General features: G+C 41.5%; 1 protein-coding gene across 1 annotated transcript; it reads right to left on the bottom strand.

Moving 5' to 3' along the window:
* Positions 1 to 40,979: 40,979 nt before the first annotated feature.
* On the bottom strand, positions 40,980 to 48,490 carry LOC120520254 (E3 ubiquitin/ISG15 ligase TRIM25-like; the record flags this gene model as incomplete). Its single annotated transcript, XM_039742768.1, has 4 exons — positions 47,958 to 48,490; positions 46,714 to 46,735; positions 45,884 to 45,979; positions 40,980 to 41,207 (listed from the first exon to the last, which is right to left on the bottom strand). Coding segments are annotated over exons 1-4 (858 nt in total), but the record flags the coding sequence as incomplete, so codon positions are not given.
* Positions 48,491 to 72,089: the final 23,599 nt, after the last annotated feature.

Below are 72,089 nucleotides of genomic sequence, written 5' to 3'. Positions count from 1 at the left end.
AGTTTGGTTTTCCTAAGTAGTTGTCTGGCACTCTCACAGCTCCTCTGTGTGAGACGTCGTCTGAAACTGATCTTAAGTCTACTAGCTTTCTTACTGAATTTATGGTGAGATCTCACAACATGAAGCCAAGCCTTCTCCTCTCACAGTTAAGTGGGATGCCAACTCCTGAATTCACCCCCGGCTTTATCTTAATTCACGAGTCACAGCCAGAAGTTCTAGACTTGAGCAGTAAAAATTGACTTGAAATAATACCAGGTGGAGGTGACGCTTGTCCAGATTTGTCAGTCCATGGAGAGCCCTCCGTCACATCAAACATTTAGTTTGGTTTTGTACTTTCCTTCTAACTGATTCTTTCTCTCTATTAGCCTTCTCATGGACGTGGAGTTGTTCTGGGAGCTAAGTGTCTCTAGGAATTCACATTTACTGGGTTATCTTTTAGTAGCAAAAAAATGTGTCTGCTTGATGTCCTCCTTCAGCACCCCATAAGACTTGAGTAGGGGGTCTCTACTTGTCTTGCTTTCAATATCAAGTCAGGACTGGATTGAGACCCCTGGCCTGCCTAACTCCATTACAGGGGTCTCACCTCTGCCATCAGGCACTATGTCACCCTTGAGCAGAAGAGATCATTTAGCCTTTGTGATGCACAGCAATAAGGTATCTTACCATAGGGCAAGATAATCCCAGGGGCAGACTAGAGTCTCTAGGCTTATGTAAGAAGCAGAAAGGATTAGAGTGACTTATGTTGTAGGTGTCTTGATGAATAGAAACTAACCTTTCATTACATTCCTGCCATGCTGTCCATCGCTGAGTTTTGGCTCCTTCTTCAGTCACAAAGTGATAAAAGAGTGAGTATACTGAGCACTGCGCGGCTGCATGGGTTGATCACCTGACTAGATGACACAAAACTGCTGGCGAGGAGTCCTGGTGAAGTGAACTATCTGAGCTAGTTATGAAACAATAAAGAGGTAGTGGTGCAGCTTGGAAAATGACTTCTGACTCACAGGAAAGTTCATCCCATAATTGTCTGCTTTGTGGACATCTAAAGAACTGACGTATGTAAATCAATCCAACCAAGTGATAGCCAACAACAGAAAACATAGCCAGGTCAAAAATTAGATATGGAGGCTAGTGACCTGAACGAAGAAACTGATAAAATACTAGCCGCTACCTATACTTGGGCTGTTGTTTAAGATGTTACTTTAAACGCAGGCTCCACCCAGAGCCGAAAGCCTTTTATATTCTAGCGGTGGATTCGCCAACATCATCGAAGGCTACCTACTTGAGGACTCCTGACATAGATCTGATGGGACACTAGTCCCTTTATTTGAAGAAACACCAATGTGGACTGAAGGTTAGTTCTTATCTGAACTTACTGTGTTACTGAGGTTGGGGTAGTGACAGGGATTTGAAATCATTTAGATGGCTGAATTCTGTGTTCTTAGTAAGTTCTTACACTCCTGCTGGACTCATAGGTTACCAAATATGCAAAGCTCAGAGTGTCGAAGGTCATAATCATATACTAGGTGGGACTTTATCACTAGGGCCTATATCCAAAATGTCCTTACTTGCCCACTAAATATGATGTCTAAATCACTAATGAAGAGCCTGATGAGTTTACACAAAACAGAAAATCTATACAGGAATAGTATACTGACATTACTGAGTTGAACTTATTGTAAGAACTGTGAGACTTAACTTGAGCAATACAGGATTGACATGTGACACAATGTGTCTCCCCAACAGTCCTGAGACCGTTTCAAATGCAAACCTGACTTTAAAATGATAAACAGTACAAAGGCAGTGACTAGGCAGCCACAGCCAATCAGCCATGGTGTCACAGCAATAGAGCAGTGTCTATTGGACGCGGTCAGACCTTCTATTAACGGTTTAGGATACAGATATCAGGTACTCACTTATCATGCTTATATGCTTCAGTCTGTAACATCATCCCAGTTAAGAACACCTCAGGAGGGTCCGAATGTCAGGACATTTCTACGTGTAGCCTACGTGACGCCTGACTCCTCAAGCAGTAGACATTTCTAGACAGTAGCTACATACCTCCCATCATTTTAGAAATCAAAAGAGAAACTGATCAGAGCAAAAACTCAGCTACGTGAGGAGAGAACCTATTTGTTTGTGGGCCATCTGAGATCTCACCCTGAGTCACTTCATGACTCCACCAGTCTGAATAGATGTGGTCCGCAGCCATTCTTGAACTTGAAAACATCAGTTTAGGTGATCCAGAAACTGATTATCAGTCAGGGGCCAGGACCAAGGCTGTGATGATAAGAAAAGACGGAGTAAATAGGAGTAGCCATTTTTAAAAATGATATACAGTAGATTAGCAGAAGGCAGAGTCATAAAAACTATATTAACAAAATGAATTAATTTATATAATATTGCAATGACCATGCACAAGCAAAATACAACTCAGAGGTCCTGGAGTTTTTGCTTTATGCGGGAGTCTTCTGCCTCACAAGCGTGGGGTCCTGTCTGGCACTCCGCGACATCTCGGATTACAGAGCCCACCTCCCAAACAATCAAAGAAAGCTCTCACTGACTGCCTATCACCCAAGCACTGCTGTGTACTTGATCCCACAAACATCTCTGCTTATTGTCTCCTGACTGCTCCCCACCTTCCTCTTCTCCTCCCTACTCCGTCCGCCTCACAGTAGAACAGAAGCCCCTGTGCCAGTCCCATCACTCTATAGCTCTTCTGCCCCTATGCAGAGCATCATGCTGCCTGCACACCACAATATATTAAGTAACCTGGATATAACAGTATTATATAAAGAAAATTATAAATGGTGAAGACTATTAATACTTACGCAGAACAACGCTACTACTGTTTCCACTTTCAAATACATCTTCTAACTATTCAGCATCCCAATTTTGTATTGTCTTACTGTCATTCCTCCAACCCACATTGAAGCTTAAACTTGAAAACTGTTGCTGTTTCAGAACGTTAATAAGTTCAAACAGTATTGGCTACATATGTTGATAGGCTATAACAATGGTGTAGCTTAGCTTTTAATTATACAAAAGAGAAAAGCTAAACTGCTATTAAAGCTCAAGGTACGTGAATGGACACTGAGATTCTAAGGTTCCAATGTGCAGAACCGTAGGTACTGGGAGATGCCAAGGCAAGTGTCACTTTAAGTTATTTAGTCCCCTGACAGCTAATCTCTATGACAGATAATCGAGCTTTACTGTAGATGAATAGACTTTCTGTCAGCATTAAATGTAAGCAAATTCCTTGAATCGTAAAAGTTATTCTGGAAGAAGCTCCCATTAAAATACCAGCCATCACTCACCTCCTTTTCTTTCTCTTTCTGTCTCCAGCTCACCATTTTATGATCATGGTGTCCAGTCACCACACACATCATGCAGGATACAGAACTACTAGTTTTATAGAACATTCCAGAGCTTCTTGATGTTTCTGGGCAGAGCTCTCCCGATTCTATCAGATCAACCAGCTAGGTGCCTAGGGCTCCGCCCAGTGAGGCCAGAGTCTGACAGGAGGCGTGCAAGAGAGAGACTTCAATGGAACTCTTACCAGTACAGAAGTCATACCTCATGTCTCCAGTGGGCTGGAATAATTTGAGGAGGAGGGAGGACTGAGTCGTCTTTTAATTTCAATGACTTCATTCCAGCCAGAGGATTATCTTTGCAAAAGCAGTTTGCATGAACTCTTTTCTCTGCACTGCTGAGGACATCTCAGCCTCGGCTGTGATCCTGTAGCTCTGTGGGCTGCAATTTCTGGGATAGAAAACTATGTCCACAGGGGGATGGTGACGTGGGGCTAAATAGGTGTCCAGACACATCGAGCAGATGGAATCAACCTGAGATACAAACAGCTGGGCTTCAGCTACTGGGGTCTGAGTAGAGGCAGGCAGAGAGAATCTCAGTTGACAGATGAAGCATTTGTAAGAAAATGAAAGGGAAAAGCTCTGTCTGATTTCAGTGAGAGGAGGAGGAGGAGATTTAAAGATAAGCTGAGAGCCTGGCAGAGAGATCATCTGAGAAGACACTGATGGTGAACAGTTAATGTGGAGGATAGTGGAGCTGGCAGGAGGGGCACTACCAAGTGATAGAAGAAGAACGGTCACAGGGGGTCTCACAAGTGTCATTCATGCCGTATTCTTATTTATTTATTACACTGCAGGTCCACCCTAGATCGGCATTAGTTCTCTTTATTAAAACAAATTATCTATCCTGAGCACAGTTCTCGCCTCCTCTGTTTATCAATAATGAAGGCTTTAGAAGTTTTGCTCATCCATTCCATAGAATTTATTAGGATTATTCAGTAAAGACCAATCAGCGCATCTCCACAGAAATAATAATATGACATAATATAAACACAAGGATAGTAGAAATATAAAACATCCAAAAACTGAAATAGAGGAGGACAGGATATGTGATGGAGACAGATGACAGACAGACAGACACGGTGAATATTACAGCAGGCGCCTGCCGCCTCCCGGCCTTTTCTCTCTTTTAGATTTTCCTGGTTATTCAGTTTATCTCAGGATTTGTAAGATCAATCAAGTCTGTTGGAACAGGGCTCGCCTACTCCTGCACCCTACGATAACACACACAGAACTGAAGTCACACAATCTGCAGTAAGTGAGTTCCGATGCCATCCCACTGTACAGCCCACCCAGACCTATTCCATTTAAGCACATGGGGTGGAGGACCCCTCCAGCCTGTCACTCTCAGTGCCCCACACTGACCAGCTTGGGTCACCAGCACTAACATACGTACAGGATGTCCCAGAGAGACAAGAAGGCCTGTATAACATCGGTTTGTTAGCACTTCCACCCCTAAGGGGCCCTACTCTGCTGCCTTGCCCAGGTACAGCAGACACAACCACATGCACTCAGACTGCGGGCCACCACCCAACCTGCTGTTATTCAGGCTCACAAAGCATTTGACTGAGACTATCTGAGAAAAGTCAGTTCATGAAGAGGTAAAGGTGAGTCAGGCCAGGGCCTACCTATGGTCCAGAACGTGATCCCAACACCCAGCAGTGATGAGGACAATGGTGTCAGTATAAATGGTGCTGTCCTTCAGAAGACCTAAAATCAGTTCTGACCTCTCAAATACATGAAGATTCTGTGTGTCCTCCATAATATTGCCTTTTCAATTGCCTCCAAGGCCTTGGCTACTGTGTCCCCTAATCATCCCCTTAGTCTCTCAATAATAAACTGCTCCTCTCTACCACTCCCATTCTCTAAATAGCCCATGTGTGATGAGTATCACACAACAATGGCTGGCTGGCCACATCATCAGTGGATGCTGAATATTAGCGGTGCTAAAGTACCCTCACTCACTGTGTGTGAAGAGCCTACAGTGAGAAAAGCACAATGAAAAATATAAAGCATTATATTACATTATCCAAGTGCAGCCCCAGTACTGATAACACCCCGGTGTTGTTGCCAAATTCACCATCTCTTTGGCTCTTAATATTTATCAGCTGTAAGAAATTAAGATACGAAATGAAAACGTACAAGGAATGTGCCATTTAATAATCCGATGAAAATATATGAGAAGAGAAGTATTTGAAACACACCTCATGCATTTCAAAAGTCTCCTCTCTTAGAAATCAAGGAGGTCTGGGGTTCAGAGGTGCATTCCCACTGTGAGAGTATAGGAATCGCAAAAAAATATATCAGAAATCCTGATTGTATGATTTGAAAAATTTATTTGTATTGTACCTGCTGCACATAAGCATTTGAACCCTGAGAAACTGCTAGCAGAATTTTCAAAGACCTGTTGCTCTGCTTCCCTAGAAGTCCACCCCTCTACGAAACTGTACCATGGCACCTGTCTGAGCCTCTTTAAAATTTGGTCCACCCCACAGCTGGGACTCCACCACTACGCAGGGCGAGACCAGAGCCACAAAGACACCCAGACAAAATTGTGGACCTTCATGCGCTGGAGGCACATGGGCACCAAGGAAGCTTGCGGAAAATAGATCAACCAAGGTTGAGCGATTGTCAGAAATGGAAGAGGCTAAAGATGACTGCCAGTCTCCTCGACTGGGCTCCATGCAAGATCTCACCAGGGCATCGTGACGACAGCAGCAGTGAGGAACTGCCCAGAACTTGCTACGAGAGGAGCTGGTCAATGACAGAGAGCCAACCTGCCAGCTCCAAAGGTCACCTCCTCATCGGCAGAAACACCATGCCGCCATGATCTCCAAACAACGCACGTAAGGTAGGGCATCCTCTGCTCAAGTCATCACATTCCACCACTGAAGCCTGTTAGTGACCATCTGATGATCCAGAGAGGGGGCGGGAGAAAGTGAGCCGGGATGATGGATCATCTGAACTCACCTGTTTGAGGAAAAGAAGGGAGGAGTTGTGATCCCAAGAACACCATCCCTAATGGCCATGGGGTAAACACCATACTTGGGGTGCCATGGGAGGGGACAGAACACTGCACTGAATTGTTGAGAGTATGGATGGGGCTTATGTAGAGATTTTAAATAACAACCTCCTCTTCCTTCCAGTCAGAGTGGCACTGAAGATGGGTCGTGGGCTGGTCTCCAATATGACAGTCGACTCAAGCACACAGTCAGGATAACTATGAGTGGTCTGTAAGAAGAATATCAAGGTTCTGACCAGCTGTCTCAGACCTAAATCCAGTAATCGGGAAATCTTTTGAGGAGCTAGAAACCTGCAGTTGCTTCCGTGCCAGCCCCAGAACCTGATAGACCCAGAAGGATCTGGGTGGGAGGAGGCTAAAACTCTGTTTTTTGTGGAGCAACCCTGGTCAAGAAACTATGGGAAATGTCGACCCGTGGAATTGCAGTAAACAAAGGTTTCTGTACCAGTTATGGGACAATTGATTTTCCCTAGGGTCTAAATATTTGTGTGCAGCAATACAACAAATTTGCACAAATCATACAACGAGATTTCCTGGAATCGTATTTTTTGGAGACCCTTGTCTCTACAGTGGGAATGCACCTACAATGTAATTCCCCAGGAATCAGCATGATTTCAAGTGAGAACTTGAAAACTTAGGGTGTTCAAGGATTTATGTTTCTCCCTGTAAGTGATCAGCTTGGGGCTTCCCCAGTGATACTGGCTGATAGTGCGCCACCTGTTGAAATGTAATTCATGTAATTAACAAGCGCATTTTATTCGGTTATTTCAAGAGATGGTACAATATAAACATTTGTAGTAATATAAATGTAGAGAATGTTGAAATGATGTTACAATGTATGTCCTTTATGAAAAGAATTTACTATGGATCTGTAAAAGTCATATATTTTAGTTATCTCAGATGTCTTTAATGCCTTGAGATTCTGTTGAAATGACATATTTAATAATGATGTCCTGTTGGCACAATTACCTGGTGTTGGATTCCTAAAAGCAGTGTTAGTATTTCAGGATGTACCAGTTGGGTTGACACAAATGCACTATGTTATTACTACAAAACATTTGGTGTCATGCCTCTGTTAGAATGAGAGAGAGACATACGACCGAACGGATACACACAGATACACAGACACAGAGACACTTTACCTTTATTAAGGTGGATACGCGTGGACTTAGATTAGGATCACATGTCATTATTAGTTTCAATGCTATTAGCTATGAAAGTGGTGGGCCTGAGGTAAATCTTTTAAAAGGACACCATTTATGTCAGCAGAAGGGTTCCCAGCCCCGCCAGCCTTTTCACAGGCAGATTCGCTTTGTGAACGCTGCGCTGAGCCGCCACTGATAGAAGATAGCAACTGGGTAGGCAGGGCCGCTTATGTGGGAGTACTCGGGCAGGCTCAGGCTGCACAAAATATATAAGCAATTTAATGGCATTTAGATTTATTAGGCCTTGCAATACTTCGGGTACAATGCCAAAATAAAATGCATTTGACATCTACTCAGTCTGAGCTACTGTATATTAAATAAACAGACCTTTCACTGCACAGGATGGGGGAGGAGTAGCTGAGATTAGTATTTAGGTTTATATATCGCGCTTCTTTTTTGTGTCCTAATATACAAATAAAAGTTACATGAAACATGGCTTAAAGTAACTTATTTAATCAGTTGTTAAAGGGTTGTTCTTTTTCGTCTTTTTTCAAGCATGGTTCATGCCTGAGGCCTGTCCAGCCTGGCCTCATCAGTAGTTGCTGCACGCCGCTACCGGCACAGATGCCATTTATTTCCAGCTTTATAGCAGTGGCTCCAACCTGTGAAGCAGATACTCCATAAGGGGGCCGATGAAAAATGGAATTGAAGAAGAAGTTTATTGTGATAACAATGAATGTTTCCTGTTTACTCTGTTTAGAGCAGGCCTAATTTTTATAGCCATAGAAAGACAGAAGGTGGAGGCGGAGGGGAGGGAGGAGAGAAGGAAGGAGGGCGGCTGAGAAGAAAGTGAAAGAAAGTCTAAAGAGTCAGCAGTGGCGAAGAACGGGGTAACGATACATACAGAGAGAGATACATTTTGTTTTATAGGTGCTCATGCACTTAAACAGCGGCTGTGTTGTATTGCTGTTCTGTTTAGTTCTTGTTTAAAATCTGTAAAAGGAAGTAAATTGGAATATTTTAAAGGGGGGACTTTTCTCATACCCACTCAAAATGGAGCTACGTACTATATCTTTGAAATGACAAATGTAAATAGTATTTTAGGACTGTAAACATGTGAATACTATAGAGGTTTGAATGACAAATGCAATGCATTTTCTACTACCAATGTTTGTGATGAGCCATCTGTTGAATGATAAATGCAATTTCAAAATAATACATCCTAGATGGTGAATATAACCACTGACATTGGGTCTACAAGCACTTATTTGTGGGTTTAGACCAATCTTATACTGGTAAATATGCAACTAATTTTAATACAGACACGTTGAACCACCTGCAGCTGTTAAACTCCTTCTCGATAGCATCATACATCAAGCAGCACAATTGCAATACTGTCAGAAAAAGGGAGTGAATAGAGGATGTTGTATCATCTACAACAATATTTTGCACTCCACACACATCCGAAAGGTTATCACAAACATGTAGTTTTTAAATGTCATTGAGACTCAAAGCCTTCATATATTGATTCATTATAGTGCCTTTCTATGTCTATCTATAAACTGAGGCCCGCAGTATGCATGTGTACTTTGTGATCCCAAGCGACTATACTTAAATTACACCATCTATCTATCTATCTATCTATTCATCTATCTATCTATCCATTCATCTATATCTATCCATCTATCTATCTATCTACTCTCCATTTGCATGGCAAGTAATTTTGTGATCTCACCGACTATGCTAAAATTAATTATCTAGCTATAGAGTGTGATAGATAGGGGGGCGCGATCGCCTCCCTTTGAATAACACTTGACAATAGACACCCCAGATAAAAGTCCAAAGTTGACTTCATCTATAAAACAACAGTGCAAGGCCAAAGCACCCTCCTCTCCACAATACTCATTCAATACTCCCTGGCCAATCACACAACTTCCACTCCACCCTAGATGCCACCCTTCCACCCAGTAGCTCAGCCCCGTCCTGGGAGTTCCTAGTGTCTTTTGTCTCTGACCTGTGTGTTTCGCATCCTTCCAGTCCATGATCTTTATCATCGGCCAGATAAAAGTCCTTTTTTCTCATCCCAGGAAGCACGGGCTGGCCCCTGGGTGTCCACGTGACTTGGGATTTACTCCAGGGTGTAAGAGAAAAATATCCTCGTTCCTCTCTCCAAGCGTCTCTAGTGCACCCCCATCTAGGATGGATAAAATCGATTTTCCTAGATTATTGTTGGTCTCGGCACCCATGCTGCAAGGAGATTCATCCGCGCCTGGGGTGTGTACACATGATAGTTCAACGCCATGCTGCAAGAGCCTTTTTATATCTATTCTATAATTCATCTGTATGGGCGCAAGTAATTTTGTGATTCGCTGACTATACTAAAGTGCTAATATATATACTGCCATAGCCAACTTTATTGTGGCGGAATCATCTAGGGTTTCGCGAGTAAATGAATTCCGTGGAAGTAGGACTTTACCTATGGGAACCCAATATCTCTGAGTTAGAGCACAGAAAACCCGTCGCATGACCTTTCTCAAATACTTTTCATTACTATTAGAGCCTCGAGAGTTGGAATAACACTCCTTTAGTCAAATGTTTACACTGTGCCCATGACAAGACAGAGATAATAGTTCCATCTCACAATTAAAAGAATCCAACATATCGCCCTTCTAAAAGGGAGGAGCGCCAGGCGAGGAAATGTCCGAGAGAGAGAGACGCACGCGAGAGAAGGGAGAGAGAGAGAGAGAGAGAGGGAGTAGAAGGAGAGAGAGAGAGAGAGAGATATAGAGAGAGAGAGAGAGAGAGAGAGGGAGATGGTAAAGTGTCAATCAAAAATCAATAGGGTTGTCGGCTTTTAAGATGTTGATGAATCATGACAAAGTATTACAAGGAAGGCAATGTAGGTAGTCTTTCAGCATTTTAAGGAGACCCATATCCCCTTAGCTAGCTCTATGAACAGCCCTCTGCTCACTTCATGGGATAGAGAATGCTGGGAGAGAGAGATGGCAACAATCAAAATCACTACGTGCTAAGTTTGGCCAAGTATACGGCACCACGCCGGGGCCATATCGTGATACCACGGAGGGAGTTTTATTTAGTATGTAATACATGCCTAGACTGGGTAGCTTCAAAGCATCTTGCAATAGCCCTGTATAGAAATCAACTGGGCAAAGTAACTGAGAAAGTACTATAAATAAAAGACCCATTGTCCACAGAACCAGCAAAAAATCCGTGATATATTTAGATATGCTTATACTTAAACGTATAGGGTGAAGCCATGAAGTTGAAATGCTATATGGGTGCGCGGATCACTGTATATGGTGCTTTATATCTATCTATCTCAGTATGTATGAATTTTGTGGATCTTGGACCAGTACTAAAATATCTATCTGTATAGCACCTTCTACTTCCATTCCATTAGGTAGAGTATTTAAACTCCATCTATAATGTATTTATCTGTGCATGTAAGTACTTTTGTGATCCCACTACTATAATAAAATGAATATCTATGTATCCATTGTAGAAAAACAGACAACTCAGTAAGGTTTTGGGTTTTCAAAGAATCAGATATCAGAAAGAGAGTCCAAGTAGACTTTAAAGCACAATCAAGCCTATCTAACAGAGACTGCCAAAATGGTGGAGTGGGGGTATTTACAGAGGACCGAAAATAGAGAGGAACCGTTGGGTGAAGGAAACTGCAGATGGAGGCTGAGATTGATGATGTCATCAGAGGACGGCGGACTGAAGGCTGAAGTGGTGATGATCAGGCAGGACGCGGGCAGATCCATGATGTGTGGTGCATCTTTCTTTTCTGCAGAAATAAAGAGAGAGAGGTTAGGTACCGCTTATCTCCTTCTGAAGCAAGCGCTTTCTACGCCATAGTTTATAGTCCCTGCGTGTCTCCTGAACGTATCGCAAGTGATGACTATCTATTACAGAGTGCCTTCGCCACATCTCCATCTATCCATTCCATCACCATCTATCTATCTATTCATCTACTATCCATCTACCTGGCTCATTCATCTATCTATCTATCTATCTATCTGGCCCATCTAATATATGTTTGTAGGAGTCCTCCTGTTGGCATTGTACAGACTCCAGTGTAACTTTGTATTTTATTTGCAGATGTGCCAACGCCACCCCTAAGTGGTACTTTTCCTGTGCTACTGACTCTTATTAACCTTACATTTTAAATGTCAGTCTTACTCTGAAAATCTCCCAGCTATAGTGCTTTGCATGTATCTGTTATAGGCCCATCACACACTGCCTTGTGTACAGTCCAGTGAAGTTCCTCCTCCACCCATTAATTTTCCAGGCCCACCTTAGTGAGAAGTACTGATCCTGAGAATATTAAAAGAACATAGTACACAATCAAGAGACAAGAGCAGACATTATAGCAAAATGGAGTGTTTACTGAGATACAAAAATAAAGCCACTGTGCTGTCCAAATTTATAATAATAATAATACACACACACACACATTAATAACTGTTCCGTCCCTGTATCTTCCATCCTTGATCTATTTATATTTTCTGCTAAAGGTACAACAATAACAATAACGATATCTAAACTCTTCACAAACCTATCCAGCAGTGGGCTGTGTGTTGAGCCCAACCCATGGCATCTGGCACGGCAGGTTGGACCAATAACTCATCAGGTAACATGCCTGCACATGCCACACACTCACACCTCCTGTCCACTTCCAGCAATGCCAGCTACCCCTGGTTGAATTGTTCCGAGTTTCTGTAAGTTGATTGCAGACTTTTCAAGGCTGATAGGCGGCTGGTTTTATAGTCCTGTGGTCAAGCAGCACAGGGTCTGTGAGTCTCCACATTTGTATGAAGCAATTGAAATTAAATTGCCTGCCTAACTTTGAAAAGTGCTTAGCATGCGGAAGTCTTTGTGCTTGAGTTCAAACGCTGGTCACCAATGTGTTTGAGTGAAAGCTAGCCAGAAAGCCACATGCTAGATGTACTAACAAATCTCAAGCAGAGGAGCCAAAATTTACAGTTTTCTTGTTTTCTGTCCTTTCTTACAGGTCAACACACCAACATCTTCAAACAACATCATCACCAGAAGTGAATTGCAGCCACAGCTTCCGGCTCCAACTGGGCACCGTAGTCGGAGAGGAGGACAACCTGATGTGGACATGGAAGAGAAGAGTATGAGGGGAGGTGACCACAACAGCTCACTGAGGACCCAGAATGTGGCCAGTCGTCGTGCCTGCAGGAGCAAAACACGGCGATAAACAGAGGCCTGGGATTTATAGGGGATGAGAAGACCGTTTTAAAGGAAGAGGACCTCAAGCTCGAGGATTCACCACAGAACCCCATCCGCTTTTTTTGGGTTCCCCTTTCTAGGGGAGATAAGAGAAAGAGCCACCTTCATCTGCTAATGCTTAACTCATGAATTTGATGATGGGCTTTGTTTTTTAGTGAGTACAACTTGAATTGAGGGTTTTGCCGGCAATGGTCTGCCCTCGCCACTGTCATGGGGGTTGCAGGAGGTGACAAGAAGATTATAAAGGGTTTTCCCCAAAGGGGGCTTGGGAACCTGGGCAGATCACCTATTTCGCCATATGCGACAATATTTGGGGTTTGAGGGCAAAGTGTGACTATGACACAAGAGTCCAGCTGGCATGACATCTCGACATGTTAATTAAACGGACCCCTTTTTAGGTGAGCAAAAGTATAGGAGCAGATAGTCTTCCAGCAAATTGAATGTCTGGTTGCACATCCCTTGCTTGTGGTAACTTCATCAAGCCGGGTTCCTTGACTAACGGATGGCTGCTTTTCTGATGTTCTGCTTACAGACGGGCCTTTCTGAGCGCTGAAATTCATGCTGATCCTCACACTTCTTATTGCTCTACTTTTGCAGGTCTTGGTTCCTCCATTTGAATCAGTCCTTTCAGCTCTAGCAGTCCCCTGAGGGACTATAAAAGACAAATCACCTGCTAATTACAACTTTTAAAAGAAGCCCTTAATTTGTCCAGTCCAGTTTAGGATTTCTGGGGATAAAATCAGAGAAGAGTACTTTTTTTCAATTTTCATGAACTGGCTTTAATTTAAATTTTCTCAGAAAGTTTTTTTTTATGAGTATGAAGTATCATACTTATCTTGAAATTTATCAAATCAACTTGATTTGATTTACTCGGCCTTTCCCTTTTTGTCCCGCTTATTTTTGAATTTGTAATCGATCCCTCACACTTCTCTTTGGGTCGAATTGCAGTCATTTGTTCCACTATCAGAGTCAGCCATTTCAGCTCTGGCAGTCACCTGGGGGGACTATAAAAGACAAATCACCTGCTTAACAGCCAAATATTTTTACGTTTTCTAAAAAGGTGTTGATCATTTTGAAAAGCCCAAATTACAATTTTTAGGTGAAGCAAAGAGGTTGTGTCATTTTATCTTCAACTTTTTAATTGTTCCACTGCAAATGAAAGAAATACATCTGTGAAGAGCAGAACATTGTTAAACCTGGGGTTTTATGAGGAAAGAGAAGTCAAGCAAAATGCCCCCTTTAATTGATTAAAAGAAAGATTAACAATATGCAAGCTTCCAAAGGAAACTCAGACCTTCTTCAGGCATCTGTAAATAATCTTATCTATAAACGCTACATGTGGAAGTCTGTCTGGCCTAGAAGTACGAGGCATGAAGCTCAAAGAAAGTGACTCTGTCACCAAAGTGAAACTCAGAAAAAAGAGAACCTCACTTAGTCGCTTAAGACACAAGTGAGATGAGACATGGGGCAAAATGAAACATCAGAGGAGAAAGAAACTCCAGACGCTGATAGACAATGGAGGTGAGCACCACAAACAAACCGCCAAGGAAAGATAACTCGTTTAGCCGCTAATGCACAAACGATGCGATGATTGATTTAAGTACCAGAACTATGGTTTCTGGACCCACGGCTTTTACAACAGGCTTACACAGCTGTTGATTTTATAATGTGTTCTAACGATTTCATCTTGTCTAAAGAAGGCCTGAGTTGTCTTTGAAAGCCTGCATAGTTTAATCTTTGTAGTTAGCCAATGAAAGGTGTTACTTGTCGACTTCTTTTGTATCCATAACGGCTAACACGGTATAACCCCCTACTACTACTGCAGTTTAATGAATAAAATTAACCCAATATCTGTGCAGAGGTGCTAATATTTCCAATCACAATTATATTTAGTAGCTTCCTTTGTGCCTGGAGGTTACAGGTCAGGCCTTTCTAATGATAATGGGATGGGGTTTTAAGATGGAGGAACCTGCTTCTGAACATCAAGTAAAAGGGAGAAGGAACCAGTTTTTCACATTTTGACCAGAAGTCTGAGACCCCAACAAACCTATACAGTGAATTAAATGACAAAACAAAAATGAATTAATAAAATTGAACTAAAGTGGAATCGCCACGGCTTAAACAGCAAAGCAACACCATGGGATGAGATGGCCAAGAGTAAAGATGGCTGTTCAACAGCCCCCTTATGGTCACGTGTTTCACATGGGTATATATATATATAAAAGAAAGTTTACAAAAATTGTCGCTGATCGTGATTACTGCATTCTGTTCAAAAAAGGGAAAACCCCACGTTTATATTATTGATAGTACAAAACCGCAAAGTTTGCAATTACAGGATCGCATAAAATACAAGGTGAGCTTTTACGATTTGATGCACGCCTAATACCACAAATTGTCTCTGTTTTCTTAAAATAAAGTGGCACGATTGTATTTAATTTTAATCAAAACATAAATGTACATATGAAGCAGCCTGAAAATTATTTCATGACGAAAAATCAACGGTAAAACATACTTTTGAAGGTTACACTATTAATGAATAGCAAAAAAAGTACCATAAATTCTTCTTGTGATAGTTTTTGTAATTTACCTCGTACAATGCCTGATTTTTCCATTGTTTATTTGACATATGAGGATATGCTCAGATAAGATAAATATTAACTGTTTTAAATCTTTAATTGTTATGTTATGACGTGAAAACAGTTATTATGTATTAGTGTTTTATGTTTTGCTTTCAAAAGAAAAATTGAAGTGATTTAACCAGATGCCAGGCAAAGAGAACAGATAGGTGTTGTAACCCGCCGTCGTGTTCCGAAGTAAGATTAAGTAGCAGAAGCAGATGACTTTGAGCTTCTTTTGGAGACAAACTAGAGGTTTATTTAGAAGAAGAGACAACCTTTATCAGGGGTTTGTATATTTTAGTATTTTTAAAATATGCAGGTTACCCCACGATACAGCTGGTTATTCCTTTGAAAAAATGTTTTCAATGGTTTGATTATTGCCAACAACATTCATCAACTGTTAGAGAGAAAAGAAAGGTTCCCCTTTGGCAAAGATCTTTACTTGCTTAAATGGAAAACCATGATACATAAAATGTTCACCCTTATTTTCCTTGAAAAAAGATGATTGTTTTATTGATTTATAATCTATGATAACTTATAACGAAAGTAGTCAACAACATAAAAGTCAGGTATTTTACATTTAAAGAAACGCTTATATGAAGGCTGTAAAACCAGGAGTAACATATATTTATGTTTTTTTCTTCTGTTTTTTCATTGTTATGTTTTTTCTTAAAGTTTAAAATAAATATTTTCTCTAATGACACATGCATTCACCATAAATTAGAAGCAATAATACATTTCCTGTATATTCAGTAATATCTTGAGATAATGCTTGTTGTAGAATATAATCACTGAAGTAATGTCTGACTTTCTTCTTATTTCTTTCACATATCACTTCTGCAACTATCAAGAGGCTGTTCAGAAATCATATACTGTACATCATTATTGTTATTGCAATGCTACAGGACTTGAATTGAAGTATAATCTAGAATACATATGCACAAAAAACTCTAAATTAAACTATAAATCAATGTATACAATGTGTGGATGGCAGTCCTATTTAAATAGTAATAATTGCAGTTAGAGAATATATATTTCCAGATAGGTACGAGAGTATTATTTATTTTCCTAAAAAGATATTTCACAGATTACATTTATTTCAATTTTTGTTTTCCCAGATACTACAAATAGAAAAAAGGAAGATCAAAATGCATATGGAAACTTATTTTTTCCTTTTTCAGAAACATAATGAAGAGTACGTTTCACCTCCCTCAGAACTTTCACGTCTTACCAGAAATGGCTTAGGTTTGTACTCGTCATGTAAGGAATTTCTTCAGACAACCTACTTGCTTTCAAATGTGGATTTGTTCCTACGCCCTCCAAAAAACTCTTACTTTTAACTTCTTACATATTTGCATATCCCTGCAAAACTAATGTTGAGCAAATATACCTTATATAGACAAGTATAAATGTATGTATGTATGTATGTATGTATGTATGTATGTATGTATGTATGTGTATGTATGTATGTATGTGTGTGTGTAGATCTGGCCTTGCAGAAAATGTCTGATGTTAATTGAATATGGAGGCTCACTGAAAAAACACTTAAAGGAAAGGAAGTTCTTGTTAACAAACTAAGATTTTCCAATTTCAGGCAATATAGAGCATCATCTTCCTGATGAGATATAAAAGTTTGATTAAGATTCTTCCAGTTAAGTAAAATGAGTTGTTGTGTAAGCAGTGCATAATAGGACATCACAATGCAGTTTTCATAGCAGTTTTAAATTATTGCACTAATTATGTATTCATCCAGTATGCAGATCACTTATTGAATTTCATTACATACTTGTACAATAATTATCTCTCTGATTTCAGGTCCTCCAAAACATGAGCAGCCTGGGACTCAAGACAGATATGGAAGCAAATCATCCATTAATAGGAACTGGACAATTCCTCAGTTAGAGAAGTTTATTACTGAAAGCTACCCAGACGTTCCTTTACACTTAACAGGATTTAGTTTTGCCAAAGCCGAGAAAGGGAGACGTTTGCAGAGCTCGCAAACTGAAACTGCTGCTCAATTACAGGAACAAATTGGGAAAGGCAGAATATTCATAATTCCTCACCGTGACATACCACTACCGATTCAGGTAGAAGTCTCACTAATTTCTCTAATATGTCAAATTGTGCATTGATTAATATGATACTCTCTGTGAAGAAAGAAGAACCTGTCATTATGCTGAATCTTCAGTGAGCATTTATAAAGTACAGTGTGCAGTTGTGCTTCATTGCATGTTAATTACACTGTCACTCAACTGAATCCACACATTTGTTTTTATGTACGACTGAATATTTAAACACCACAATCCTTTCTACATTTCCTTTTCAAGATGGAGCAGATACACACGGCACAACAAGAGTCAGAATTTAGACCAGAAATTCACAGTCAAGTGCATGCAGAAGTAAGTTATCAGGTATTTATTTCTTATTGTTTGTGATGCTTGTTATATTAAAACATTCTGTTAAATGTTAGTAAATGAGGTTCATTACTTATTAAGGACACCACTATTGATTATATTCAGTAGAAAGAGAAATCCTTTAGAAAAGAGATAACATTGATATTTTAGTGTTAAAAATTAGTATGATTTGTTTTGTAATTATTTATTCAGTTTTATAGACTATTACTTTACCTGATTTATTTAATAGGGAGTGCAGGCCACATTGTCACAGGAGCCACATGTAGATAGGCTGGAAAACACAAGAGAACCTCAACCAGAAGTAGAGAGCCAGGTATGTAATTTTGTAAAATTCTTTACTACATTAATCTGTCCATTTATTGAAACTGCTTATGGCAGCATGAGGTACAAGAGGGAGCAAACCCTAATCAGTATGCCAGTCAGACTCTCCCACAGTCACCAATACCAAACCAGTTTAGAGTTTCTGATAAAACTAAAAATGAGGCACTTGAGATGTCAAAGGAAACAGGAGCTTATTGACAAAATGGAAATACAAAGAATATGTGCAGGTCCGGTAATGGGCTTTGGAGCTCAGTGTTGAGGAAGCACACAAACCTCCTCGCACCACACTGCTCTTCAGTCTGTAAAGAGATCTGTTACAATCATTGACATTATTTAGTTAGGGCAAGTTGCATTGCCTGCAGACATTGTTAGTCCCCTGTGTGGATGCATGTTGTCCTCTCTCAGTCTATAGACAGTCTGCTAAATCAATCAATCAAATTGGTTTTGTATTTGAATGGCTGAGTAAATGTTTCTGTAATGGACTGGCATCTCATCGACGTCTGTTTTCTGCATTGTTTTCATTACTGCTGGGATAGACAATGGCTACGTGACATGAGAAATAATACTTTAACTTAGTTCTGAAGTATCAGATACAGTAACAGTGTTTCTATACATGCAGTATTACTGTTCATAGCTCAACACTATATATATATATATATATATGTACACACTATTGGCCAGATGTTTCAGAACACCACCTACGTTTTTTCCAGTTTTTCTTAACACTTAATAAGTTGAAATGCAGACACACCTGCTCAGTTCATATTGTAGTGGTGGAGCCATAGAGCCTGTCTGAGGAGCAGCGGATCAAGACAGAAAACTCAGAATAGGACACTAGTTTATGTCAGTGTTTTTATTTGATATTTTACATATAATTAACCACATTGCTATAAATATATTTTGTCAGTTGTGCTCAGGTCAGATTTATCTGGTCACTTATGTGTTCTGTACATCACTTGAACTTTGTCAATCGTGTTTTTATGCTCTTCATATGCTCTTCTGCTGTTCGTTTTATAGATTTTGATTGGTGATGTTGAGAACTTTCTAGGAAGTGCAGAACATGAAAATAGCACATCAGAGGTAAATATCATTTGAAACATATTTTAAGAGTATAATATTCATGGACTCTAACTGATGCATGTATTATTTCATCTTCAATTTTTTAATTTAAACTAAAGTTAATTAATCCCTAAATAAATTATCATTTTCCAATCACTTGCTTATGCAGTAGAGATTATCCAGACTGCATGAAGAGTCAAATGTCCCAAGTCCTCCAGAATCTCCTTTTGCTGATATAAACGCTGATACTCCCACGGTAAATATTTAATGTTTTAAACATTCAGAATTAAGAGCAAATTATTTAATAGGAGGAGAGGAGAAATATGTGTGAATGTCTAGAGAAACAGGAAGGACTCTGGAAAACGAGGTGTGTGCTTGTGAACTTATTTTGTTAGCCTTACAGATTTTATCTTTATTATTTTTATTTTTGTTTTTGTCAGGTTCAGATTAAAGTATCTCAATTGGATGAAAAACGACTCCATCTTGACAGAAGTAAGATTTACTCAGGTAATTCAGTCACCTTCATACATAAATCTAGCCAAACTATTATAATTTACAAATTAAGTTCTGTACATTGGACTACATTTTTAAAAAAGGAAATGCATCTCTTTGATTTCAAGAAATTACAGCCAACAGTCAATTAAGCCTCAAATTTGGTCAAAACAACCCTTCACATAATTGTGATGTCTGAAGGTCCTTACTTTTGCTCCAACACTTTCTCTTAAGAATCAGTCCATTGACAATTCAAGGGGTCACGTTTGTATTTTCCAGCCAGACGTCCTCTTTTTCTGTCCCTCCTATAGACTCAGAAATGTCTGTCGCTCTCACATTTTGATCAGCCCCTCACATTTCATACTACTTTATATGTTCCACAGTTCATTTTGTTCACTTTCTTTATAAAAATATGTTGTATTTTATGAGGTTCTTCAGAGCTTGAAGGATTAATAGAGGAAGAAATCATTATTGAAATAAACAGGGAAACAATATTGAATGACGTGCAGCAGAATTTATGGAACAACAGAACTCCTCAACAAAAAGCTTCAGGTGTGTTTTATTGGAGAAGAAGGGCAGGATTTGGGCGGATTAACCAAAGATCTTTTTTCTTGTTTTTGGAACTGTGCCTTCACTGAGTGGTTTAAGGGTGAGGATGCTCTTGTACCTTGTATACCTCTCTATCGTTATCATAAAGCACAAGAAATCTTTACAGTTACATGAAGAGTATTGTCTCCTATGTGTCAGCTAAATAGATGAATACCTCCAAGATTCTGTAGGTCAGCATTGCTTTCTATTGTATTTAATACCTCCACCATTCACAGTAACGTTCTTAGAGATGACTTTCTGCTTCATGTAACTACTTCAGAAATAATCCTCCTAAAAAGCAATGAACCACTTTGAAACATTAAGAGACTTTGACAAACAAGAGCTCTTAACATTTTGTTTCTGTAAATGGCATGCATAGTATCTCAACACCTATAAATCTTAAGGATCAGATCATTCTTATCAACACAATGAACTAATAATTAAACCAGGGTTCCTCAATAATTTTATACACAGCAAAATCCAAAGTGTTAAATTCACACCTACAGAGTTCATTGTAACACTTCTTCAGAGTTTATTTGGGTCCACACCAAATCGAGTTCAATGTACGCTTTGTGTCGTGTTATATTGTTTGACACTTTCAGGTATTGAAATCAACTCTGTAAGAGTTCATTTATAACACCAGAAGTGTGGTGAACATCTACTTGGTGTAAACTAAATTCTCAAGACACTCTGCTGGTGTGAAAAAGTAACTCTTAAGGTGTTGATTTCAACACATGCCAAGTGTGGAGTGGCAATATGTTCACACTCAATGACTGTTAGGATATCCTATTATTTGAGATGCAATATGAAGTTGGTTGTGTCTGCGTGGGTTTCCTCCTGGAACTTCAGTTTCCTCCCACAGTCCAAAGAGGTGCAGGTGAGGAGCATTGGTGATTCTAAATTGTGTGTGTGTGTGTGTGTGTGTGTGTGTGTGTGTGTGTGTGTGTGTGTGTGTGTCTGTGTGTGTGTCTGAGTGTGTGTGTGTGTGTGTGTGTGTGTGTCTCTGTGTGTGTGTGTGTGCTTGGTGTGTGTGTGTGTGTTTGGTGTGTGTGTGTGAGTGTGTGTGTGTGCCCTGCGGTGAGCTGGCGCCCTGCCCAGGTTTGTTTCCTGCCTTGTACCCTGTGCTGACTGGGATTGGCTCCAGCAGACCCCCGTGACCCTGTAGTTAGGATGTAGCGGGTTGGATAACAGATGGATGGATATTAAGTTGGTGCACCTCATTTTATTTAGAAGCTAATGTCTCATTAATGGAAAGTTTAATGTACACACATTATACACCAGATAAAAAAAAAACACAGGAATCAAGACTTTTCAAAATGCTTGTTTTATTACACAAAATAGTTTACACAATATTTCAAAACCTCTAAAATAAAAAAGCAGGTTTCCCATCCAAAATGATTTAAATCTATAAAAAGCCTGGTCTCAGTGTCAATTCACAGGAGATCCAAGTGTTAACTGACATTTCTGTACATGTCGGTTACAGCAGCTATTAACCCTTTGGTGTAAACTCTGGTCTGTAACACTGAGCACAGCAAACTATTCAATTTACAGGACTAAGTAAAAATAAATAAATTAATAAATACAAAAATAAGTGCTAGGCATATGTCTCTCTCTGTTTATGGGTGGGAATCCTCCTGAAAATTTTATAAGATTAAGTAGAACTTAGTCATTGATCGAAAACTTAAACCTCCATATCTTTATGAATGGACGCAGTGACAGATAGGACACTATCGCTCCCTTGAAGCCTCAGACAATACATCAGACACCAGATAAAAGTCCAAATAATTGATTTATTATAATAATAATGTGCACAAAGCACACTCCTCTCCACAATACTCATATAAATAACACAATACACTAATCAATAATCAATCCTCCACTCCCAGACGCGTTGCCACCCTTCCACCCAGCTCAGCTCGTTTGTCTGGGTCAGATAAAACTCTTCTTTTCATCCCAGAAGTACGTCATTTCCTCTTTCTATGTGACCAGGACATACTTCCGGGTTAAAGGGCAAATATAAGTTTTTGGGCCTCCCTGCAGCGTCCCCTTGTGGCCCCCATGATATCCAGCAGGGCTGTGAAGGAAAACTCCAATATCCATGATGCCCTGCTGGAAATCGGGACACCTCCATGCTGCTGGAAGGGCTCCATCTAGCGGCGGGGGTATTGGCCAGGATGAACGGCCTGCCATAGTTGACAACGCAAAGCAAGCTTGATATTGTGTTGATTTATCAATTCTCCGATAGCTTACCCATGAACCTCTGGCATATGGCTAACAAGAACATTAACAAGCTGTCGCGTGCTGTGCTTCAGTGTTTTAGTCAACTCATATTCTTCGAGAACATCCAAACCACCAGGTTTCTCTTTCAGGGCATTTTGAACAATCTAGTTATTAAAGATAAAATAATATGAAGGAATGGTATGATGACATCACACACAGAAGTTACCCATGAAGGCAGAAAAATCCACATTGACCTGTTTGGCCTTTTCGGCCTGTGATTTCTCTACCATTATTAGAGTTTGAGCTTGCAGACGAGTTCAGTTGGGTTCTCTCCACCCTTCGACATCACTGGAGTTTGAAAGTCTAGCGGTGCGTGTACTTGGTGTTGAGGTAGCTGGGCGTGAAAATTCTGTTTTTTAAAAGGGGAGATCAATATTGATTAATTTTCAAGTATTTTATAAATGAAATTTGAGCATTTCATAAAGAAATTACACACCACCAGAAACATCCAGCTCAGCAAAACACCCTTGTGGAGGACATTTTATTGTGAAGCATATCTGTGGGTTGCTCTGAACCAACTCTGGAAAAATATCTTCCTCCACGTTAGTATTTGTCTCATCAAAGACTTGAAGTGCATCCTTTACTGTAAGCCCAAACGTTTTACTAAAACAAGATAAATTTGATTATAAATGTCAATAAAATAACTTTTCAAATCAGCTAAAACAGACATAATTAAATTCAAATTTACCTTCGTTTAGAAACTCCTCAAATGTGAACCCATCTTGCACTTTGATGTATTTCTTCACCTGACGGTAATTCACCTTCACCAGCACGACGAGACCTCATGAAAGAACTTCAGTGTCAGCTTTGAGAGAGCAGTTGGTTAACAATCTCGGGACAACAGCTTAATATATTGGCTAAAGCAACTGAAACTGCCATTACAGAGTTCAGCTGTGGTGTCGCTACATACAATATTTATTTAAGAACAGAAATATATCTAATATGGAGGCATATTATAGTAAAAATTAAATAAATAGGCAGATAAATAAATCTATGAATAATTAAATTTCAAGGTGTGTTTCAGTATCTTGTCGGCATTGAAATAAGTAAATGGGTACATAATTAGTTTAATTCAAGAAGAAATAAATAAGGAAATACAGTGGAACCTCGGATGTCGATTATAAATTCATACCTAAAGGCTGTTCAGAAACCGATTTGTTTAAAAACTGAATCTATTTTCCCCAGCATATCAAATCATGTAAAATGGATTCATCCGCTCCCGAACCCCATGACTGCTTATTTAAACCTTTATAACCGCACTTGATGCATAAAATCGTATACTAGAACAATGAAAATGCAGACAATCGTACACAGAAAGATACATAAATACAATACGGACGAAAATGTAACTTCACTTTACCTGAACGGAGAAGAGTTAAGGCGTTAAGTGGAAGATGGAGAGGAAGGGGCGTTTTAGGGCCGATTTCGACTTTTGTGCACATGAGGCACACGAGGGGCTCAGTACAATCCAGATTGCGTCTCACGGTGACTTCATTCTTTTAATTAATTCTTTTACATTTATATAGCGCCTTTCTCACTACTCAAAGCGCTCTCCACACAGGGAGGACCCGGGGAAGCAAACAAGCAACAGATGTTTTATGTTGATCTATGTGTGACACCATTGTTTATGTGCCTTTCAGAAAATAGATGTTAGTCGCCACAGTTGGAGAGAACTAACACGCGGTGACAGCACACTGCATACAGCCACAGACGTCTTGTGTTAATTTAGGTCAGAATCAGTGCTTTGTGTGCTTTTAGAAAACTGAGTTTCTTAGAGAAATATTCATCCCTGAGAGAAAAGAATAGATCAGCCATATATATGAAAATTATATATATATATATGTATGCATAAAATTGCAATATGCTTGTTATTATAACAATTTAACGATTGACAATCAATCATTTTTCAGTAATGGCCACAATTAAAGAAGTGCTGCTGCTCTGCCGGAACTCAAATCCCCTCTTTGGTGGTCTAATGTATTCCTGCTCCCCTAAATAACACTGAGTACAAACACTGTGTAACACTCCGAGTGCTGATATTCTCAAATCAACACCAGAATCAACACTTGTTAAAATGAACTCTGAAATAACAACACTAAACAACACTGAAGATTTTGCTGTACTTGGCCGTGTTTTTAGTGTTTATTTTACCAATCCGGTTTTTATATATGGTTTTGATAATATGAGAGCAAAATGAATGTTAGCAGATTAGCAAATTATTTATTGGGTCAGGATAAGCCTGCCATTTATATCACCAGGAAGGAAAAAAATGAAGAGTGACAGGGAGTCTGACTTGGTGGGGTTTTTAAGGCACAATTAAAAATAAGAATTTTATTAGATTTCAAGTTTTATAGGATGACCCACAATTTGCAAACATTTGTTGAAAAGTGGTGTGCAATTAATGATAATTTGTAAAATTGTTAATGAGGAGTGTGTTTTTGTTTTGTGAATTAATTATTATGAAACTGCAGCAAAAAACTCATTCAAAGGTTACATAGGATGTTCTTTTTTTGATGGTTTGTTGCTTTGTGTATTTTGTATTGATTGTTGATTGTTTAATAAAAGGTATATTAAAACTCAAAACACTTGCCGTCATTATTGCTTTAGTCTCATACTTATTTATTGTTCTGTTGCTGCTTTGCCTGTTTACATGTTTACCCCTCAATCCTTATTGTATGTAGCGTCCTCAGTCAGTCAGTTATTCTCCAACCCGCTATATCCAAACACAGGGTCACGGGGGTCTGCTGGAGCCAATCCCAGCCAACACATAGAGCAAGGCAGGATATGCAGAGTGTTTTTTTACTTATTTTATGAAAGACACTCATGATCTCAGACTACTTGAGATGACAGGCGGCTTTTCCTACTTTTCCCCGTTAATATAAATACTATTTCAGTACTAGGCCTGGCCACGAGATGGCAGAAGCGCACCACCGCCATGTAAACGCAGGCGAGGAGAACACAAGTGAGCCGCTCGAGGGGTGTCAGGTTCAGCAGGTCGACTGGCCACGAGGAGCTCCGCCACAAGTAGGCGCTTCATTGCTCAGCTGTCAGACTGTCAGACCTGCACAGCAGGAGGTGGCGGTGAGCACAACGACATGAACTCGTGGGGGTCTGCGCAGATTCTCTGATCTTCGTCTCACTTTTCTTGTGTCCAAATCAAATGGAATCATGTAAATGGTAAATGGTCATGTAAAAGCTGATGACGCGTTGTTAGCAGAAACTAATGCCACAGCAGTTCTGGCGTGTAAAGTAATAATACTAGACCGAATATATATATAATTCTGGAGGAATGAAACACACGGAAAGCGTTCAGTCTCAGGCAATACAAAGAAAAAAAAAATAATAATTATTAACAATCTTAGCTCAAGACTGCCACCCTTTGGTCACCAGCAAAAAAAGTCATTTACATATATTTATACAAAGTCTACAAATGAGAGCATATTTACATTCATGTCAACACCCCCACTTGCTCTCATATCGCTACCATCATCAAAAATAAAAATTAACTTCTGTTCACATCAAGTACAATCTTCTGTGTACCTTTAATCTCCAAACATAAATGAGGCAAATTTAATCAACTTAAATGTTGTTGCAGGCTTTGTCATTACATCTGCCACCATTTGTTCTGTTGGGCAATAGACCAAACATATTTTTTCATCATTCAATGAAGACCTAACAAAATGATATTTTATGTCCACATGTTTTCATCTCTGTCTGCTCACAGGATTCTCTGTCAGTGCAATCGCACCCTGGTTGTCCTCATATATTATAGGTGGTTCATTCTGGTGCTCATCAATGCCTTCTAATAGCTGCATTAGGTACAGGTATTCCTGTGTGGTTGCAGGTAAAGCCATATATTCTGCCTCACAAGTAGACAGTGCAACAGTTGGTTGCTTTTTGGTTCTCCACGAAATCAAAGGACCATTCTCATTAGGACTCACGCAAAAACCAGTAGTATTGCACCTGTCGACTACATCAGCCGCCCAGTCCGCATCACTGTTTGCATATAGTCTCAGTTTATCATCGTCACATCTCCTGTAACACAGTTCTTTCTCAGATGTGCCTTTTAAATATCTCAGTCCATGTTTAACTGTACACCACTGTTCCTCTGTTGGCTTAGTAAAGTACTGAGACAGTTTACTAACAATAAAACTGAGATCAGGTCTTGTACATGTAGTGAGGTAGATAAGGCTGCCTACAGCCTCTCTGTATTTCCTGACAACCTGCATGCATCACCAGTGTAACTCCAAGATTGTTTCCACATACCTCTTTTGTGACATTTTCACACATCCATTGTCTTGCTCAAAATCAATACAAACAAAATGTTTCAGCTTACCCATGTCTTTCATTTAAAATTTTTCAGTGAGCATTTCCTTTACCACATTCAGTGCGTTTTCATCACTGGCAGCAATAATCAAGTCATCCATCCACACAATCATGATCACTTTCTCAATTCCTGTTTCCTTTGTATAAACACAATGATCAGCCGGGTTCTGCACAAACCCGTTATCAGTCAGACACTCATGCAACATTTTGTTCCAGTTTCTGCCCGATTGCTTTAGTCCATACAATGACTTTTTCAATGTATACACCAGTTTCTTATTTGTGCCACATTTGACCTCATAACCCTCTGGCTGTTCAATGTAGATCTCACAATCTATTGGTGCATGTAAATAAGCAGTTTTTACATCCATCTGATGTAAGATTAGGTTTTCCTGTACTGCTTTCTACATTAGCACTCTGATGCTGGTTATATTGACAGTAGGAGAGAACGTCTCCTCGTAGTCAATTCCCATTTTTTGACTATATCCCTTGGCCACAAATCGTGCTTTGAATTTGTCAGACCCATCGACGTCTTTCTTAACTGTATACACCCATCTACCCCCCACTGCTTTCTTACCCTCAGGTAAGCTGGTTAGGGTAAATGCGTCATTATCTTTCAGGGATTGCATTTTTTCATGCATTGCATTACACCACTCCTTTGAGTTTGGTGAATGAACAGCTTCCCTGAATGAGAGGGGTACATTACACATCACTCTGTAGCAGAAATCAATGTTAGACAGAACTTGGTCATCACTCTCTTCTGGAACCTGATCATGGACGTGCCCAGAACTCACACCAGTGTTTTAGCCTGGTCTTGCTAACTCTGTTCGACATTTCCAAATCATCAATGTCAGTCTGAGTTTCCCGCTCTATAATAGTCTTAGTCACGGATTTTACTAACCTGTACTTCTGCACCTTCCCATTTTCAGGATAGTAAACCATGTAAGTCGGACTATTTTTGTCGTACCCAACAAAGATTCCCTTCTCACATTTTGAATCAAGCTTTCTCTTGACCTGTTTATAGGCATAACACACTGACCCAAACTTTTGCATCCTAGAGAGGTCAGGGCGCCTTCCTGTAAGCATAGAGTAAGGTGTTTGTTCTGTACGCCTGTTGAAACATCTTTTTCTTATTACAGCTGCCGTCTCTACTGCATATATCCACAAATCTTTTGGTAATTCACTCTCTATCAGCATACACCTTGCCATGTCAAACAATGTCTGCCAATTTCTCTCAGCAGTACCACTCTGATGGGGCGAGTATGGAGCTGAGGTCTCATGTCTAATCCTATTTTTGCTGAGTAGTGCCTGGTAATTCTTCCCTGTGAATTCTGTGCCGTTGTCTGATCTAAGGCATTAAATGTGCCCGTATGGGGCAGTATCAGCAAGAAATTTTTCTGTTGCAGATGTTGTGTCACTCTTATTTCTTAAAAAGTACATAAAAATCGTACTGGAAAAATCGTCAGTGAACGACAATGCAAATCTGTACCCATCTCTAGACTCTGGGTCTATTGGTCCAGCAAGATCGGTGTGCACCAACTCAAGAGCTGTTTTGGCTCCTACATCTGGCTCTCTGTTATGTGTCTGGACAAATTTTCCCTGGATACACACCTCACAGTGCAGTACTGATTTGTCTGGTTTACCTTTGATTGTCATACCATTAACAACTCCCTGTAATTTCTGAATGTCATCATAATTACAATGCCCCAAAATATCATGCCATGTCTGCATGTCATGACAGCTCTTACATTGATCATCACAATTATCATTTACTGTTTGTAAATAGTATAGTCTGTTATGCTCATGAATGTGGAATTTTGTACCGTCTCTGTGTTGGAGGATGTCTTTTCCTTGCTTAAAGATAATAGTTGCTCCGTTGGAAGTAGCTGCTTTCACAGAAAAGATATCCTGCGGGTAGGAGGGGATGTACAACGCCTGTCTCAACGTCGTGGCGTGGCGCTGTCCTCTGCTGTCCATCAAACAGATCTCTGCATCACCTCTGCGCTCCGCGACTCCATGGCACCTCGTGCCATCGGCCAGCTCTACACAGTGCGTCTCGGCTTGGAAACTATCGTCGAACGTCTTAAACTTTGTTATATCCGTGACGATATGTGAGGTTGCCCCGGTGTCGACCATCATACCAGTCATATTCATGTCGTGTCTTGGTTGGACCCCCGCGCTTCTGTCGCTCATTCGGAATGCATACTCCTTGCCGCTCATCTCCTCTGAAACTTGTCTCGCGTTGTCGCGTCGATGTTTCCGTCTGCAGTTTGCGTCTCGGTGTGTGGAGTTTTTACACCAGCTGCACCATTGTTTGCGTTGACATGCTTTTGCCTTGTGTCCTTTTAGACCACATCTGAAACACACTATATTCGTACTCTCGGTTCCCCGGTCACTCGTACTCACCGAAGCAGGTTTCGCACTTGGTTGTATTCGCGCTTTCATCACGTTGTCATCGGACGTTGTGGCGCGCATCTTTTCAGTGTCTTCATAACTCCGTAATTTAGTTTTAAATTTCGCAAAAAGAATTGTCACTTCACTTTGCGTAATATGGATCGCGAATGGTTTGAATGATTCTGGCAGTCCCTTTAAAACCATTGCTACTAATAGTCCATCGCTCAATGTTTCGCCTGCATTTCTTAATGCCGTGATGGCCGTCTCCGCACGTATGACATACTCAGTCACACTTTCGCTACTTAACTTTCGGAGTGAGGTCAGTTCTGTGTACAGGCTAATTACACGTGGCTTTCCTTTACCTGCATAATAGTCTCTCAGAATCTTTAACGCTTTTCGTCCATCGTCCGCTGCTTCTCGCATCACCAGCGATAAACTCTTATCATCGAGGAACTGGATTAATTCAGCATATGCCTCCGCATTTTTCTCCTCGGCCTTTCTTCGTCGTCTTTGGGCTCTTTTAAAATTGTATCTTTTAGACCTTGCAACCGAAGATGGCCCAAGAATTTTGTCTCCCACAGTTCATAGTTCTTTTCATCTCCATCAAAAATTAGCCGAGACCATCGACTACTTGACTCGACGACCCGTCTACTCATGGTTCTAGTATATCACACAAACTCTCACCGGACACGCGGTACGTTGCGATGTTCCTTTCGGCGAGTAAAAGAAACACTCTGGGCCCATAACCTGTTAGCAGAAACTAATGACGCGTGTTTGTATTTGTGTCTGTCAAACTGAAGTCAAAGTCACCTGCGATCTCATAACCTGCCCGGTCAATTGTAATAACCTGAAGGTGCCGTTCAACGTGCGGACCAAACCTGCGCTCCGCCTTCACCCCCCACCTCCCCGCAGTGCGCGTTCCCGCTGATCTCAAAGCGCAGCACCGGACTAAACCAGTCGGGCACTCCGTGAAGCGCGCGTGTCACACTGAGACTTAGCGGAGTGAGCCTCACGTGAATAGCCGTCTGCTTACAGTCGAGGCTCAGTCGGTGCTGCGATCTCAAAGTGTCCGTCATTACCACAAGACGGGCTGAGACAGTCCACGGTTATGTGCGCACACTCGGGAGATTTAAGGAGCGATTAGAAACGATCAAGGAGAACATCAGTGATGGAGACACCGAGGAGAGAGCGACATCTACAGAGGGAGTGTCTGTGACTATTATGGGATGGCTTGGGAAGAGAAAGTCGGCTGAGAAAGAAGGAGCACTTGAGCTGGACGAGTGGCGCAAATCTGTAAGAACTTCAGCTGCTGAATAATCGTCGATATCGCGTTAAAATATCTGCGATATTTTTATTTTGATTACATCTCGCCTGATGAAGGGGCCTGAGTTGCCTCAAAAGCTTGCATATTGTAATTTTCTTAGTTAATAAAAGGTGTCATTTTACTTGACTTCTCATACTTAACACAATCCCCAAAATTTGTTAATTGAATCCAGTTAATCTGACTGCGAGTCTCACGTTGCTAAAGAAGCAGAACAAAATTAAATTCAAGTCTGTTAATAGTCATAGCAGGTCACTGGCACTTGATCGTTATTATTATATTAATATGACTTATCACCTCATTATTATAAGACTTGATACCTCTTTATTACGTCTAAGTTTGACTAATATGATGGTACACTCACTCTAGTGGGCATAGTGGAGAATTGCAGGCCTCTTTAGGGTTTTGCAGTTGTGTGCCAGCAGGGAGGTTTACAGGCTGGTATGGTGCCCACTAATCACACTCACCCTAACACACATTCTGTCATTAAACTGCTGGCCGATATCAGAGGTGACGTCTGGTGCTGCGGCTCTGTAACTCGATGATATTGATTAGCATGGGAGTCATAAAAGCTGTGCTAATGTTTGTGAGGCGCCATCTGTTGGAAAGACAGAGACAAAGTGACTGGACAGATACACAGACAGACACACAGACACTTGTCCTTTTATTAAAGAGGATTAATCATAAACAAGAAGTCTTAATATCATCAGAACATTCAAAATATGAGATATGATCAGCGGAATTTACAAATCAAAAGTTACCAAATGAACAGATTTGACAAATAACAGTCGTCCATATTTTTATTTTGTGTGTTTGATCTTTTAGATTAATAAGCGATTCAAATTTTACAAACTGTGAAGCATTAACAGGCCATTTATCTCTGTGAATGTAACACCTAATCATAATTAACTAAAGATTAATCTAAAATAAGTATTCTTTTACACATTAATTATTATTAAACCAAACTGTCCTTCAAGGTCATGTCAATATTCTGAATATTTTTTAGATCTCACCAAACACTTCACATCCTAACTTCTCGTGTGTTTAATATGCAGAGAGGCCACAAGAGGGAGCAGTTTGGCTCCAGAAGAATCAGCTGATGTCACAGCCCTGAAAGTCCCAGGAATGTCACTAAGGTGCAAGTCACATGACCAGCGTCTGAGTTGACAGCACATGATGAGGGCCACAGGAGCTGACGTGGAGTCGATTATCAGTGACTGGCGATGTGTCCAGTGTGCTCATCGACTTTTAAATGACATTTTGCCCTGAATGTGCCCACCTGCCCACCCTGCTGACTGACATTTCCATTTCATTAATCCTGAGCTCTAAAAGCCCCAAGGTCAGCAGGAGACGACCTCAACCAACACAAACATCAGACGACAGGACAACATGGCTGTCAGCCTGTAGAGTTTGAACGACTGCCAGTGTGCAGCTGTGACGAGGACCTGAGTGACCAGACAGACCAGTGGCTTTATGAGGTCACACAGCGGGACTGAAGCAATGGCCGAGGTGACAGGAGAGAGAAGAGGGCAGCAGGGCTTAGGTCAGCAGTGAAGAGCTCATCGGGTGACAACCTGTCTGATGAGCGAGTGCTTAAAGAATCAGACGTCAGTCACACATCGAGATACGGATTTGATCAACGAGGAATACAATCTGTGATCACAGGACGGCCATCAGCGTGTGACGAGTCAAAGAGGAGAAAATCAGAGGGAGGAACAAAACTGACAAACACACAAGTGACACACTCATCTGACTCACTCTGTCTCAGGTCACTCATCTCACCCTTTATCACCCTGACTCTCTTCTCTATCATCCTCACCCCTCACTCTTTATTCACCTTCTCCTCTTCCTTTTAACCCCTCAGGCTCCATGAAGATGACAGATTTAGAAGTCATAGTCGCCATCTGCTGGTGAGGCCTGTAATACACAGTGGGGGGGCTGTCAGCCTGGGCCTTCATTGGCTTCTTCACACACACTGATGACAGGTGACACATCGCTCCTTGAGGGGTCCTGAGGGAATTGTAAATGAATCCTGGGAATGTGTGTGTCAGTGGAAAGATAAAAGTGTCCCCAAGTGTCACATCTGATTGTCACTTTGAACACCGACAGTGAAGGTGAAGTCAGTCAGCTGACTCGTCTCCTTGAGGTTGGGTGACAGTGGGAACAACAAGGAGGAGGTGCAGTTTAATGTCTAACGTGACACCAAGTGACTCAGTAAAACACCAAACTCCATCAGTATGGCCGACATGTGACTGAGCGGTGAGTCCTCGTCTTTAGACATTCACAGTGAATTCATTCAGAGGTGACAGACCACCGGAGTAACTAATAGAGGGACAGACAATGTCTGTTCAGAGGCCAGCACTCCTGTCACTTCTGTCACTCTGTGCTCCTAAATAGTCACTGGAATGAGGCTCTTGATACTGAGACAGGCATGTGGTCCTGCTGGAGTAGCACTACTGAAAGGCTATATAGACTGACTGACAGGTGACATTCAGTGACACTCAGAGGACACAGCAGTTGGGGTGTCAGCCTGAAGGACATGTGGCTGTGAATCAACAGTGACCCCTGCTGGTCAGACTGGTATTTGTAGGTCTGAGGTGTCACCGCCCCTCACTATGACACACACACCTGATTGGCTACTCAGACCCAATAATAATGGAGACCCTGACAGCCAAACTTTCTCATCCACAAATTCACTCACAAAGGTGCTGCCCCCACCTATAGTGGAAAATTAATTTTGACCCCAAACTGCAAACACAAAGACACCTGAGGTTGTGGGGACATCAAGTGACCGGTGGAGGGTACTGGTCAGTGGTCACATGGTGTCAGGTGGCTGATTGTTACACTGGAGTTTAAATAAAGCCCAAACCCTGGATAGAGGGGCTCAGTGAAGGAGGTGTTGAACCTGTGCAGGAGGGTCATTGTGTGTGAGACGCTATAAAATGACAGAGAGCCAGCAGGCCAGTCCAGATACACACCTATTGTGGGGCTGTAGGGGGCGCTGATTACAGTCTGCTGGTTATTGTGACACACAGAGTACTGGGAATGAGACCACCGCAAACACCAGGACTTGTCGTTGTATCCAAGGCCACTCCCCTCCCCTTCCTTTCCTGCCCAGTCCTTTATATGCGACTCCAATCCACATGAAGTCTCCACTGCACTCCACCTCCCAGTAACAGCGAGTCCCAGTCAGAGCCTCTCTGCACAGAAGTTGGGTCCAGAGGTCAAATCTGTCAGGATGATCAGGATATTCAGTCTCTGTCCCTCACATGTCACCTTCTTGTTCCCTTCAGACAGACGGAGGTCTCTGTGTGCCGTGTTGATGTCCAGTGTGAGGGGACAGAAGTCTGAAAGGAGAGAAAAGAAAACGAGTGAGGAAATCTGGGAGTGTGTAACGGGACTGGGGGCGGAGCACAACACAGACAATTAACAAGAACCAATCAGGAGCTGCGCTGACGAGACACTAATAGTAAAGAGCTCATCTGATTGGACAGAATCTGTGGGATTAAAAATTAAATCATAAAAAGATGACAACAGACAACAAAGTAAAAGGCAGGCAAGTCAGTCATTTGAAAGTCATCTCAGTCGTCAGAAATTATGATAAACAACATAAGGTCACCATTGAGGTCAGAGTTCTGATGGACTGTCCACACTGACCGCTGGCTTTATTAAATGACATGTTTTATTGTCACAGTCCACCTCTTTAATTTAAAATCAATCAACTGTCACACTTCACAACCACATCAATTATTTGAATAAAAGCTGCAATCAGTATTTACTATTTTAATCTATCTATCTATCTATCTATTATATAGTATCTATCTCATCTGTCATTGTCTCTCTCTTTCTTTCTTTAGTGTGTTTCCTGTCATCTCTTTTTATTATTTGACTGTCATTCTTATACAAGGTGACTCCCATCATCTGAGATTCCATTGTTTCCTTTTCTTTTCTTTGTCCAATCAGAGCCCAGGCAGGTGAAGTGACTTGCTGAGGTCACACAGTGGTGTCAGTAGTGGGATTTGAACCCACAACCTCAGGGTTTGAACTCCAAAGTCTTCACCACCACACCACACTGCATTTTCTCCTCCATTTAAACTCTCCTTCTGTTCAATCTGAGGTCAGCTTTACTCTGGTGGTCTCATCAGGTAGGTGGGCTACAGTCCTGTGGACCCTCAAACATCTTGAGAATATTAGCAGCTGTGCTCACTGGAACATGAAGCTCTGTGGAGGAGGTCTTGTAGTCTTCACCTTGGGTTCAACAGACAGCTTTGGTGATTCACTGAACAGACGGCTTTGGTGATTCTCTGCCTGAGTCTCTCTATCCCATAATGCACCAGTCACAGGACCCCCATCACTCTCAGCCCCTCAGTCACACAACACTCAGACTTTCATATCCTAAGCCTGTCCTGCTCTATTAAAACTTCAATGATTTTTATTGTGATGATCCATTCAGTCAAAGCACAAACTCACATTTTAAAAAGTCGTCTCTGCTCTGAGGTTCAGGAGGCTGGAGGGCGAAAACTGGAGCTTCATGAGCTGAAAATAAAAAGAAAAGAGAAGAAGAATGGAAACTGAGAAGATGGCATTGTGGGATCTTAGTTTAGTTCTTAAACACGGATTACAAATGCAGAGGAGTTCAAATAAAACATTTATAAAATATACAAGGGCTGGAAAATTAGGCCAAATGTCAATCTGAATATTCATATTAATAATAAATATACAGGGAGTCAGAGAGTATTGAGACCCCCTCACTTTCTGCACACTTTACTGTGTTGTTGATTTAATTTTAAATGGATTAATGTGCCTGTGAGAGACAGTTGTACGTCACTGTGCTGATTGTACACTTGCTGGCCTAATTCTTCATTTAGAAAGAACCGCAGCTACACCAGAGAGTAGATAACACCCTTCACCAGCTCGCTTCAAGTACTTTGATAGATTTGTATACGTAAGTGTATGTGTGGTATCTAAACAGAAATAAATAAATACAATAAGTGCACAAATACAAATGAAATACATATATGAACATAACTAATTAAATGTCAAAGTTACACAGTATTCAGGAAGAGCAAAGTTAAACATCACTCATCTTTACGTATTGTTTAATCAAACCAGTAGGTGGCACTATTAACAAGAATAAAAGGAACAGCGTAACGCCCAAGACTATGGAGGAATATTTCGGACAAAAATAAATAAATAAATAAATAAATAAATGTGAAATAAATAAATAAATAACTGTGTCATGTGAGCATAAATAAATAAATGTGTCACTAAATATGCTTTTTGTTGCTTTTTTATTTATTTATTTAATTTTGTCCGTAACATTCCTCCAAACCATCATGAAATACGACTTGAAATAAAACTGTCACTTTCACTCGTCAAAGTTGAGAGGGTGGGCTCTAACACCCCCTCTTGTTATTGATTGGTGAATCGATAGCACAAGAATTAATTAGAAAATGCTTACTACTGCCGATGAAATGGATTCTGCCGAAGATATTACGTATTTCAGAGAGAGAATTGAAGATTTATCGGAAGAAATTACAATGTTGGCGGCTCTTTTAGACTCCGATATAGATGAAACTATTTTTGAAAATATCGAAGAACTGGTGGACCGGACTCGACTGCACTCCAGTTCAGGTGACGCAGTTCGCTGCTCTGGACGTCCATCCTTTGACATTCCAGCTGAGTCAATAGAACACCTTCTGTTATGCGGTTTAAAAGTACGACAGATTGCAGATCTATATGGTGTATCGGAGAAGACGATCACAAGGCGAATGAGCCAGTTTGATATACGGTAAGCTGCACCGGCTCTATTAGTTTAGGTACTTTGACATGGAATGCCCAAAGCAGCGCCAACTAATATTTTGAACTGAGTATCTGACCCTTGTTTTACGAGTATAAAGTCAGGTGCAGATTCGCAGCTACTTTTTCAAATAACTTTACAACTCTGATCAGTGGCAAACATTGTAACAACATTTCAATTTCTTCCGATAAATCTTCAATTCTCTCTCTGAAATACGTAATATCTTCGGCAGAATCCATTTCATCGGCAGTAGTAAGCATTTTTCTAATTAATTCTTGTGCTATCGATTCACCAATCAATAACTAGAGGGGTGTTAGAGCCCACCCTCTCAACTTTGACGAGTGAAAGTGACAGTTTTATTTCAAGTCGTATTTCATGATGGTTTGGAGGAATGTTACGGACAAAATTAAATAAATAAGCAACAAAAAACATATTTCGTAACACATTTATTTATTTATGCTCACATTTCACAGTACTTTTACTTATTTGAGCATCTGTTTATTTATTTATTTAATTTTGTCCGAAATATTCCTCCATACAAGACGGCATTCGTTTACAAAAAACCTTTAAGTTAATACTGCAAGAATCGACACATTTTAACGTCCTGGAATGAAGTAAAATACAGCGCATCTCTCCCCTAAGGTCAACAGTGCACAGACTTATCAATATGTTCGTTCACAAACAGCAAACATACCATAATAGCGCTTTTCTATACTTGCACTGACCGTCAACATAAGTTGCAACTTTAACTAAGATGTTAAGTTACAGTGAACGCTGCAAAAAAAAAGGAAAAGACTTACTTTGTCAGTAACGCACAACACACAGTTACAAAAGGTAACAGCAAACTGTAACTTGAAAAACGCAAACAAGCAGGAAGAGACTGTGAGCGCGTTACAATTCAGGAACAAAACGCTGTGCATGCGCAGTAGTCTTGTGGGGCGTGTCTTCAGGTTCAGCATAAAGCAGGGAATTTTGTACAGTGCCTTTTGTGCTCATCAGTCTACAGTCAGTAACCCATAATGACAAAGTGAGCGCAGGTGTTCAGAAAGGTCTGCACATTTATTACTAATCAAAACTGAAACTTCCTCCTTCCTAGAAGTATTCAGACACTTAATTCAGGTCTTTGTGGAAGACCCTTTGGTGGTCTTCATGACTAAGTGTCACTTCCAGCTTTACTCTCCCGGATTTGGCCAGTTGATCCCATTCTTCCTGGCAGATCCTCTCAAACTCAGATTTCAAGGTAAGCTCTGTGAACTGCCATCTTCAGGTCTCTCCTGTTCTGTGGGGTCTCATCTTCAAAGGACACTCAGACTTGTCACAATGCCACTTCAGAGTTCTCTTGGCTGTAGTCTTCAGGTTGTTGATCCATCTCCCAGTCTGAGGTCACAAGTTTTCTTTAAGGTCCTCTTTATATTTGACTGCACTTCTCCTACCTCAGTTCTGACCTGTCACTCTGTCCCCATAGCCTGATGCTGTCACCACCATCTTCACTGTAGAGATGGCATTAGGCAGGTGGTGAGCAGTGCCTGGTCCTCTCCAGACATCCTGCTTGGTCTTCTGTCTAAAGAGTTCAATGTTTGTCTCATCAGATCTTTGAATCTTTCCCTTGATGCTCTCAGGCTGTCATTTGTCTTTTACTCGAGAGTATCTTCTCCCTGGCCACTCCACCATAAACGCTTGATTTGTGGAGCACTGCTGAGATGGCCGTTCTGTCAAACAGTTTCTCTCATTTCAGCAGAGGACTTCTGAAGTTCTGTTGTAGTGACCATTAGGTTCTTGGTCACCTCCTGGCCAAGGCCATTCCTTCCCAGTTACTCAGACTGGCCATTTCTAGAAAGTGTCCTGGTGTTTCCAAACATTTTCCATTCCCCAATTCTTCAGGCCGCTGTGCTCCTGGGAACACTCAAAGATTTACAAATGGCTTTATCACTTGGCTCTGATCTTTGCCTCACCAAAACTTGATTACAGAGGTATACAGAAGGTCCCTTGAACTCCATGTCTTGGTGTTTGTCCTGACATACAATGTCATAAATATTCTGTATTTTATACATATTGACTAGCAGGTACAGTTCTTCACATCTTCAGAGGTCTATCTAGTTAAGAAATCCCAACCTGAGTCATTAAGGTGCTGCTCCTGCTAATGTCATCACTTCAATGAGTTCACAGGCCACAAGACGAGTGACGTCACTTCCACAGCCCGCTAATTAAGCTCCGCCTCTTCAGTGACACCACTATAAAATGTCACCAGAAGTGGGTGTTCATTACAGATCTGTGACTGAGGAAGACGGAGCTCCGACTCACAAGTGACTTTAACTTGACAGCCTTTGATTGCAGCAGACGTCATCATTGTGCTCCGTCTTTGTGCTTTTTATTTCATCTTCATCATTAAACGGGTATTTCAGGGTGGTACCCCAACTCTTTGTGCCCACTCTCTCTGCTTATTTTCACAATACACACATACAGTAAATGTCTAATGTGGTGGACGGCTGTGATGGACCCTGTGCTCTTGGCTGCTTGACCTTAGTTTGTGTTTAAACAAATCGCTGTCTTTATGTGTAAACGTACGTAATTCATAATTTATAAAGTGTGTTTTACTCTGAGGCTGCACTCACTGAAATGTTCAGGTGGTCCTCAAGTACTCAGAGTTCTGACGCAGTCCTCCAATTTGCTTATCTTCACCACCAAAATAAATCAAATAAAATGCTTTTGGTGTGTAAACTCCTTTTAAATGTCGGTGGGAGACACGACTTCTGAGCAAACAACAGCAGGAATATAAAACACGAGAGCCCAGGGGGAGCACAGCTGAAAATGGATGAACGTGAACTTTTAACGTGGACTCCATCCAGCAGAATGTAATGGACAGCGAAGACAGCAGGAGCAGATTGAGATGTTCTGATGTTATAAAGCACTGACGCTGAGCTCAATTTGATTCCATTAACGTCTTCTCTGTTCTCAAATAAACAATTCATTTGTGCTCTGAGCCGGCTTAGCCATTTAAAACACATTTCTGTTCATTAATCTTAAGGTGAGCAAAGCAAAGGAAATAAAAAGAATCCCAAAGTTAAGTGAAAAAGGACTTTTAGGAGAGTATATGGAAAAAGTATAAGGAGTGTAACATTTCAAGTTAAAATTCTAAAACATCTGATTAAACACAGCTGATTATTTAGAGAGTTTGTTATCACTCAGCTAATGACTGTGAAAGGCGCTATATAGTAAAAATAATAAACAGCAAAGGATGGCAGATAAATGTTAAAGAGCAGGCCTTCTTCAGTGTCCTCTTATTGTCACTCTGGTCCTCCTAATGGACTTCAATAACAAACACAATGTCACCAGACGCTGTACCTGATGGAGTCCTTGTCATGATGACCCACTGGCTGATCTTCTCCAGACTCTTTGTCAGACCTGACAGCTCCTTTCTCAGGTCCTCAGATGAGAAATCAGCGGTGACAGTGAAGCTCAGCGAGTCTCCATCAGCAGGAAGGACACAGCGAGAGGAGAAAGTCTGCATCAGGAGAGAAGAGGGGACGAGATTTCAGAAAGGAGACATTAAAAAGTAAGTAATGCTGATAAGAGGGGGCTCTTCTGAATTAAGGATCAGTGTGGTGGGCAGTCAGCGTGGGTTTAGATGGTGAGAACGCCTGTCATTGACTTGTTGGTTATTTAGGAGAGAATATTTGGTGGAGTGTAGTGGAGCATCAGAGATTATCAACCTTAACTATCAATGAGCTTTTCACACAGGACTCCATGAGAGGAGAGTGAAGATAAAGGGACTGAGGGGCAGGTGGGTCCAGAATTGACTTGGCACACGAAACAAGGCATTCAGCTTTTATGGTTCTGAGACAAACTTAATTAAATTAAATTAAATATAAAGACTAACACATGTAGGGAGAAAGCTCTTTAATATGATTATACAATTGAAGGTCTGCAGCTCATAAGTGTGACTTGTGAGGAAATCCTGGGAGCCTTTGATTCTTCATCACCATCATCATCATCATCAACCATACAAAAGAGAGAAAGCTACGACAAGTTGAGTTATATAGCGACCACCATGTGTGGAGTGTAAATCAAGAAGAGAATCTCCATAACATCTGTAAAACACAGTCGACATCAGGACTATTGTGTGGAGTGTGAGAGAAAAACACACAAGAAAAGACGAGACTGGACTGTGGGGTCTGAGCTGTGAGGAAATGCTGAAGGATTTGAATCTCATCAGTTTAAGGATGGAGACATCAGAAGGTGGCCTGGCTGAAGAGTTGGCACCATCCTTTATTAGATGTCATCTTTTACACTTCATAAAAATTCACTTTTTCACACAGACAGCTGTAGATTCATCTGTCTGTCATGTAGTTGAAGTTACAAACTTTGAGATATTTGTAAAAAGAATATTGGAAATGTTAAGGAAATATGAAAAGATGATCTGTGTTGGACTGAATGGCCTGTTCTTGTCATGTTGTACAAACTCCTCAGATCTTTTAAATTTCTCTCTAAATGTTCTCAGGTCCCACACACCCCAGTCTGATCAGACTCCCTGTGAAGTGTCTCTCTCACCTGCAGGAAGTGGAGATGGTCCTTGGTCTCTGAAAGCTCCTTCAGCTCAGCTTCTCTCCTCTTCAGCTCCTCAATCTCCTTCTCCAGTTGCTCCATGACTCCTTCAGCCTTCTCCATTTCTCTCTTTTCTTGTTCTCTGATCCTCTCAGTCAGTTTCCTGTGGGCTTCCTCAATGCACCGTATCAAAGCAGTGAAGCTCTTCTCATTTTCTTCCACCTCTCTTACCACAGACATCTGAATAAATAGGATAAAGATTTAGAATTGAGTCACCTGATAAGAATAACCAATCATGAGGCACATTTTTTTGTTATTTTGATGTTGTGAAGGACAGTTTGAATTGGCTGGAGTGACTGGTGGTACTTTATTTGCAGATGGAAGGTCAGTTGCAGACTGACTCACATATAATATGTTCACTCCATTATGCCGAGTAACATCATCACTCTGCTGATGCTGCTATTAAGGAATCTGCAGGACTTTATGAGATACGCAGTCATAAAAAGCTTCCTTGTGAAGGATCTTAAGAGCCATTGGCAGGAGCTGCTGGGGACACCTCTACTGTCTTGTGAGGACTCCATTTGACCTGACAGTTTGTATAAAAGTCTGCCTTTAAAAATGGCATCTCCTGCTCAGCCTGAGGTTAGGAGTGGAGTAGGACAACACACACCAAAGAAGAAGAATAAGAAGAAGAAGAAGAAGAAGAAGAAGAAGAAGAAGAAGAAGAAGAAGAAGAAGAAGAAGAAGAAGAAGAAGAATAAGAAGAATTTTTGTAAAGAGGAGTTCACTTGTGTGTTAGATGGTAATTGTGTTAAAATAAAACAATTTCTAGTTTGGGGTGTCAGACATCACCGTGTCAGACCTGTGAGATGGAGACATTAAACAAGAGGGTCTAGGTGTTGATTAGGGGGCTTCAGATTTCCTTTAATTTCATGAACTCTTTGCATATTTACCTTCTTCATCTTTTTTCATTGTAAAGCTCAGAGTTGTGAGTCTTTATTTCCATGTCTGATGTATTTCTACTTCATTTATGAACTTTGCATTATTACTAATGAATTTGGTATTGTAACTATGACTCATACTTATACGATGACACCTGGCTGTGTGTTACTATGTGGGAAGTAAATGTGAGGTAAAAGGTTCCTGCTGTCCAGGATCATCAACCCCAAAGCTGGAGGTGTTCTGCTGTTTTAGAACTTTGCATATCTGGACAGTGACTCACATAACTCTGTGATAGAAGGTGAGGATGAGTAGACCTAAAGGTCACCTCATAACCAGCCACTAGAATAGGAAGAAATGATAATATGAGATTTACTATTAGGGAATTTAGATGAAGCTTTACACCAGATACAGAGAGTCTCATATGGTGTTTTGCCTTTTGGTGCACATGTGGAAAACCTCCCTGGTTGGGTGAATAGGCTCCTGGCTGGAGTAGCGAAAGAAGGATCCAGTTGTCATTGTCACATGTGTCCAGTTCTAAGTGAACAATGATAAGAGTTAGGATCAGACCGCCAGTACTGCAGAACAATTTAAAGACTTTGGTAAAACGCTGAGGAGCATTAGTGACAAAGTGATCAGAAGTTCAGCATATGCCACACATAAGAGCTAGATAGATAGGTAGATAGATAGATAGATAGATAGATAGATAGATAGATAGATAGATAGATAGATAGATAGATAGATAGATAGATAGATAGATAGATAGATAGATAGATAGATAGATAGATAGATAGATAGATAATAGGCCTTCATAGAATCTTTATATAATTAAACATTTATTCATCTTAAAGTTGTATTCCAAATACACAGACACTCTTTTGAGCCATACAAGCTAATCCAAAACAAACAAAGTTTCCAAACAGAATCCAAAGACAGTTGTTGAAAAACAAAGCACAGGCTGACAAATACAGAAAATCACAAAAGCATAAGGCACAGCTAAAAGAACACAAGAACTTAACAAACTTGCAGAGCACATTCACAATGAAACTGTGGGAGACCCTCGGGTTTTATAGGGCAGAAGGGAATGCTCCTGGTGGTGATTGGCAGATGGTCCACCTCTTGGTGAGCCACACAAAACCACATGGAACATAACAAAGGCAGCTTACAGACAAAATCAAATACAAAGAATTAAGTAGATACTCAATCAAATCATCATTAACATAAATAAATAACAAATGACATGAAACAAGACTTTGAACAACATCTAGTGGAAGGAATCCTGGCTGAAAAATGTCACAGTCATCATGGGTATAGAGAGGAGATTTCATGCATCAGTAATAAGCAGGAATTCTAGGAGGAAACAACAAAAGCAGACGAGCGTAGAAACATAAACCGAAGTGAAGGTCAGTTTGTGAGGTTGGCTCTCCTTCACTTGTACTTCTTCAGCTTTCACCTCTGTGTCTGGATTGGACTAAACAGTGTTGAGTGACACATTGTGCCCGCCTACTTTTCTTGAACTAAAGACACACCCCACTGGTCTGGACCGGCTGTGTTTAGTACTTTACTACACTCGATGCTGTTAGTCTGTTTAATGTGAGTCTGTGTTAAATAAATTAGTTTGGATAAGTTTGGTCTGTCTGGGCACAGAAATGTGTGTGAAGAGTTCTGTATCTGCTGGATGGGAACTTTCACATAAATGAATCCTGGCAGAACTGGGCATCAGAGAGTGTGCTACCATAGACAGTCTGCCAGCTCATTAAAGGGTCAGAGATACACTAGTGATCACAATGGAAGCCAATTTGGGGTTTCTGCCAATTAACCAAACTGAAATGTGAGGATGTGGTGGAAGATCTGGAATAACTGGAAGAAACCCACTGAGATACTGGAAGAAGGGGTAAACTCCACATAGAAAGTGAATGGATGAAAGTGGATCTGAGATTCAGCAGATGCCACCACTGGACAACCTTACAGTCCTTTGTGATAAAATATTAAAGCTGAAGTAAAACATTTGGAGGTGTACATTATGTAAACTCTGCACTCAGTCAAACAGTGGAGATCCTTAAGCTCTGGAGTCTAATAAAACTGAGAAATACCACAATGAACAAGAGAAGGCCATTACAACCTCCAGAATAAATCAAGAATATCCCATCTCTCCAAATGAGATATTTTACAGGAAAAGACAGGCTCTCAAATCAGAATTTATCCTCTGATAACAAAAGAACCTGAACAACTCATCTTTAAATCAGAACATGATTATGGTGAACATGGAGAGAAGGCTAATAAGATCTTAGCTCAGCAATCAACAAGCAGGAAGTTTGCAATGCAATAACAGAAATTACCAGGGCAACTGCAGATAAAGTAATGAAGCCTAAAATATATAACTCACACATTTAGCAAGTACTACAAGTCTTCATATTCTACTCAGTTTAAAGAAGACGAGACACAGTCTGAGGAGTTCTTTGATGTAAAACAAAGAGAACAGCTGGACACTATTAGTGTAGAGGAACTGGACAAACCTCTTATACTCTCAGAGTTACTGGATGCTGTAGACTCACTCCAAAGTGGGAAAACAACAGGCCCTGATGGCAACCAGTGGAATTTTATAAAGACGTTTTCAACTAAGTTAGCTCCACTATTATTAGCAAAGTTTACAGAAGCTACAGACAACAAAATCTACCCAAATAACCTACTCAGTTTTCTACACCTCTCACCCATTTCCTTTCCAGAAGAAATCCTGATCAGTCCTGAGGAGTCAGACAGCATCTCAGCAACATATAAAAACATTTCAAAGAATCTCCCTTTAAGGGTCCTAGGATATGGTGGGAAAAGGACCTTTTAATGAATATCTCAGAAAAGGATTGAAAGTCAGTCATGCATAGAATACACTCCAGCTCCATATGTGCAAAATATTCAACCATCTGACTTTGACTCTTTCATCGATCACATTTATCTCATTTAAAATTGGGAAGAGTCGAACCTGCGAGTGTGGTAATCGATATCCAGCCTAACTGGGCCACATGTTTTGGGAGGACAACAAAGTAACATCTTTTAGGGACAAAATGTTTGAATGTTTTATCAGACAGCCCTGGGGTCACAATCACTTCTAACTCACTAACAGCTGTGGTTTGTGGGCAACCAGAGGGGCCTAAAGTGGAGGAGGACACATTGACTGTAACTGCCTTTACCACATTGTGAGCTCGTGACTTGTGCTGCTGAACTTGAAGACCCCAGCCCACCTGTGATAAGTCACTGGGTCACTGATGTTTGACATTTAAAAAAAACAAATTCTCACTTAGAAGATCTGTTCAAAACCTTTATAAAATATGGCAAGATCAAATTAATAAAACTTTTAAAAAAGCAAACATAGCAGGTGAAAAGGATATTCTGCCTATTTATTTATTTATTCATTTGTTTATTTATTTATTTTCATAAATTATCAGGACTTATGGCCCAGTTCTCGGTTCTTCTGTCTTTTTCTGGCTGCAGCGTAAATCCTGTTTGGTAGTTTTTACTTTATTTTTTTGTTTGTTTAGATTTCAGTTTTAACTTTCTGATTTTTTTAAATTATTTTTTATTTTGACTTTGAAAGTCATTTGTTGTATAAGTTGAAATTGATTGTATGCAATGCTATTTTAAAATAAAAAACTTAGACCATTAATGGACGTTGTGCCCGCTGATCTAATTCAGAACATCAGCGTCGACCTTCAGTGTGAGTTTCTGTTAGTAGAGTTAAGTCCCCTTTAAGTATCTGATGGATTATCAGAGGACTTTAGGGTGATGCTGTCTGAGTCTCCACTGAGTAACACCTGGGATTCTGTCAACAGTGAAAGGTCATGAAGGACACCACAACAACGTCTTCTCTAACTCTCCCTTCTTGTGTCTCTGCACATCATCACCAGTGAAGCTATGCTGCTCCTCAGGTTCTCATTTATTTCTTCCCTCTTTGATATGAAGTGTTTTCTTCCTATTCCACTCACCTTCATCACGTCCATCGCTCTCCTCGTCTCCTTCAGTGTCTTCTCTCTCTCCTCAAGTCTCCTCTTGATATCACTCAGTGTCACCCCCAGCTGTTTCTGTTTGGACACACAAGAGGACATGCGTGGTCAGATCAGAATTCACGTTCACTTTGTGATTTCTTCTTCTCTTTCTGACTCCTGATATTTTCACAACACATTTGTTTGACATTTCATGACACAACTTAGATTTGATTTAACAAACAGGAATGACAATAAAGATTAAAAGAAAGGTTTAAATTAATTGATGTAAGATTGAGTTTGGGTTTGAAGAGAACGTCAAACAAACAAGACATTTTGAAGGCACACTGGTGTGTGAGTTAGCTCTTGACGTTTAGAAGACATCAGATCGACAAACTGCGAAATGTGAAGTTCACACAACACCAAACATAATAAAAACAAACTGGAGTGTAAAGTAAAGAAACTGGTGAAAGGCCAGGAGGACTTAAAACACGTTATGTCAGTAGTTATAGGATCTACAAGGCCATTTGATATCCTGAGTCAGACATGTGAGGACGTTAACACTGCACTGCTTCCCTCTCTTGAGACACTGGATGGTGGACCAGAATCTCCTCGAAGTCATCCGAAAGTCGTTCTCCAAGGCCTTCCCAAACTCCTCCCAAGCCTGAGCTTTTGCCTCTGCAACCATCGAAGCCGAATTCTGCTTGGCCTGCCGGTACCTATTACATGCCTCTAGAGTCCCACAGGACAATTGGGTCCTGTAGGACTCCTTCTTCAGCTTGACGGAATCCCTCTTCAGGGATTGCCGCCACGACAGGCACCGACCACCTTACGGCCATAGCTCCGATCAGCCGTCTCAACAATAGAGGCACGGAACATGGCCCATTCGGACTCAATGTCCCCCACCTCCCTCGGGGCGTGGTGAAGTTCTGCCAGAGGTGGGAGATGAAGCTGCTTGTGACAGGGGACTCTGCCAGATGTTCCCAGCAGACCCTCACAACACGTTTGGGTACACCAGGCCTAACCGGCATCCTCCCCCCACCATCGAAGCCAACTCACCACCAGCTGGTGATCAGTTGACAGCTTCACCCCTCTCTTCACCCGAGTGTCCAAGACATGTGGCGCAAGTCGAAGACATGACCACAAAGTCGATCATTGAACTGAGGCCTAGGGTGTCCTGGTGCCAAGTGCACATATGAATACCCCAATGCTTCAACTTGGTGTTCGTTATGGACAATCCGTGATGGGCACAGAAGTCCAATAGCAAAACACCGCTCGGGTTCAGATCGGGGGGGCTATTCCTTCCAATCATGCCCTTCCAGCTCTCACTGTCATTGCCCACGTGAGCATTGAAATCTCCCAGCAGAACGAGGGAGTGCGCAGAAGGTATGCCCTCTAGTTCCCCCTCCAGGGACTCCAAAAAGGGTGGGTACTCCAAACTGCTGTTCGGTGCATATGCACAAACAACAGTTAGGACCCATCCCCCCACCTGAAGGCAGAGGGAGGTTCCAGAGGGGGGCCCCGGTGACCCGCGTCCTTGCAAGGGATAACGCATCCAAAGTTTTCATTCATCACACCTAGGACCAGTTTGTCTTAGGTGGCCTACCAGGGGAATAAAGCCCCGGACAACAGAGCTCCTAGGATCACTGGGACCTGCAAACCACTCCACCATGATAAGGTGGAGGTTCGAGAAAGGACAATGTACATAAACAATGCATAGTAGTTTAGTTTAATTACAACAAAAGAGAAAAGCTACAAACTGCTATTAAAGCTGAAGGTATGTAATGGACACTGAGATTTCTGTTGTTCCAATGTGCAGAACTCGCAGTTGTAATCAGGCGACTCTGGCGTGCACAAGGTTGGATTTTTGTTATTTAGTCCTGACAGTTAATCAAGTGACAGATAATTGAGTTTTACTGTAGATGAATAGATTTCTCTGTCACATTAAATGTACAAATTCTTTAACTCAAAGTTATTCAAACAATTTCCATTAAACACTAAATATCACTCACCTGCTTTTCTTCTCTTTCCGTCTCCAGCTCGACCATTTTATGTCCATTATGTTCAGTCACCACACGTCAAGCAGATGCAGGAATCATCAGTTTTACAGAATATCTCCAGACTTTTCTGATGTTTCTCACAGAGTTTATCCTTCAGATTTCTATTAGGATCAACCAGCTTGTGGTGCTTCAGGGCGTCTCCTTCATAGTGAGGCTGCAGGTGAGTCTGACAGTAGGAGGCCGGGCAGGTGAGACAGGACTTCACTGCTCTGAACTTCTTCCCAGAACAGATGTCACACTCCACGTCTCCAAAGCTGGCATAACTCTGAGACAGAGGAGGACTTAGTCTTGGTCTTTTAAATTTCTTGATGACTCCATTCAGCAGAGTGTTTCTGTTCAGCTCTGGCCTTGTGCTGAAGATGTGCCTGCACTGAGGACAGCTAAACACTCGGCTCTGATCCCAGCAGTCCGTGAGGCACTTCAGACAGAAATTATGACCACAGGGGATGGTGACGGGGTCAGTCAGGGTGTCCAGACACACCGAGCAGGTGAACTCGTCCTGTGATACAAATAGCTGGGCTTTAGCCATCGTTAGTCTGAGGAGAGGCAGGCAGAGAATCAGTCAGACAAACAAGGAAGTGACTTGTGAAGAAACGGAAGTGAAAGTTTGTCTGAGCTCAGTGAGGAGGAGGAGGAGGAGATTTAAAGAGAAAACTGAGAGCTCACAGAGAAAACATCTGAGGAGACACTGAAGGTGAACAGTTAATGTGTGACAGGAGCTCAGAGAGTGAAGACCACCAAATTAAAAAAGAGATGACCTGTCACAGGGGGTCTGCTAAAGTGTCATTCACGTCAGTGCTTCTTGTTCATTTATTACACAATGAAGTCCACATCAGACTCCATATTAGTCCTCTTTATTACACAAATTATCCATCCCAAAATAAGTTCTTGTCTCCTGCTTATTAATAATGAATTTTTGTGTTTTTCTTTGTCCATGCAAGGAATTTATCAGATTATTCAGTAAAGACCCCAACTGAAGCCCACTCAGTTTAAGAAACAGAATAATATGATACATTAATAAACACAAGGATAGCAGAAATATGAAAACATCTTAAAAACTGATAACAGACAGACAGACAGACAGACAGACAGACAGACAGACAGACAAACACGTAACACACAGCAGGCGCTCGCTGCTCTTGGCTCCTTCACAGTTTTTTAGATTTTCTTGGTTATTTAACTCGTTTTATCTCAGGATTTGTGAGACTTAATCAAGTCTATTGAAAAGGCTCGTCTACTCCTGCACCATATGATTAACACACACAGATCCTAGTCATACAATTGGGTGTAAGTGATGCCCTGATGCCAGTCCTGCTGTAACAGCCCACCTCAGACTCATTCCATTTAAGTACATAAGAGTGACCCCTCCAGCCTGTCACTTCTCAGTGTCCCACACTGGGACTCGCTGTCACCAGCACTAACAAATGTACAGATGTCTCTAAGACACGTAAAGGCTCGTATAACATTTGGTTTTAAGTCAGTTCCCAATTAAGGGGGTCTTACTTCTGCCACCCTTGCTCTTCTGTAGCCAGCAGACACACCACATGCACTTCAGATCAGGTCATCTACCTCAACCTAAGCATATTCAGGCCTGGCCAGTACTTGGATTAGAGGCCATCTAGGAAAAGTTTGGGTGTCTGCTGGAAGATGTGTTGGTGAGGCCAATAGGGGACTTACTCGGTGGTCTGAATGTGGATCCCAATGCCCCAGTGCAGTGACGAGGACACTGTGCTGTATAAATGGTGCTGTCCTTCAGATGAGGCGTCAAACTGAAGTCCTGACTCTCTGTGGTTATTAAAGATCCCTGTGTGTCCTCCATAAAGATGTCTTTGCTAAATTTCCCTCCAAGTCCTTGTCATTGTGCCCCCCCAATCGCCCCCGTCTCTCATTAGCTAACTGTTTCTCTCACCACTTCACCTTCTAATAGCTCATGTGTGGTGAGCATACTGGCAAACAAATGGCTGCCGCCCATCATCAGGTGGATGCTGCACATTAGTGGTGGTTGAAGTGGCTCCCCACTCACTGTGTAGAAGAGCGTTGAGTAATGAAAAAAGCACAATAAAAATTTATAGAATAATAATAATAATAATAATAATAATAATAATAATAATAATAATAATAATATTAATTATTATTATTATATATATATTATTATATTATTATTCAAGTACAACCTCTCAGCGTTGATAACACCCTGGGCAAGAAAGCAGCAACTTTCAACATCCTTTGCCCTAATATTTACTTCAGTCAATCAAGAAATTAAGATAAAGTATAGAAATGTCAAAGGAATGTGTCATTTAATAATTTGGGATGAAATATAAGTGATCAACATGGACGTCAGTGTTATCATATACAGTGTACCACCTATTGGAATGTAATTCATGTATTAATACAATGTATTATATTTGCCATTTCAAGAGATGGCACATTACAAACATTTGTAGTAATATAATGTATAGAATGTTGGAATGACAAATACAATGTGTATGTTTCTGTTAAATACAATTTACTATGGGATTTGTAAAAGCCATTTTAATGTTTGAGATGTGTTTTAATGTTTTAAGATTCGTTTGCAATGACAAATGTAACATGATGTCTCTGTTATACACCATTTGGTGTTGGATTTCTAAAAGCAGTGTTAGTGTCTGTGATGTACCATTTGCTGGGATGAAAAATGCAATTAATGTTATTACTACAAAACATTTGTGTCATGCCCTCTGTTGGAATGAGAGAGACATACGAACTGAACGGACACACAGATACACAGACTTAGAGACACTTTTCCTTTTATTAAGGTGGATAATGTTGTGAATTTTGATTAGGGAACAATATGCTTTATTATTAGTTTTTAGTGCTATCAGCTTTGTAAAGTGTAGTCCTGAGGTAACTTTAAAAGGACACCATTTATTCCAGCAGAAGGGCCCTGGCCTGCCAGCCTTTTCACAGGCAGATCTTGTTTTGTGAACGCCGGTGCTGAGTCGCTCACTGACAGAAGACAAACAAACTGCAGGCAGGGCCTTTGCCAGTGTGAGTACTGGGCAGGCTCTTAGGCTGGCACATCAAACATATAAGCACTTAATGGCATTTAGATTTATTAGGGCTCAATAATACTTTGGGCAATAACGTTAAAATAAAACGGATTCTGATATCTACCTAGTCTGAGCTACTGTATATTGGGGTTAAGAGCTGATTATTGAAGGTTACAGACCTTTAACTGATCATCGATGTCCGTGAAGTTAGCAGCAGCTTAGCCCTGACAGACGAGTGAGGCTTTTATATGAGCATACGCAGATATATGTTAGGTTAGCACTTAGGTTTATATGCCAGTGCTTCTTTGTATGTCCCAACGATAATAAATAAAGTTACAACAGAAGATAATAGTTAGGTTATTTAATCAGTTGTTAAAGGCTTGTCTTTTTACCTTCTTTCATTCCGCAGTTTGGCCCTCATCAGTGAAGCTGCGCGCTGCCGTTTACCGGCACAGTTGCCATTTATTTTAGCCTTACAGCAGTGTGGCTCAACCTGTGGGACGAGATATCTACAAGGGGGTCGCATGGAAAAAATGGAAATTGAAGAAGAAGCTTTTGTGACGTACTGAAATTAATGTTTCCTGTTTACTCTGTTTACAGCAGGCTCTGCGTTTATACAGCTACATAGAAAGACAGAAGGTGCGTGCGGATGAGGAGAGAGAAAGAAAGTCTAAAGAGTCAGCAGTGTATGAAGAACGGGTAACGACACGACACAGAGTGACATTTTGTTGTTTTACAGGTGTGCCTAGCGACCCTAAACAGCAGGCTGGGGAAGTTGTATTGCTGTTCTGTTCGGTTCTTGTTTAAGGCTGTAAAGCAAATAAAATTGGAATATTTCGAAGGGGGGGATTCTTTTTTATACCTACTGTAAAAATGGTTTTAATGCAATGACAAATGCAATGTATTTTAGGACTTCAAATGCTTTTAATGTACCATATGTTTGAATGACAATTGCAATGCATTTTCTTACCACTAATGTTTGTGATGGGCCATCTGCTGGAATGGCAAATGCAATGTATTTTATTACACAATTATTTGTGATATGCCAACTGTTGGAATAAAAAATTGAATGCATTTTATTACCACAAATATTTGTGATGTGCCATCTGTTAGAATGACAAATGCAATGCAAAATACAAAATACATTCCAGTAGATGGTGCACTGCAAATGTTAAAATTGGGGTCTAAGTTTATCATTTAGGTTTAGACCAATCTTATACTGGTAACATAACTAATTCTTAACAACAGAGATTGCTGTTGCACCACCTGCAGCTGTTAACCCTTCATACAGCACTGGCGCTGTCAAGCAGCACACTATGGGCTGTCAGAAAAAGGGGAGTGAATAGAAGACTCTGTATCACTCACAACAATATCTGCAATTTTACCTCACATCTGGGGGGAAAACATTACAAACATGTAGTTTAAGAAATGCTGGCTTTGAGACTTAAAGCCTTTCATATATCGATCTATTATATAGTGCCTTTCATGTCTAACTATATATCTATCTGCAGTATGCATGTAAGTAATTTTGTGATCCTGCAGACTGTACTAAAATTATTATCTATCTATCTGTTATATAGTGCCTTTCATATCTATTTAATCTATAGAGCCTTTTAAATCTATCTATACAGTATATCTATCTGCAGTATGCATGTAAGCAATTTTGTGATCCTGCCTACTATACTAAAATTACTATCTATCTATCTATCTATCTATCTATCTATCTATCTATCTATCTATCTATCTATCTATCTATCTATCTATCTATCTATCTATCTATCTATCTATCTATCTATCTATCTATCTATCTATCATATGTTAGTATGGTCCTTACTGTCACATTGTACAGACTCCAATGTAATTGTATTTTATTTGCATATGCCAATCGCTACCTCTATGGCACTGTGGCTACTGAGTCTTATTAACCTCACCTTAAAATGTCAGTCTTCTTAGCTGGAAATCTTCAGCAGTATAGTGTGCTTCATATGCATCTGTTGTAGGTTTATCGCGTCATCACTGCCTTGTGTACAGTGTCCAGCGAAGTTCCTCCTTGCCCATATTAATCTCTCCTCTCCAGCTCCATCTTTAGTGAGTAGAAGTACCTGCCCCTGAGAATATTGCGCACGCACAGCACACAATCAAGAGACAAGAGCAGACATTATAGGCATCCATCACGTATGCTTCACTGAGATACAGAAATACAGCCACTGTGCAGTCAATCATAATAATAATAATAATAATAATAATAATAATAATAATAATAATAATAATAATTGTCTGTCCTTAGTATCTTCCATCATTTGATCTATTCACATATTTTCTCTTCCAAAGGCACAACAATAACAATAATGATACTTCCATCTTCTTCACCAACTTATCTGAAGCAGGGCTGTGTGGAAGCTGGAGCCTACCCCAGACAGCATCTGGCACAAGGTTGGACCAATCCCTCATTGTAGGGTAAACATGACCGCACACACACACACACACACACACACACTCTCTCTGTGTCCACTTCAGCAATGCTAGTTCCCCCAAGTTGAAATATTCCGGAGTTTCAGAAGTTGGTTGCAGACGTTTCATCACAGGACCGATGGGCAGCGCTGAGCTGGCACTCCTGTCGTTGCGGCACCAGGGTCTGCGTGGAGTCTCCTTATTTGCATGAAGCGATTGAAATTAGCTGCTCTGCCTAACTTTGAAAAAGCTTAGCATGCAGAAGCCCTTGTGCTCGAGTTTAAACCATTGGTCACCAATGTGCTTGAGTGAAAGTTGAAATAGAAAAGCCATGCCATGCCAGATGTGGCGTCAAACTCCCACGGAGGAGCCGTGTGTTTAAGCAGCTTTGCTTTGTCCTTTCACAGGTCATCATCATCATCATCATTAGAAGTGAACTGCAGTGACAGCTTGTCCAAACTGGGCACCGCAATGGAGAGGAGGACCTCGAGCTCGAGGATTCACCCGCAGAGCCCCATCCGGCTTATTTTGGTTCCCTTCAGAGGAGATAAGAGGAAGAGCCGCCTTCATCTGCTAGTAAGTTTAACTCACTGAATTTGATGCTGGGCTTTGTTACTTAGTGAGTACAACTTGGAATTGAGGGCTTACCGGGCCGAATGGTCCAACCTGGGCACTGTCATAAGGGGTGGGGTTGTGCAGGAGGTGACAATGACAAATTATAAATGCAGTTCCTCCAAGGGCGCTGGAACGGCAGGGCTGATTCACTCGTTTCTACCATACGCTGATGATACTTAGGGTTTGAGTGCGAAGTGTGACTATGGCACGTAGAGTCCAGCTGGCACTGACATATTAACATGTTAAACGGTACCCCATTTTTTTAGGTAAGCAAACGTATAGGAGCAGATAGTCTTCTAGCAAATTAAATGTCTGGTCTCACATCCCTTGCTTGTGGTAACTTCATCAAGCCTGTGGCTCCTCGACATCATTAGATGGTTGCTTTCTTCTGATGTTCTGCTTACAGACGGGCCTTTCTTGAAGTGTTTGTAATTTCATGCTGATCCCTCACACTTCTTATTGCTCTACTTTTGCAGGTCTTTGTTCCTCCATTTGAATCAGTCCTTTCAGCTCTAGTGGTCACCTGAGGGGACTATAAAAGACAAATCACCTACTAATTACAACTTTTAAAAGAAGCCCTTTACTTTGTCCAGTCCAGTTAAGGATTTCTGGGTGGGGTAAAATCAGAGCAGAGTAACTTTTCTTCATTTTACATGAACTGGCTTTAATTTGAATTTCTCTAAAGTTTTTTTTTTTTTTTATAAGTATGGAAGTGTCATACTTAATGTCTGAACTTTATCAAATCACCTTGAAGGAACACAGCCATACCTGCTGCTCCTTACCTTTTGTCCCGTTTACTTTTGAATTTGTAATTGATACCTCACACTTCTCATTGTTGTAATTTGCAGTCATTTGTTCCACTATTAGAGTCAGCCATATCAGCTCTGGCAGACATCTGAGGGGACTAGAAAGACAAATCACCTGCTTGACAGCCAAATATTTCTTACAATTTCTAAAAAAGGCGTTGATTATTTTTGAAAGTCCAATTTACAATTTTTAGGTGAAGCAAAGTGAGGTTGTGTCATTTTATTTTCTGCTTTTTTTTTTAATTGTTCCACTGAAAATGAAAGAAATACATCTGTGAAGAGCAGAACATTGTTAAATCCTGCAGTTTTATGAGTGCAAAGAGAAGTCAAGCAAAATGACAACTTTTAATTGGCTAAAAGGAAAGATTACAATTTGCAAGCTTCCAAGGGTAGTCTGTCAGTTCTGCGATCCAAATTCAAAGAGTTAGGTACCAAGCTGAGGAGCAGAACTGACAAGGTAGTCTTCTCCGAAGTTCTGCCTGTGCCACGTGCCAGTCCAGGTAAGATTGAGGAGATTAGAAGGCTTAACGCGTGGCTCAAATCTTGGTGCAGGGTAGAAGGGTATAGGTTTATGGGGCATTGGGACTCCTTTTGGAACAGATGGGACCTGTTCCGTGACGGGTTACATCTGAACGGAGGGGCACCAATGTATTGGGGAGGCGTATGTGTAGGCTAGTCGAGGATTGTTTAAACTAGGGAATGTGGGGGGCAGGGGGTTTAGGACCGGCCAGATTTAGATCTATACATGGAAGAACAAACAATGGTGTAGAAATAAAAATGCATAGTAATGTAAATTTTAAGCAAACACGTAAATAGAAGGATTAACACATTAAAAATAGCTTGCCTTAATGCTAGAAGTATCAAAAATAAGGTAAGTGAGTTGGAGTTGTATGTAGCAGAGCATAATTATGATATTATAGCAATAACGGAAACCTGGCTAAATAACAAAGATGGGGATGAGTGTAACATAGAGGATATACATTTTTTAGGAAGGATAGACAGAACAGAAAAGGAGGTGGGGTTGCTGTTTATGCCAAACAGGATTTAAATGTAAGTCATCTTCAGTTGGATGATGAGCCCCATCTTAGTGAGGACATGTGGCTTCACCTGGAAAATATTAGGGAAAAGGTCTTATTTTAGGAGTGTGTTATAGACCACCCAATTCAGACAGTAATTTCAACACACATCTTTTTAGTAATATCAAAAAGGCAAGTTTACAGGGGATATTATAGTCATGGGGACTTTAATTATCCAAATATTAACTGGGATAACCTTACAGATGGAGGAGCACAAGAGCAGGAGTTTTTAGAAGTAATCAGTGACTGTTTTTAACACAGCATGTTAAAGCACCAACAAGGGGTGAAGCCTGTCTGGATTTAGTATTCTGTAATAATCAGGATAGAATTGAGGGTGTAGAGGTGATTGAACCACTAGGGTCAAGTGACCATAATGTAATACAATTCTCAGTATTTTGTAAGAGTACAGATGCAAAGACTAAAATTGTTAAGTTGAACTTTAGTAGGGCTAATTTTGAGCAGATGCGACAAAGTCTAAGTAGGATAGACTGGGATAAGCTTTTAAATGTGGAGACAGTCGAGGAGCAGTGGAACAGGTTTAAAATGTTTTACATGTAATGCAGGACAGATACATACCTAAATTTGGAAGTAATAGGAAACTAAAAAACTCCACGATGGATTAATAAAGATTTAAAAAGAAGTTGCAAAGGAAAAAAACTGCTGTATAAGGCATATAAGACTAATGACTGCAAAGTGAACATAGCGATATGAGAACATGAGGGCAACCATTAAGAAGGATATCAGGAGGCTAAAAGACAGTTGGAGAGGAATATAGCAGATAAGGCGAAGAAGACCCCAAGAGATTCTTTCAGTATTTTAGTAGTAAAAGAACAGTTAAGGAGGAGGTCAAGTTCATCAGGAATAGTAAAGGGAATTAAAAGATACAGACAATGAAATAGCAGATGCCCTAAACTTACATTTTTCTGAGGTGTTTACAAGTGAGCAAGTGGATAACCTCAGAGCAGTAACAACTACTAAGGAGGTACTGAGGGATTTGGAAATTGTAGAGGGAGAAGTGCTGCTCAGATTAAATAAGATGAAATCAAACAAATCACCAGGCCCAGATAATATTTATCCTCGTGTTCTTAAGGAGGCTAGTGAGTACATATATAAACCCTTGACACATATTTTTAGGAAGTCACTGTGCACTGGAGAGATTCCAAAGGACTGGAAAATGGCAAATATCATCCCATTATATAAAAAGGGTGACAGGGCAGATCCAAGCAACTATAGGCCAGTAAGCAACAAGCATCACAGGAAAATTAATGGAAGGAATTATTAAGGATAAGATTGAGCAACACATGGCAAGGACAGGAGTTATTCTGAACAGTCAGCATGGGTTCAGAAGAGGGAGGTCGTGTTTACTAACATGTTGGAATTCTATGAGGAGGCAACAAAAGGATACGATCAAAGTGGAGCTTATGATATTATTTATCTGGACTTTCAGAAAGCATTTGATAAGGTGCCACATGAGAGGTTGGGCATCAAGTTAAAAGAAGTGGGAGTTCAGGGTGATGTTTTTAGATGGGTGCAGAATTGGCTCAGACACAGGAAGCAGAGGGTGATGGTGAGGAACCTCATCAGAACTGGCGATGTTAAGAGTGGTGTTCCACAGGGGTCAGTGCTAGGGCCGCTGCTATTTTTAATATATATAAATGATTTAGATAGGAATATAAGTAACAAGCTGGTTAAGTTTGCAGATGATACCAAGATAGGTGGATTAGCAGATAATTTGGAATCCGTTATATCATTACAGAAGGACTTGGATAGCATACAGGCTTGGGCAGATTTGTGGCAGATGAAATTTAATGTCAGTAAATGTAAAGTATTACACATAGGAAGTAAAAATATTAGGTTTGAATACACAATGGGCGGTCGGAAAATCAAGAGTACACCTTATGAGAAGGATTTAGGAGTCATAGTGGACTCTAAGCTATCAACTTCCAACAGTGTTCAGAATCCATTAAGAAGGCTAACAGAATGTTAGGTTATATAGCCGATCTGTGGAGTACAAGTCCAAGGAGGTTATGCTCAACCTTTATAATGCACTGGTGAGGCCTCATCTTGAGTACTGTGTGCAGTTTTGGTCTCCAGGCTACAAAAGGACATAGCAGCACTAGAAAGGTCAGAGAAGAGCGACTAGGCTGATTCCAGGTCTACAGGGGTTGAATTATGAGGAAAGATTAAAAGAGCTGAGCCTTTACAGTTTAAGGAAAAGAAGATTAAGAGGTGACATGACTGGTGTGTTTAAAATTATGAAGAGAATTAGTACAGTGGATCGAGACTTGTATTTTAAAATGAGCTCATCAAGAACACGGGACACAGTTGGAAACTTGTTAAGGGTAAATTTCGCACAAACATTAGGAAGTTTTCTTTACACAAAGAACGATAGACACTTGGAATAAGACCAAGTAGTGTGGTAGACAGTAAGACGTTAGGGACTTTCAAAACTCGTCTTGATGTTTTCTTGGAGGAAACAAGTGGATAGGACTAGCGAGCTTTGTTGGGCTGAATGGCCTGTTCTCGTCTAGATTGTTCTAATGTTCTAATGTTCTAACAAAGGCAACTCAGACCCCCTCCTTCAGGCACAATGTAAGTGATATAATCTTATATATAAATGTCTACATGTGGAAGTCTGTCTGGCCTGAAGCGAGGCTACAGCATGAAGCTCAAAAGCGACTCAGTCGCTAAAGTGAAACTGCAGAGAAAATAGAACCTTGCTTAGCTGCTAATACACAAGTTAGGAGCACATCGGCAAAATGAAACCACTGAGGAGAGAGAAACTCATGTAGCTGCTGAGAGACAATGGAGGTGAGCACATCAACAAAACAAAACCGCAGAGGAAAGAGACCCTCGCTTAGCCACTAATGCACAACCGATGTGACTGATTGATTTAAATGCCAGAATCAATGGTTTCTAGGAGCCACGGCTTTTTACAGCACAGGCTTACACAGCTGTTGATTTTATAATGTAAGATCTAACGATTTCCTCTTGCCTAAAGAAGGGCCTGAGATGTCTTTGAAAGCCTGCATAGTTTAATCTTTGTAGTTCGCCAATGAAAGGTGTTACTTTGCTCGACTTCTCTTTGTATTCATAACAGCTAACATGGCATAACACCCTACTACTACTGTGGTTTTATGAAGAAAATTAACCCAATATCTGTGCAGAGGTGCTAATATTTCCAATCACGATTATATTTAGTAGCTTTTCCTTTTGTGCCTGAGAGGTTACAGTGTCAGGCCTTTTCTAATGATAATGTGGATGGGGTTTTGAGATGGAGGTTAACCTGCTTCTGAACATTCAAGTCAAAGGAGAAGGAGCTCAGATTTTCACATTATGACACTGAAGTCTGAGACCCCAACAAACCTACAGTGAATCAAAATGACAAAACAAAAAATGAATAAATAAAATTGAACTAAAGTGTAAAATTCAGCCACGAGTTTAAACAGCAAAGTAACACCATGACATGAGATGCCCAAGCAGTAAAAGATGGCTGTTCTACAGCACCCATTATGGTCACGTGTTTCACGTGGGTAGGATTTTAAAATGTTTAACATTATCTAACACAGCTGGAGTTACAGGTTCTATGGTGAAGAAAGAAAAAAATAATAATAAAAAACACCTAAACACGCCAAAGAAGAACATAAGGTTGTCGGAAGCACCTGATGCTCATCACTGGCATCACAGGGTAGCATCGCTCAAAATAAAACAATGACACAAATTAGGATTATTGTGCATCACTTTAGATTAGGTGTCTCAAATTACACTGTACTTACCATGTAATTACCTGTATAATTACAGAATAACTTGGTGTTATTACCTTGTAATTACTGTGTAACACAATGTAATCAGACACTCAGTCATTCTCCAACCCGCTGTATCCTAACACAGGGTCACGGGGGTCTGCTGGAGCCAATCTTAGCTAACACAGGGCGCAAGGCAGGAACATATCCCGGGCAGGGCACACACACACACACACACACCAAGCACACACTCGGTCAAGTTAGAATCGCCAATGGACCTAACCTGCATGTCTTTGGACTGTGGGAGGAAACCAGAGCACCCGAAGGAAACGGGAAGAACATGCAAACTCCATGCAGGGATGACCTGGTGTTGTAATGTAAGATTTTGTATATAACTTGATAGATGTTTTGTATGTCTTTATTTATAATTTAGGAAAAGCAATGTACTTTAGTGTTACTTTGGTGAGAGGCATTACGTGTTTGCACCCGCACACAAAGCCAGTTTAGTTTAACATATGGTCTTGTGGGAGGGTTGCAGGTGTTAAGATATACTATTTCTATTTCCCCCCATTGGTCTGAGATATGGCTGTTTGGAATTGGCTTGTCTCAGAGGCCTTTAAGTACCATGATGTCCTATTGGCTGTAGGGGTTGAACAGAAAACCTATAAATTTGTTTGCTCAACTACATTCTCTCTCTCTCTGACCAACATATGATGAAGAAGCATCTCTCTTGCTAACCTGTGATGATGTAGAAGTATCTTTCTCTTGCTAACAACTGAAGAAGACCATCACACCATGAACTGAAGACAACACAATGAAGAGCACAGCTTCAGCCATTTTGAACAGACATGTGGCTAAAAGCTGAGCACCAATGATGCCTTAACTAGAGACATTAAGTAACTACAAGTCTGTGTGCCACCTGAATTACACATCACCATTTAATCAGGTTGTATGGTTGCCAATATTCAAATGTACTTTGCATTTTGTTATTATTTATGAATATTATCAATACTCAACTTCTGCTTGTCTTTTTACTACATCTAATTGCCTGAGGTTATAGATATAGAAGGGAAGGTGGGGAGAAGTTATATAAAATAATACCTTATAAACAGTGGTAAGTCTATGAGATTAGGCATTCTATGGCTACATATTAATAATACAATAGGGGGAAGTAGAGCAATATATATTACTCTACCAAGATAAACGATTGGCGTAGTCGGCAGGATTTTGGGGTTACCATGTTTTGCACCCTGTTTTCAAATACTGTTTTGATGTATGTATTTATTTATGCATGTGAATTTTAGGGCACCCAGTGTACAAATGTGGTGGAAGTAAAACATTGTTTGGTTACTGAATGGAATAAAACAAAGTGTAGAGACTTCATGAGGACACCCGCATGTTTCTTAGTGCTGGTGGTAGTGAGTCCCTAATTAAAGTACTAGGGAGTGGTGAAAGATGCAGGTGTCATTCATATGGCATTTAAGTGGTTAAAGTGCTAGGGAGTGATGGGACATGCATTTGTAATTCATATGGTACTTGTTCGTTTAGGATCTTTGTATATGTATGTGTATATTTGTTTACAGGGGCAAAAGTAGACCAACCCTTAACGAATTTGCGAAATTGTATTAGAGTAAAATTGTAGACTCAGAAATGCCTAAGTTCATTTTAAAGTCAGCCATCTTCCAGTGGAGTGGCAGAGGCAAGCAGGCTAAAGCTAGGAAACCTGTAGTTCAGGTAGAGAAAGCAGAAGCTGAGCTGAGTGTGCCACAAAATGGAAGGGGGCTGGAAGGAAAGAAGACAGCTGCCAACCCAATGCAACTGGAGCTCAGGTCCACAGCTCGGCCACTCTACACTGCACTAAAACAATAAAAGCACTAAAACAATTCCCCACAATAAAACAAACCCAAGCCCCCTTCATAAAAACAGGACATTAAAAGAATAAGAACTTTAAAGACAATTTAAAACCTCAGCAATGAATAAATGTCCTTTAAAAAGCTCAGTCTATTAAAAATGTGCTCTTCGGCTTGGGTACATGGGTTCCTTCAAAGTCAGTTACCAATCCCGCTTGCTGCTCTGTCTCCTCTTCTGGCCTCCACTGCTAGCTCATCCCACCGCTGGGGATATCCCACCGCTGGGGACATCCACGCTGGGGATATCCCACCGCTGGGGACATCCCACCGCTGGGGAAATCCCACTGCTGCCACCAAATGTGACGATGCAGGTTCTGTCTCCACACTCCCATCTGATTTTGGAAACCCTTGAACCCAACACCGTCGATAATGAAACCGAGTAAGCTAGTCAGTGAAGGCAACAATTAAGCATCTGAGCAAGGGATGGTTGAAAAAGTGCATCAGTGCTTTTATTAAAACAGTCAAACAAAACAGGTGTTCCAATAAAAGTGGAGTTCATTCAAAGTTCTTCATTAAATAAATAATCCATTAAAAAGAACGTGGAGGTTAAAATAGAAAAAAACAATCCTTTAAAACGAGAGGTTTAAAATGTTCTTTAGGAAGCAGTTTTTTTTAAAAACAACAACAACAAGCTTCGGTGCCTTCTTTTGTGCTAGCGTCTCACCTGCTTCTCGGTTGGGCTTTGCAGCAGGTGAGACGCTCTCTGCAGCTGCCCTCTACATCTCATTTTTGAGACAGGAGACATCCCGAACCCTGGCTTAAGGCGGCACTCATCCCAGCCTCAGAGACTTGGATTCCCTACAGCGGCCAGGCAGCTCCGCGTTGAGATTCCAGCACCAAGTCTCCGACTTCCACTGCCTTTCCGTGGCTTCTCTGTGGCCAGTCGCCTTCCTGATCACTCAGCGGGAGCAACATCTCACACCAACGCCTGGGTGTAGGCCCAACACCCCAGGCCCTCGCAGCTACTCGTGAGCGCTCGTTCGCTCGCTCTATCTCTCTCTCTCACACACCGACCTGCTTCCTCATTCGCTCCCGGTAACCTCCGTCCTCTTTCGTTTCCTCTCCCTTTTCCTTTCTCTCTGATCTTGATCTTTTTTTCATCTTCCCCAACACCTACTCACGCTTTTTTTTTATATAACACGAGGGGCCATCGCAGCTGCAGCATTAGCCACGGGAGCAATCACGGATGTGGGCAGTTCCTCACCTGTGCACTCGGTGAAACGCCCACATCGCCAACTGACCAGCGGCTGACTTGCTACAACAACGCCCCCCTCACCAAGCATACCGATGCGGTGAATATTTATTTAAAATGGCCTTTGCTCAACGAGCTGTGGACCCATAACACCACAAGTGGAGCTGCTGCTGTTATAAGTGGTTTACTAACTTGTATTATTGGTAATAAGGAAGATCATGATGAGGAAGAAAATAGCAAAGTGAATGAAAGTGAAAATGGAATGTTGAGTGAGAGTTTTGAAAGATGTAACAGTTGGTGTGATAATTGTGAAGTGTTAGCATGTAGAACACCCACTGCTGAAGTAGAAAGCAGTGAAAGAAGTGGAAACAAAGAGAGAAAACCACCAATGGTGAAAGTTAGGGCAATAGTAACCGGATTGGACTGGAATCCTAAAACATGGGTGGGTGACTTACATGAGACAGATGAGTGCTCAGATAAAGAGTGAGAATGTGAGTGTGAGGAAAAGGAGAGAGATGAAAGAAAGGGAAAACAGCAAGGGTGTTTTCTTCCATTATTCTCCATTGCACCACAATCTCCAGGTAATTCTGAGGCCTGTCCAGTATTTAAAGAACATGCTACACCAATAGATATTTCACCACTGTTAGGAAAGGTAACCAGTGCTGCACTGAAATTTGATTTAGGACAAAGAGATCAGATAGAAGGCAGAGAAGCTGGTGAGTGTGAATGGCAATTGTTGACTAGAGGGCATGAACTGGATAATGGCTTAAGGATACTGAGTAAAGAAAGTGTGGAATTTAAACAAGGAACAATGGAAATTAAAGGGACTCAAGTGCTTGTGAGTGAAAGGTGTAAAAGTGCTAATGCAAGGATGACTGAGCTGGCAAAAAAGTGCACCAGTTTAGGAGTTGGTTTGAATGGATCAGGACAAGCCAAAGAACAAAGGATGGGGGATGGTGCAGCAGGAAGCTCAGCCAGCAAGTCAGGAATGCACAGGGGTGTGAGGGTCCTAACAGCTGTGCTGGGGTCAGCAGTAATTAAAAAGCACACACACTTAGGTTCAGTGATTCAAAACCTGACTGACCAGTTGGTTAAAAAGACAGCCTATGAATCTCCATGCAATAAAATGGAGAAAAATGAGCTGGTCTTTAGTAAAGAGCAAAGGTCAGTTTTGGGAGAGATGCTGGATCTGGCACTTGGATTATGGAGAGGTTTAAGCCCACACTTTTAGGTAGCAGTTACCATAAAATAAAAAGGACACACAGGCAATGAATGAAAAAAACAGAAGGGTAGCACAGGAAGACAGGAAAGGGAAAACAGTTATTTCTGTTTCAATTTTCTGGCCTTTTGCAATAGTGCTACTTCTCTTGTAAGGTTTTTACGGACTTTGGGTTGGTGCAGGTAATAAATAGTGAAGGCAATTAGCAGAGTAAAATCCTTGCAGGAGATCGGGTTACCACTGGCACATTGGAGTGGCATGGCACTAGTGGCTAAACTGTTCCAATGAATGCCTAGAAGCAAATTTTGAGTGTTGGCACCAGGTTGGCAAACCAAAAAAATGAGATGGACAGAATTGCTTTGTCACCTTCCATTTTGCAGACCTGCCTACATAGCAGAATGAAAAAAAAAATAAAGAAGGAAAGACAACAAGCAAAGACTAAAGACAAAGACATGAAGAAGAACTGAAGAGACAGCAAGAAAAAGACAGTAACTGGGGTTTAAATGAGTAACAAGTCCACAAGTCATGCAATAATAGGACTAGTCACAATAGCTATAGTTTAAAAGGAAAGGTTTGTTCATTACTGTAGCAAGTTTATATTCCAAGGGGTGGAAACTGAACAAACCAGTTAGGAATGTCAAAATAAGGGAATTAATTTTGGGCTCATAAAGTATACATTCTGGGTATTAATTAATTAAGTGAGATAATTAATATAATTAATACTATTATTAAAGAGCGGTATACTGAGTAAATTGGTGAACTTTTCAGGAAAGCAGTTGCAGCTGGTACATTTGCAAGACATATGGGTTCCGATGTTTAGGTATAGTCTAATTGGGAAAATACGGAAGCCCTGCTGAGGTTGTCAGCTGTGGTACGAGCAGAGGACCAGTGGGCCAACTCTGAACTGAGGTGTTTAGCACAACGAGTATGCATATGGTGAACAAACAACTCTAGGGGTGGCCAAAGGGGGGAATGATGAGTTGCATAGCTATGATGTCTCATGGTGGTGATGCCAGCCTATACTGGTAAAGGCTGATGGCAGTCAAGAGTTGCACCATGGGTAGGAAAGCACAAGAGGCAACTAAATCAACCCCAAATGTGTGAAGAGGGGCCACAGATGTTGGTTTGTGAACAGGTTATGCAATGGCACATGTGCTCTCACTTGGGCAGAAGTGGTTGTACTGGCACCTGTGGTATGCTACCTTTCAAATTTTGATATTAACTGTACAGCTGCATATGCTTAAATAGATAATTTTGGACAGGGGTCTAATTAGCACTTAGACACAAAACCAGTACAGGTTAAGAATTCACACAACAGACTAAATTGTAGTGGGTAGTTTAGTGGAAGGTGTGGACTTCTCCCATTTTGAACCACCAGATCTGATGACATATAAAGACTGCAGAAAGAGTTGACGCAAGCTGCAGCAGATCCACATCATCAGGAGCAGATCCCCATTCTTCAGATTGTCTTTGAAATAAAGAAGATATGTAATGGACAAATGGTCACGGACAACTTTTAGCACTGGTAGAGCAAATACTGCAAATCAATGCACAGGTTATGAATCAGACTCTTTAATCAATTTAAAGACATTATGTATAAAGACATTGTACAAAACATTCATCGGGGTGGAGTGTTGTGATGTGGGATTTTGCATATAACTTGATAAATGTTTTGTATTTCTTTATTTATAATTTGGGCGAAGCAATGTCATTTAGTGTTACTTTAGTGAGAGGCATTCGTGTTTGCCACCCCGTTCACGACTAAGTTTCTTTGTAATTTTACGACAGGATTTGGGGGATGTGTCTTAAACCAGTTTGATGAGTATTTCTCTGCTAAAGTCTTTCAACACCCGCACACAAAGCCAGGTTAGTTTAACATATGGTCTTGGGTTGGGGGGTTGCAGGTGTTAAGATGTACTATTTCCCCCCATTGGTCTGAGATATGGCTGTTTGGAATTGGCTTGTCTCAGAGGGCTTTAAGAACCATGATGTCCTATTGGCTGCAGGGGTTGGACAGAAAACCTATAAATTTGTTTGCTCAATCACATTCTCTCTCTCTCTGACCAACATATGATGAAGCATTTCTCTTGCTAACCTGTGATGATGTAGAAGAATCTTTCTCTTGCTAACAACTGAAGAAGACCATCACACCATGAACTGAAGACAACACAATCAAGAGCACAGCTTCAGTCATTTTGAACAGACATGTGGCTAAAAGCTGAGCACCAATGATGCCTTAACTAGAGACATTAATTAACTACAAGTCTGTGTGCCACCTGAACTACACATCACCATTTAATCAGGTTGTATGGTTTTCAATATTCAAATGTGCTTTACATTTTGTTGTTATTTATGAATATTATCAATAATACATTATTTTATGTGTAACTTAACTCCTGCTTGTCTTTTACTACACCTAATTGCCTGAGGTTTTAGATATAGAAGGGAAGATGGGGATGAGTTATATACAGTGGTAAGTCTGTGAGATTAGGCATTCCAAGGCTACATATTAATAATACAATAGGGGGAAGTAGAGCAATATATATTACTCTACCAAGATAAAACACCTGGGAAGTGAACCCAGGTCTCCTTACTGTGAGGCAGCAGCGCTACCACTGTGCCACCATGCCGCCCACACAATGTAATGCTGTAGGTAATTGTTATCCCTACAGTTTATATGCATACATACTTTTAAAAATTGTGGAATAACAATTAATAACAATCCTAGCACCGACAAACGATGAAGTCAAACGAATTAACGCCAAAAATGTCAATCGGTTACATGGCAAATTGGATAAATGCAAATCAACAGACTATGCTGAAACAGTTGGTGGTGACCGTGCAGAAGATCTACAACCATTAACACCGTCCGAATTAATGTAGAAAGTAGGACGTATCCAAGAAAGGTAATGCAGTACATCTGCCGCGGATAACATTACACAACAAAAGAGGTCTTAATATGCCATTCATATTAAAAAGTTAACTGTTTCCTGTTAGAATCGCTTTTGCAAAGACAATTAACAAATCACAGAGACAAACATTTGAAAAAGTCAGTTTATTAGAGAGAACGAAACTATATTCACTCACGGGCAGATATATGTTGCGTTGTCACGATGTAAATCCAAACACAGAATTAAAATTCAATGTGATCTTGATGAAAATTTAATTCAAAAAATTGTTTTTACTGAAGTTTTACATTAAAAGTGTAAGTTTAAAAAGTATTTGCATGTTAATCTCAAAGCCAAACAAAACGAAAACTCGAGCGCAACATGAAACATAATTTACTTTCAAATTAATACGTTTTATTATTTTTTAAATATGCTTAATTGCCGCATCCCCATATATGAGCAGCAGAACCGTAAAGTAGCTTTCAGGGGTTGGTGAGTGAAGTGAGCAGAGCCTTCTAGTGTGTGTGTGTATATATATATATATATATATATATATATATATATATATATATATATATATATATATATATATATATATATATATATATATATATATATATATGGACTTTAAAAGGACTATGGGAGATCCCAGTAGTGAGCTGAGTTGGGACGAAGGATGACTGAGCTGCTGGGAGGTGTGGACGATTATAGTATTGAGTATTGTAGTGTGATTTATTGAAAGAATAGTGGAGGTGGAAGTGCTTTGTGCACTTTATTATACAAATAAATTTATTATTATAAATTTATCTGGTGTCTGACGTCTGGTCTGAGGGTTGAAGGGAACGACAGCGCTCCCTATCTGTCACAATATATACATATATATATTGTAACAACCCGGCAGCAAGCGCTGGCGGAGTGACGCCTCATGGGTAATTTATGTAAATAGTTTGCGGGGAAATTATGGGTAATTTATAAAAAGCTTATTGTATGTCGGAATTTACGTATTGTCATTTGTGTTGTAAATAATGGTGTGTTTGTATTTAATTGGTTGGGTGGGTTTGGGTTATCGCCGTCCGGGGGTTATTTATTTTGTAAAAAGTACCAATTTATTGAAATGTGTCTTCGTGCTTGACCTTGGCAATGGCCGCGCAATAATGTTGAGCTTTTGTTTCTGACTATCTTCTGTAATAAAAAGATACAACAGGACAGAGCTGTTTATTTGCTAAGATGTTATCTAAGCAAACTACCGAGACACTCGGAGTCGTGCGGTGTATGGGGCACGAGTGTTCTCTTTCTTAAAGAGCTGGGTGCAGTTGCGTGCATGACGCTGGCAAGCCGCTAGCCGACAGCTTCGGAGAGGTGCACGGCAGAGTTCGGCTCGAAATCTTAAAAGACTCCTCCACGGGTCGCTACATTGGTGTCAGAAGTGGGAGACCAGGCTGTTAAGAAGACGCCGTCATGGAACAGAGTCTTGAAGAAATAGAGCGTGCCATCTCGGAAAATAGCGTTATGTTGGAGCGCCTGATCAGCAGAACTGCACGGAGAAAAAGGACAAACTGGCCTGAGGGTGCCAGTATTCCCCGGACAGTGTTGCGATCTTCTAGGCACGGCGGAATGAACCTGTAGCTGCCGCAACGACACCCCAAATCACCAGTCGGCCGGTCCTCCCCACACGGTCACCCGCTAAGCTGCCACGATACAGCGGGTTGACGCCCCTAGAGCCATACCTTGCACAAGTGGATCTGGCTGCTCTTCACAATGGTTGGAGCTGCGAGGAAGCTGCAACACACTTGGCCCTTGCCTTGGAGGGTCCCGCACTTCAGGTACTCATCGACCTGCCGCCTGAGGAGTGTCGTGATCTTCAGGCCCTCACCGATGCTCTCACCCGTCGTTTTGGACAGAGAACCTCAGCGGAACACAACAGGGAGGAGCTGACAAACCGACATCGGCGTGAAGGTGAGAGTGTGGGAGCATTTGCAGCTGACATCAGGGTCTATGTACGGAAAGGTTACCCTACTTTCTCGACAGCAGCAAGGGAAGAACTCAGTGTTCATGCTTTCCTGCGGGCCTTACACCAGAGCGTCTCCGTCAGCACGTCTGTCTGCTGTCGCCCAGACATTTGAGTGAGGCACTACGGGAGGCTGAACGGGCTGAAGAGGTACTACAGCTTGGGTCTCCGGCACGTCAATCATCACGCCCAAGCCGGCTAACGAGAGCAGTTGAGCGAGTGGTAGAAAGGGACCAACCTGAGGGTGTGGAGGTCAGTCGCGCCCAGCCATCATCATCCCTCCGCAATGACTGCCCTAAAGTGGGCGCTGTGGGTTTTCAGGTGGACTGTACCTAGACTGCATTATAGACGGACGGCCATGCAGTGCCTTAGTGGACACGGGTCCACTATTTGTCTATTACAGAGGAGTGTTGCCGAAACAGCTGGTCCTCTTCCAAAGACTGGACTCCTTCTAACATCGAACTGCGCACGGTTACGGGTGAACGGACAAAATGCCGGAAAGAAACTATTGACTGTGGTAGTAGGGACGAGCCAGACCAGCCACGGATTCTGGCTCATGGACATTAAAGACAAATGCATAATTGGGTTAGACTTGCTGGCCCACTGGGGAGCATGTGTTGATGTGTCCAGGGCCATCCTCTGCGTAGGTAATGAGACTGTGTCGCTCCAATCGGGCTGGAATCATCCTGGAAGGGCTGTTAGCTTGGATTTGCCTGGACACCACGGCTCACCGGCTCCCGACCGTTGTTCGAAGATGCAGGGACTGAAGAGACCCCAGGAGAGTATTGCAGCTCAGACCAGTGCTCCCCAAGGGTTTTCCTCACACGGCCACCCATCCACTGAGGCGGTTGCTGCTGTGGAAGAATTGGGCCATCGAAGTGGTGAACAGCTGAGCACGCCACAGCAGGAGCAACTCCAGAAAGTATTGAACGACTTTGTGGACATTTTGCGGCTCGAGAAGAGGACTGCACCAGAACCTCGTTAGTCAAACACCACATTGACACTGGCCACGCCGCCCCCATTCGGTTGCGCCCCCACAGATTGCCTCTTGCAAAACGCCAAGCTGCCGAAGAATTGATTCGCGAGATGGTAACCAACGACATCATTGAGCCTTCTGACAGTCCTGGGCCGCACCCATGGTCATGGTGCGGAAGAAAACGGGGGGTTGGCGCCCTTGTGTGGACTTTCGTAAATTAAATGCAGTCACTCGAAAAGACTCTTACCCATTGCCTCGCATCGATGATGCATTGGACTATGTGGCTGGATCCCGTTGGTTCAGCACTTTGGACTTGCGCAGTGGATATTGGCAGGTAGAACTGGCAGCAGAGGACCGACCCAAAACTGCATTCACCATCGGACAAGGGCTGTGGCAGTTTAAGGTAATGCCGTTTGGACTTTGTAATGCGCCGGCCACGTTTGAAAGACTAATGGAGCGGGTCCTAAAAGACATTCCCCGAACCCGTTGTGTGGTCTATTTAGATGACCTGCTGATTCATGCCAGAGACTTTGACCAGGCGGTGCACAATTTAAGGGAGGTCCTGACCGCCATTCGTAGCGCCGGGTTGCGGTTAAACCCTGAGAAATGCAATCTTCTCCCGACAGACTCAGTTTCTAGGGCACGTAATCAGCGAGAGTGGGGTGGCTACAGACCCGAAGGTGACTGCCGTGAGCAACTGGCCCCACCAGCCAATATCACTGAACTGCGGAGCTTTTGGGTTTAGCCTCCTACTACCGAAGATTCAGAAAAACTTTGCGACCATTGCCAGCCCTTTGCACCGACTAACGAGTAAGGGCCAACAGTTTGGGTGGACGGAGGATTGCACAGCCGCCTTCCAACAGTTAAAGGCTGCCCTCGTCAGCGCGCCGGTCCTGGCGTACCCTGACCCCAACCAACCTTTTGTGGTGGACACTGGCGCTAGCAATGTGGGGATTGGGGCCGTGCTCTCACAGAAGGGGAGGCTGGAGAAAGAGTGATAGCTTATTACAGCTGCAGCCTCAGTCGACGGAGAGGAATTACTGTGTCACTCGGCGGGAACTGTTGGCAGTGATCCTAGCGTGCGGCACTTTCGGCCCTACCTATTGGGCACTAGGTTCACACTGCGGACTGACCATGCTAGCCTCACCTGGATGTTGAATTTCAGGCAACCAGAGGGCCAGGTGGCAAGGTGGATGGAGATTCTACAAGAATATGACTTTGAGATACAGCACCGACCGGGACGGCAGCATGCCAACGCTGATGCCCTCTCCAGGCGTCCATGCCTCAGCAATGAATGTCGATATTGCCCGACAGGAAGAAAGGGGCTGGGGCCATCGTCCGCATCCGCAGGATAGATGACACTGTTGGAGTAGGGGAGCCGTACACTATTGACCAATTGAGGCAGTTACAGGCGACGATCAAGCACTAGAAAAGGTAAAGGGCTGGTTGGAGACACAAGAACGTCCCGACTGGCAAACCGTGTCGTCACAGGGGCCTGAACTCAAAATACTCCACTCTCAGTTGGGCAACTTGGAGTTGCACGATGGCGTAATCTACAGGCGGTGGCACGCACCCGGGGGAGGAATTGACCGGCTACAACTACTGGTTCCCCAGGCTTTGCGCCGAGGTCCTCCGATGGGTCCACGGGCGGCTGGATCCGGACATTACGGGACGCTAAGACAGTGCGTCGACTACGGCAGCGGTTTTATTGGCCCGGGTGTCGGCAAGACGCAGAGCTACACGTCCACTGCTGTGACGTCTGCACTGCACAAAAAGGACCTGGTCAACGTTCTCACGCGCCATTGCAGCGATACCTGGTCGGGCACCCATGGAGAGAATTGGCGTGGACATACTGGGTCCTTTTCCTGTAACGGAAGCGGAAATCGCTACGTTTTGGTAGCAATGGACTACTTTACCAAATGGCCAGAGGCGTATGCAGTTCGGATCAGAGTGCCCCACAGCTGCCCAAAACTCGTGGATGAAATGTTCACTCGATTTGGAGTTCGGACGAGCTCCACAGCGATCAGGGCGGAACTTTGAGAGCCGTTTGTTCAGAGAGGTGTGTCAGCGACTGGGGTGAAAAGACCGGACCCCCCCTTCACCCACAAAGTGATGGATTGGTCGAGCGATTTAATCGCACCCTGGCCACTCAACTGGCAATTCTGACCAGTCAACACCAGCGGGACTGGGACCAACATCTGCCTTTGGTCCTATGGGCATATCGGACAGCAGTGCA

This window comes from Polypterus senegalus, unplaced genomic scaffold, assembly GCF_016835505.1.
Source record: "Polypterus senegalus isolate Bchr_013 unplaced genomic scaffold, ASM1683550v1 scaffold_1284, whole genome shotgun sequence".
Lineage (NCBI taxonomy): Eukaryota > Metazoa > Chordata > Cladistia > Polypteriformes > Polypteridae > Polypterus > Polypterus senegalus.
Note: the sequence above shows the minus strand (reverse complement) of the source record. Positions and strands in the feature narration are given on the sequence as shown.